Source organism: Notolabrus celidotus, chromosome 3 (genome assembly GCF_009762535.1).
Source record: "Notolabrus celidotus isolate fNotCel1 chromosome 3, fNotCel1.pri, whole genome shotgun sequence".
Classification (NCBI taxonomy): Eukaryota; Metazoa; Chordata; class Actinopteri; order Labriformes; family Labridae; genus Notolabrus; species Notolabrus celidotus.
In genome coordinates this window covers 34737336-34809424 of record NC_048274.1, presented here as the reverse complement: position 1 = coordinate 34809424, position 72089 = coordinate 34737336, and positions in this window count along the sequence as shown.

The window sequence follows — 72089 nt, the reverse complement described above, 5'->3', positions numbered from 1 at the left end:
CTGGCTGTGAAAGCCACCTTGACACTAGACCAACAACCCTAAAAGATAAGCTTAGCAGAGGCTGAACATACAGCCTTCAACAGACCAGGGGGCTTACCATCAGGCCCCAGAGAGAGCTTGAAGAGGGACAAGGATAGAGTCTGACAGTATCCTGACAGTACGAGCAGGTTTGTAGCATTGAGTGAGACAAGTGAAAAATGGCTGGCTAGCTAGCAAAGAGAGGCCAGTCAGACATGAATAAACAATACGTGTTGATCCATATTCTAGGCTTTTGAAAGTGGTGAAAGGTTGTTGTCTGAGGATGAATATAATGGTTATTTTTCTTGTTTGCACTCATCTTACACTTGGCTTTTTGGGATCTGGCCACACCGTCTTAAGTGAAAAGTGGCAGCAGGCCACTACTGCTCCTTTTACCAACAAAATAAAAGTCATTCAGTCCTTGGATGATGCAGAAACCAGGAAGCAGAGGAAAGCAATGCAGCTCCCCTGAACCAACACATACCGGAGCAGCAACATGTCTTGTCAAGGATATCTCATAGTGACAAAGAAAGGTGACTGCCACTCTAACTGAAGAGTGCTGGACGGAAGTAAAATAAATGATAGCCAGCTACCTGCGAGTGAAGGGGAGGGATGAGTTGTCTGGTTGCTCTTTTGAAGGATGGTAAAGGAAGACTGAAACAGAGAGTGCTACAAGCTTCTAATGCTGACCAGTTTTGATTTATTATTAAACTGGGCAAATATTATTTTGCTTGATTTGTTCTTAAATCTTCTCTAAACTTGATCCAAACTTTTGTTATCATATTTTCTCTATTGAAAAAAAATGTGACTAAAGTAATTGGACAGTGGAGCTATTTGACCAAGTCAATACAGACTCACTTCATAGACTGTAAAAAATATGGACGTAGTATCCGTGACGTCACCCATCTGTTCCTGAGAGCTGTTTTGAAGCAAATCGACGGCGGCAGCCATATTGGTAATGCGGAACTCAACTAGGCAGAGTGTGACGTAGTGTGAGTCTCTTAGCCAATGGCTGTGTGTTCCCGACCGGGAGTCACGTCAGTCATGTCCTTATTTGGGCAAAACTCATAATCTTAATATCTTCTTAACCGTCACGTTACAAAAAAATTCACCCCCCGTACAGTGTGTGCCATTAAAGAGATTAGCGTTGTAGGGCCAAGCCGTTTTTTGAACCAGGCTGTAAACATGTTTATTAATGCTGCAAAGATCGTCTTTTTCCCATTCATATCTATGTGGTTTCCGGTGTTTCTGCAGCCAGCCTCAAGCGGATTTTCGATGTATTGCAGTTTATATCACTTCCGCATTGGCTTCATCGTTTGAGACCGGAGTTTGCCGCTTGACTCACTTTGAACTTCTAGAGTACAGTGACTAACAGAGGAGTTCCAGAGACTGCCACAGGCTGAAGCATGAGGTGTTGGTTTAGAAAGTTTGACAACAGTAATGTGAAAATAGCTAAGAGCTAGTAGCTAAGAGATTTATAGCGAGTCCATTCTGGACCCTGATGACGGAGGCAGTGTGGGGGTGGGAGGGAAGGGAGAGGGCTGTCATGCATCATTTATCCCCAGAGGCCCAAGCAGATTTAGTAGTAGCGGCCTTATATTTGTAGCCAAACCCAGTATTTATTATTTATTATTTATTTATTTAACCTTTATTAAACCAGATGAGAAACCCATTGAGATCAAGACCTTATTTACAAGGGCGACCTGGCCAAGAGGTCAGCAGCACACGTCAAAATAAATAGCACAATTCAACAACATGGAGCATATGTAAAAGATAAGATAAGATAAAATAAGATAAAATAGATAGTCCTTTACTTGTCCCACAACGGGGAAATTCAAATGTCAAAGTAACAGAGTAGACAGTGTAAAAAATATATATTTAAAGCAAACAAGAGCCTATAAAGTAACAATTATTAAAAAGTTTTTAGCAATTAAAATAAAAAATAAAGAGGTAAAAAATAAGCATATCTTCAAAATATATATATACATATTATGGGTTATAGCAGCTTCTTCCTGTCAGCAGCAGAGATGCTGCTTCCCCAGGAGACCACTCCAAAGAAGATGGCTGACGCCAGCACAGAGTCAAAGAAGGACTTCAGAAGAGCCCCCTCCACACCAAAGGACCTGAGTCTCCTGAGCAGAAAGAGTCTGCTTTGTCCCTTCTGCGCATTTGAGTTCAGTTTGTTGTTCTTGTGAACACCCAGGTACTTGTAAGATTTCACAATCTCAATGTCCGTTCCCTGGATGTTCACTGGTGTGGGAGGAGGGGGCTTGCGTCTTCTGAAATCCACCACTAGCTCTTTGGTCTTTCCTGCGTTGAGCTGGAGGTGGTTTCTCTGGCACCAGACTGCAAAATCCTGCGTCAGCTCTCTGTACTCCCTGTCGTCCCCATTGATGATTAGGCTAACAATGGCGGAGTCGTCAGAGAACTTTTGCAGCCAGCAGCTCGCTGTGTTGTGGGTGAAGTCTGCAGTGTAGAGGGTTAACAGGAACGGAGCCAGAATTGTCCCCTGGAACGGAGCCAGAACTGTTCCCCCGTGCTGCAGACGATAATGTCGGACTGACATCTCTGGGCCTTCACATACTGCGGACGATCGGTGAGGTAGTCCAGAATCCAGGCCGTGAGGAGGGGATCCACTCCAGAGTGATCCAACATGTCCCTCAGAAGCAATGGCTGAATGGTATTGAAGGCACTTGAGAAATCAAAAAACATGATCCTCACAGTGGCCCCAGCCCTGTCCAGATGAGAGAGGGCTCTCTGAAGGCAGTAGATGACGGCGTCATCCACCCTGGTGCCAGGTTGGTAGGCGAACTGCAGCAGGTCCATCGATGGTCTTACCAGGGGCCTGAGGGGTCTTTGGCACCGGTACCAAGCAGGATGTCTTCCACAGCTCTGGTACCTTCCCTAGTTTCAGGCTCAAGTTGAAGATGTGCCCCACAATCCTACACAGTTCGTCTGCACAGGATTTGAGGAGCCTTGAGCTGATGCCATCTGGACCTGCAGCCTTCCTCGTCTTGCACACTCTCAGTTGAGTCCTCACCTGGCTAGTTGAGAGGGACAGGGGGCGGGGGGTGACTGCATAGTGTTGAGGGACAGGGATCAGTTGAGGTAGGGGTACAGGGGGAGGGCCATTCACAGCTACAGTAGCCAATGGGAGTTGCAGTAGTGGGATCTGGGCAGGGGGAGGGGTAGTTGACTGATCAAATCTGTTTAAGAAAATGCTCAGGTTGTTCACCCACTTTAGATCCCCTCAGTCTGGGTGTCAGGTTCCTTGTACCCAGTGATGGTTTTCAGGCCCCTCCAGAGTTATTATGCCCAAAATAATTCGTATTGATAGACGTTTTGGATGGTAGAAACTTAAGAATTCATACTTCTCATACTAATCATGCATGAGGCCTCTGTCCCTTCACTGACAGGAGGAGTGAGCTACCTTGCATGCAAATAGTAAGGCCATTTGTGACACTCACCCCTGGTGGTCATTTGTTGTAAGATACAACAGGCAGGTCTCCACTAGAATAGAGAAACCAGATCATTCAGATTTGTGAAATTTTGGTATCTAAATCAAACTTTGGGATGTCATAGCCTTTAAAAAATGTTGTGAGTTGAAACCAAGCGGCAACCTCCGGTCTAAAAATATGAGTCAATGCAGAAGTATTAAAAGCTGCAGTTCATCGAGGATCCGCTTGAGGCTGGCTCCGGAAGTACCTGAAGTCACATACACATGAATGGGAAAAAGACGATCTTTACAGCAGAAATAAACATGTTTACAGCCTGGTACAAAAGATGAGTGTGGTCTGAATAGCTCATTTCTCGATGTCCTCTCACTGTGAGGGGGGTGAATTTTTTTCTAATGCGGCAATTTCGAAGATATTGAGATTACCAGTCTTCCAATGAGAGGCACAGCTGACTGTGGGAACACTGCAGCTGTTGGCTAGGAGGCTCAAAGCCCGCCTCTTTACATCACACTGGCTCAACAGAAGCAATATGTCTGCCGCTGACGATTGGCAGATGGGGGACGTCACTGATACTACGTCCATATTTTATACAGTCTATGGTTGAAACCAAGCTTCTATTCAATTTAAAAAGGGAAGTCCCCATCTTTCACCTTCTAGCAGGAGTCCCCATGGGGCAGTATAAACAAGTATAGGTGTGTGCGTGTGCGTATGTGTGTGCATGTTCAATAAGTCTTAAATTGTATGTAAGGCAGCAAAAAGACAATTTCACACAGGCTGCCCTAAATGATGTCACAACATGAATGGAGGGACAAGTCACTCGTTTGTTCTCAGTTCGAGAAAAGACCTCACTGGTAATATCTTTCTTTTTTGTTTGTTTGTTTTAGGTAAATGACTTTTAAACTCAAACACAAATGTAATATGCCGGTCTGAGAAAGTGTTCTAAGTGTGTTGACTCTCTTTTATTGGTGCTTCTTTCCATTTTCTGTTGAAATCCAAAGAAAAAGGCAGTTGAAGTACTTTTTTATGAGCAGCCAGGCTTTGGTTGGCTATGCATCGACTTCCAGCAAGACTCTTTTAAAGCCATATGTTGTTTTTTTTTCTCAGTAGAGCCCTTTAAACACCACGCCTGTGAGGACTGATACTCTGGGAGAAAGAGCTAAATGGGAATCAAAACAACAGGCTTCCAGAAAGTCTGCCCCAAATAAGAGAGAGAAACAACAGCAATGAGATTGATAATGCGGAGAAGAGGTATGGATCTACCATAGAGACACCAAGAGAAAGAGAACAGGAGAAAGGAGGCCTTGAGGGGGAATTAAAAATGGGCCTCTGGTTTTAATAATGTACACGGGGCAGCCATAGTGGTCAGTTGCACAGGGGAGTGACATTTAGAGCCGGGAAGAGAGGAGATGAGGTTAACCACCCACAGGGGCTCCGACCACAGCAGGGAGATGAAGCTAGGAGGTTTATATATAGTTAATGGATCATGAACGCATGAAGGTGCATAGGGTGGGTGGAGAGGTATCCATAAGCACAGTGACATAAACATCCATATGACTCCACCTAACTTACAGTCAACCTAAGAAGAAACAAAGAGGGGGAGATGAGGTGGGCCTTCAGCCTCCCTGCTAACAGCTGCAGTGTGCCCTCCTGTCAATCAAGTTAACACCCGCATAGTTTGTATGAATCTAGAAATGAGCTATTCAGACCACAGCAGTTTTTAGTACCAGGCTGTTTGTTTTTGATTTGAAGTGTGTATGTAGCTTCAAGGGCAGCCTCAAGTGGACACTCTGGGAAATGCAGTTTGTAACACTTCTGCACTGGCTACATTTCACAAGACCAGAGGTTACTGCTCACTATTGCCCAGCTGCCTTCTGTTGGAGGACCTCTCTGAATGCCTGGTCCTCGCGTGTTCGTTTGATGAAGAAAATAGGAGGAGGTATTGAAGTTTCAAAAATCAGCTTTATTCTAAACACCAGTAGAAATTGCAAAGTGTACAGAGCTCTGGGTCTGACTATCGTGTCCCTGATCAACAACAGTGCTGTTCAGTTCGCGAAGTCTGAACTGACTACTTTTTCCCTGACCCAGTATTTATTAACACATAGGATGAATTTGAATTGTGCATGATTTGAGGGCGTTGCCTCCCCCTCATTGGCCCGAGGCGCGTCCACGTCCTCCTCGTTCTGACTCCCATCATACTCCTCAAGGCCTGAGAAGTTGTCCTGAAACGTGAAAGTTAGCGCACACACATTCCTGTCTACCCTCAAGGATAACGTTCTCTCATCATTCACCAATGCACATCAGCTACGTGTGGTCTGCCACCTGCCCCCCTTAATTTCTGGGATACTGAACCTATGTCTGCTGATGCATGGAATTCTCCCAAGGCCCTGGTTCCTGTTTTTGGCTACATTACGTCTTACTTTTGATATGTCGTTGTGACTACGACCTTCAGGTCCTTCTTGTTGTTATGGTTTTCCGCTATCCAGACATGCAGTCATGGCGTTCTTTGGTTCTCAGTACTTTTCCACTCTCTCAGATGTTCAGGGTGACAGAGGCCTCAATACTGTACAGGTCTCAGTTCTCCGTGGTGCCAAGCTGCATGGTTTCAGTACACGCTATATTTGTATCTAAACACTCGTGATGATTAGTATATTTGGCTTTATGAGTAAAATTAATATGATATAATATGATTAAGTAAATGAATGTGATTGAGTAAAATAGTGACAATTGTGAGTATATAAGAGTGAGGTGTGGAGTCCCATATCCACACTTCTATAAAGGTTTTTACATCTGAAGTAAAGGTTGGCTGAACATAAACAAGCGATAAGAAGAATATCCCATGGCTTTACATTACACAGACGCTGAACATAGCAGCTGTAGCTCTGTAAAGATATCAGACACTCACACTAGACAGATTGCGAAATCATTAAGCAGCAGAGAAAGATTAAAGAGGCTCTTACAGAGAATCAGCTAGAATATTTATATGAAAACTTATATCCTGGTATATGTACGAGGAACTTCACCTCTTGTTTTTCTTCATTGGTCTTAAGTTTGGATCTCTACTTTTTTTTACGTATTAAAATGTTTTACTCTACCATGAATAAAAAGATCCCGTTAAATGTGTGCTCATCCCACTGATGCGAATCTGCTTTTATGGAAGCGACCAATGGGATAATTTGTTTTTAAGTTGTGTACATAAATTATTTTAAATCACTGATATCTTGAAATAAAAAATTGTATGTTGCTGCAACATGAAATTAAAAAATAGTTTATTATTAGTGTATTTTTTTTTTTTTTTTTTGTGGAAAAAAGTCAAAGGAAGTAAAGATATGACAGTCAATGAACACATTTATTTTTGATGTTTTTCTATTTTATTTTTTTTAAGTAAAATTTTTTTTTGTTGTTGTTGTTGTTTTTTTCTGTTGTTTTTTTTTTGTTGTTGTTTGTTTTGGGAGAAACCGAAGTGCTCGGAGTAAACCCTTACCTGAAGGTGAGTCCCACCCACCCACGCTGTTCATATGTGGCTGGTGTTTTAGCTACACTTAAAGATGGCGTTGAATGGCTTGGTCATGGCATGGAAAAGGGATTCAAAGAACACTATGACAGGGCTGGTCTCCTTTGGTTCAATCAGGTGCCTCTTCAGAATAAAAACGATGTGCTTGAGGATGTTTTGGTTCTCCTGCAGCACGGTCTTCCAAAGTATCTCTGGACCGACGTCCTTGCAGAGCCGCTTGTGCGTGGCCTTCAGGGTCTTCTTGATGTTGGTCGGGCTGAGAGAAATGTTGATTTTGGAGCCCTGCATTTCTGCCCACAGCATCTCTGTCATCGCTGTGATGGCCGCCTTCAAGTTGTGGTTTGGGTGAATCAGGATCTTTTTGAAAATCTGGTTAACCAGCCCTGTCACCATGATCTCGCAGGTCAGCTTGTCCCACTGGTCCCATGAAGCTGGCTTCTCTTTATCCTCAGGTTCCTCACATAGAGCTGGCTCCTCAGTGTCAGAAGCTGGCTCCTCAGTGTCAGAAGCTGGTTCTTCTTCAGACAGGATGCTCTCTGTTTCTCCTTCTGGTAATGTGGAAACTCTACTTTCCTCCATGAGTCCCTCGATCCGTCTCACAGCTTCAGTGGCGTGGTCTTCCCTCCTCTGGTGCTGCTCTGCCTGCTGGTTCAGCCAGTTCCACATGAGCTTCATGAAGGAGTCCACTTCAGTGCGGATGAATCCCATAGCGTGACCCTTCTGCTTCCTATCTGCTGAGAGATGAAAGAAGATGAACTCGGCCAGCTGCTTCTCTGCGAGTTCAAACATGCCTCCGGTGATGTCTCTGGCCATCTTTCTGTACAGGCATATCATATCTGTGCCCGCCCTCTCCATCTCGTCTGCGTATATCGCGATCATGTCCTCCACAAAGTCATCAACCCCTCTGATCACCAGGTTCATGCATGTTTTGCTCGCCTTGGGGATTAAATTTTCACATTTCTTCCTCAACTTTGCAAAACTGTTAATGATGGACTCTTTTGCAAATGTCCTAATAAAGAATTCTTTGATCTTTCTTGTGACCTTTTTGGGACAGTCCTCAGACGGGATCTTTACAGGACTGTCTCTGTCAGGTTCGGCTTCTGGCTCTGGTGGATCGTGTTCCCAGATGACTTCAAGGATACGTGAAGCTGCGATGTCCTCGTCCTCTTCAGAGCTGGTCCGAAGGAGGCTTAATTCCTCGTCTGTAAGGTCGCCTGCTCCGTCCAGAGAATTGAAGCTTTCTGACTCTTCCGACAGGATTGACTTCACCACCTCAAAAGTCGTATACATGGGGCTTTCGTAAGAAATGACCCATTTCCTCTCCACCAGGGGGGTAATGGGAGTCTGAAATGACACCCCAGATGCCATCAGTTGCTCCTCTTCCTCGTCTTCCTCATCCTCTGATTCCTTCACACTCTGTGACATTTTGGCCAAACTCTTCATCACAATCATCATCTTCTCCGCCATCTCCTTCAGCCTCTTGGTGAAACTCTTGGAGGCCTGCGGTTCTTTTCCCTGGCTGGTCTGCTCAGAGTTCAGCCTCTCTGTCACCTCTTTGACCACGAGCCCGGTCACCTTCTCTGTTGAGGAGTTGTGGATGTCCTCTTGAATGCCCATCGCGTCCGCGAGAGTCAGTGAAATGGACTCACCGAGACACTTGTGGATCTGGTCCTCTGTGATGCTCACCTGCGATTTCTTTGACCCAGATGAGGCTGTTTTAGTCTGACTGTGCGTCCTCCTCTTCACTACTGTCTTGTAAATGTATTTGGATACAGTGTTTACGATATCCGCACACATCGCAGCGATTATCTCTTTCGTCTCCTGGGTATAGGATCCATTCTCCAGACGTGCCCACTGCTGCAAAGAGATCTTCTCCAGGAACATGTCCACAACAGGACGGAGTATCTCTGGTGAGACCACTGGGAAAGTTAGCTCCATGCCGCTGTTTGTGTTAGCGCTTTGCATTTTCTTTTCTGTATTGTTGTGTTTGCTAATACTGCTGATCTGTGCTGGTCTCTGATCTCTGCAGCCTGCTGGGTAGTTTGTGTTCACAGAATGACGCCTGCCTTTGATCTCTATGATGTCAAAGTCAGACTATGATGTCATAGTCACAGAGACATATGAGACTGACACTATCGTCATGGATACTACGTCCATTATTTATCCAGTCTAAAGTTCAAAGTTCATGGTCTTCTTTATTGCCATAGAGTGAAACTTCAAAGGACACACAGCGTCTTGTGACGTTACGCTGTAGGGCGGAGCTTATTGAAGTGGCTTCACAGGCTCTGGCTGCACAATGGCAACGCCCAGGAGGGGGATTTTTTGGCTTCAGAACCGTACAACGGGAAGAGGCGGAGCAACGCTGTCCATTTTAATTTACAGTCTATGTATAGAATATGGACCAAGCGGCAAACTCCGGTCTCAAACGATGAAGCCAATGCGGAAGTGATATAAACTGCAATTCATCGAAAATCCGCTTGAGGCTGGCTGCAGAAACACCGGAAACCACATAGATATGAATGGGAAAAAGACGATCTTTGCAGCATTAATAAACATGTTTACAGCCTGGTTCAAAAAACGGCTTGGCCCTATGAAGCTAATCTCTCTAATGTCACACACTGTACGGGGGGTGAATTTTTTTCTAACGTGACGGTTCAGAAGATATTAAGATTATGAGTTTTGCCCAAATAAGGACATGACTGACGTGACTCCCGGTCGGGAACACACAGCCATTGGCTAAGAGGCTCACACTACGTCACACTCTGCCCAGTTGAGTTCCGCATTACCAATATGGCTGCCGCCGTCGATTTGCTTCAAAACAGCTCTCAGGAACAGATGGGTGACGTCACGGATACTACGTCCATATTTTATACAGTCTATGATATGGACGTAGTATCCGTGACGTCACCCGTCTGTTCCTGAGCGCTGTTTTGAAGAAAATCGACAGCAGCAGCCATATTGGAAATGCAGAACTCAACCAGGCAGAGCGTGACGTAAAGGGGCGGAGTTTGAGCCTCCTAGCCAACAGCTATGTATTCCTGACCGGGAGTCAAGTCAGTCATGTCCTTATTTGGGCAAAACTCGTAATCTTAATATCTTCTGAACCGTCACGTTTGAAATAAATCCCCCCCCCGTGCAGTGTGTGCCAGGCCGTTTTTTGAACCAAGCTGTAAACATGTTTATTAATGTTGCAAAGATCGTCTTTTTCCCATTCATATCTATGTGGTTTCCGGTGTTTCTGCAGCCAGCCTCAAGCGGATTCTAGTTGTATTGCAGTTTATCAGTCAAGGTCCAGGAGGCAGACACCCTCTCCACTTTTAAGAGTAGGCTTAAAACTTTCCTTTTTGATAAAGCTTATAGTTAAAGCTGGCTCAGGCTTGGACCAGATTTTGTTATGCTGCTATAGGCCTAGACTACCGGGGGAACTGGCGCACTAACACACTGAGATCCTAGCTCACCCCCTTCCCCCAAACCCCTTCATCACTTACTTTAACTCTCCCTGTCCCATTAAAGTTACTAACCATAGACCTTTCTGGAGTCCCTGAGCTCCATTGTCTCGTAGATTCCTCTGAGCTGCCGTAGACGTCCTCCTGCTGCGGACGTTCTGGACTCCAGCTGATATGGACGTACTGGACTTCAGTGGCAACAGCTTCTACTACTCGTCTCATCACTATCACCTCTCTCTCTTACTCCCCTCTATCTGTCTTTCCAGACCCAACTCAGTCGAGGCATGATGGCTGTCTAACATGAGTCTGGTTCTGCTCGAGGTTTCTGCCTGTTAAAAGGAAGTTTTTCCTCGCCACTGTAACTAGCTAAATACTGCGATGTGCAATATTTAAGGCGGGGTCAGACTGAGTCTTACCCTGTCTTGGTGTTGGGTCTCTGTTCATAATGTGACATAGAGTGGTCTAGACCTCCTATGTTTGCGTCCTGAGATAACGTTTGTTGGGATTTGGCGCTATACAAGTAAAGATTGATTGATTGATTGATATGTTGGATTCGTAATAACCGTATTTGGTGGATGGGTATAAGTGAGATAATGTATAGTGAGCAGGTTGTGCCCCCTTTTTATGGGTGCAACTGTGTGTGATCAACTTGTTTCTGTGGAAGAAATAAAATAATTTTAAAATCACATTTTTGAGAAAGTAGTTGTGCAAGAAGAGGAACAATATGCAGTGAGGTTGGGTGGGTTGTATTGGTGTTAATTCAGACCCCTCCTGCTTACCCTGTCGCAGTTCAAACTAGCTATTACCATTGACTCAATCTACATTATTCGGTGATTGCTGATGTGGTTGTGTTCATTTTTTGAATTGTGAAGAAATAACAACAAATTAATGAATTCATCTCGGTTGTGATTTGAAGACTTGCTATCCAAGAAATGTACATTGATGAAATATAAAACTGCATAAAGTTAAAGTGCCCAGGCTCTCTTAATCAGCTCATTAAAGCTGAGTATGTTTTATCATGTTTCCACTGGAGGGAAGTTGTAAGCATCTAGCAGTTTTCTAACCTCTGGGGTCCTCAGTGTGTTACATCACCTGAAAGCCCTCTTTCTCTCCAGTTTTGAAGACTTCAACAAAAACTGTGATGATTAATTTGGTTTTTGGGGGCCTGGATGTGCACTCTCTCACACTGCTTAGGCTACAAAATCTCAAGTTATATCGAATATGTGACCAGAAAACAGATGGATACTTTGACCTTCAAAGCAAATCAGCTCCGCAGTGATAAACTGTATATGTGATTGTTCAGCATCGACCCGGAATGTTCTCATCGTCCTTCCCTGAAATAGTCCTAACAATATGTGAGCACGGACAAGGGCGTTTTGTTTCACAGGCACTGCAAGGTCTACACAACAAACCTCCAGCATTGATTCTACAAGCTGCGGCGGTCAAATCCTTCAAACCATGGCGGGAGGCTCAAGGCTCGCCCATTAGACTCATGCTACGTCTGTGTGAGCAAGCAATGACTGATTTGTTTAAAGAGAATTAGATTTCAAACAGAGAGGGAATAAATATTATTCTGTTCCCAGCAAGGCCCTGATTGGTACCCATGTGATACTGCAACCTTTTAATGGAAGCTTATCGGCTCCAGCCAGTGCCCTGCAAGGACTGTGTAATACCACTGTTTGCTCACAATCAGCATTGTGTTTAATACATGTAGCTGAATATTAACAGATCTTTTGATCTCACTTTCATTAGGCCACCCCAAGTGAAGTGGATTCTTCTCTACAAATGAATCCCCCCTCCCAACCTCCCTCCGTCCCCGCCCACAACCCTCTATCTTCATCTTCTGCCCACGAGGGAAACGAGCAAGGACACAAACGCTCATATTCAGAGATAACTGGTAAACTGCTTTAATTAGGCCTTGTTTTCAAAGTGTCCAACTTTCTTTGGGACGGATCTTATTATGTTCTCCCTCAGTACTGGCTTCCAGGCACAGCATCGCTCCACATACACACCTTCACAGAGCAGTTTTTTACCCTGTGCCAGATTTACTCCTGTAGTATTTTAGAGCGTGTCATGTAGGACAGGATTGCTTGTCCCGTTGGGAGCACTATTTCATTCAGTGATGACATGTGCCCAATTATTAGGTCCTCCACACAACCTCCTATGCTTCCAAGCCCACCTATGTCCCATCATAAACCGGCTACAGCCTCAGTACTTACAGGATGATCAACGATTTTTCCCTAAAGGCCAATAACGCCCCACATTGTTAGTTACATTCTGATTACTGGAGTACTGTGCTGTAGTGTGTGTATTGCCCTTGTGTCACATATATCTTATATATATCTTGTACACTTTATTCTGTGCACTGACTGAGACGAGTATCCAGACTGTCAATCCTGATCCTGTCACATCAGCAGCTCTCCCAGCCACGCATGTAACATGCAGCTTTTGATTAGTCGATAACACGGTGGTGGTTCCAGCGCTGTAGCTCCACCGCATCAAATTCTCTATCAAAGCAGTATAAGGACACATTTAGGTCATAACTAATCAACTTTTATTCTCCTGCCTCATTATAGTATACCCTTAGCTCATAAACAAAGGACTGAATACATGTTCACCTGTTCACTCCCCCCATTAGGTCTGCATAATGCCTACTAATTATGTTTGCTCATCTATAAGCCTTAATTATGCTAGGAGCTGATAATTAGCAGGGCTAGAATTGGTGCATATGTTTTTTTGCTATCAACCTGGCAGTAATAATGGCTATTCTCATCTCTAAGGAGAGCCTGGATTTTCTGTGTAAGAACATTTTTTAGCGCATTAGCATTTACAGTAACAATGCTGCAACATTTGAACCAGAGTGTGAACAAGAGCAGGACAGAACAGCATACCTGTGCCGTGGACAGTCTTAAAGTCTTATTCTTGATGAACGGATCAACATTTGTTTATCTGTGGAGAATTTATAGGATGAGGGAAAGGACTAGGCTGGAGACTTACAGTTCACAGCACACACATACACATACATTTGAATATTACTTGAAAGATATTTTAAACTTGTATATTACAAGAAGTGTAGGTATTCCTAAGCCCAGCTCAGATATTGTAAGACTCTATTTAAGTTCCATACAATTTTCAAAATGTATGATGTATCAGCAACATATTTTTCAGAGCTTTTTCAGATTAGAGTCCATTGAGTATGATATAAAAGGCTTTGTATTACTTTTTTCCAATGGGAACATCAAAAACCTTGATTCAGCAAGTTGAAAAACCTATTTTTCTCACACAGCTGCCACACAAACACCGATGTGACTCTTTGCATTTAGAACAGCTGTTAGGAGAAAACTTGAGGAAGGATAAAAGTACATCCCTCTGATGATGATCAGACCTGTTGTAATTATTTATTGTATATATAATTTGATGTGTAAATACTTTATATTCAAAACTTAAAATTGATTTTTTAAGCACAATAGTTTGAAATGTACAATATAATGTATTATTGTTATTGTGTCTTGATAAATGTTTGAACCAAAGCTCTGGGCCTAGAGGGCTTTAGTTGTGATAACTGGATATAAGTTTTTGTTTGTTTGTTTTTGGGGTTGTGTGTTATTGACTGTGGATCATTTATGTTTTTGCAGTCTATTTGTTGTTAAAGAATTTGTTTGATTTCTGCACTTTGACACTGTACACTTCTTATATTTTTCTTATGTATTTATCTGTTTATGGTTTATATTTCTACTGGGGCTGTCGGCATTAATGCCATAATCTTGATATCATTTTTGCTTTAACGCATGCCATTTTTGACCCTTTCAACACACCTTAGTAATGCCCTTGCTCCTACTGCTGCATTGATGGTGCAATGCCACCACTGGGCTTTTAATGCCATATTTTACTCCCAGATGACTCAGTTGTCAAGTCAAAAGTTACATGTACTTTGTGTCGAACTTAATTTTTAAATCAACAAAGTACTTTGAGTTTGAGCTTGCACCTATAAGCGAAGCATACGGGTGCAGCTGATCAGACTGGTGTCAGCCAGGGGTGCAGCTCGCTCAGCTGGAGGCTTCCACAAAAACTATTCCCCCTAGTGGCTGGCTGCAGTATAGGTCAAAAACTGTCTCCCCCATTCATATGAATGGGGCTGCAGTCAAACTTTAAAAAGTAAATACACGTTGTACGAATGTTTCTCACATCTGAATGCTGTGGTGTTATGAAGTTATTATTTGACTGTTTTGTGTTCAAGGCCTCTTTTTTTCTGAAAAGTTTCTTTTTCGTTAGTTATTAGAGGTTAGGTTCTGCTTTCTTCTATGCAGTGGTCTGCTGGGGAGCAGGGAGCACAGACAAGGACAGGAAAAGACTTAACAGACTGGTCAGGAGGGCCAGTTCTGTCCTGGGCTGTCCTCTGGACTCAATAGAGGAGGTGGGTGAGAGGAGGATGCTAGCCAAGCTGACATCCATCATGGACAATCGCTCTCACCCCCTGCATGAGACTGTGGGGTCCCTGAGCAGCTCCTTCAGCAGCAGACTGAGACTCCCACCCTGCAGGACGGAGCGCTACCGCAGGTCCTTCATCCCATCTGCAATCAGACTGTTTAACGCCAGCACTGCTGTGTCCCGTTAATCATCTGTTCTCATCTTTCATTACACTACATGGAAGTTACTATGTGACTTGGCACATTCACAAATAACTACTGTATCCATCTGAATCGCACTGTTTTTCATACTGTGTATGTTTGTTTTTAAATAACCTGGTGCAATTTTTATCGTGCAAAAACTTACCTTATCTATTTATCAGATAGAAGTGAACATAGTGTGTATATATCTGTAATAGTTGCCATATTTTATTTTATTTTTTACTTTATTTTATTTTGTTTTATTCTATTTTATATTTTACCCTTGTCATTTCTATTACTATTGTTATTATATTTTTTAACTATGTTAGTACATTGTTGTATGTTGTATTTGCCAGTACTTCTACATTCTCTTCAGAGTAATCTTTTATTATACGGCCTTGAACAGCTGAAGCATTTTCCTGCATGTCTGTATGTGCGTGTAACCAACAAAACCCTCTTTCCGATAGTGAAAACATGTTTGTGCTGTCATAGTGTGTTTGCCCTTGTTGACCACCATATAAATGAGTGGAATTTTAGACATGCTACAGAAATTACCTAAATCACAAACACAAACAAATAAAATAAATTAAACTAAATCAAAGGCCTTTCAGTACAAATATTCATCACCTTGTCCTGAAACATATTTTCTCCATAGCAAAAAAATAAATAAAAAATACAACTGACAAAGTTTTGCACTGGGCAGAGAGATAAAGTTTGCTCTGAAACTTTTTTATTATGGAAATGAAAAAATCTGTCTTCATGCTGTGTTGAACATTATTGGCCTGTGTTATTTTGCTGGTCTAAAAGAGGCTTTCATCTCCTTTGAGGTTCTCTGTATAAAGAGAAGCTCTCAGCGGGATCCATGAGTAAGACTTAAATGAATGTGTGCAATAAGTGAGTAAGGTTTCTTGATTGTGTTTAAGATTCAGTGTTTGGGGAGAGTTAAATATTTAGGTATACTGTACATGCTGCATGCTTTCTACTCCTCCTCTGAGAGGACACGGCTGAGTGATGCAGACTCCCTCCCAGGTCATCTATAATGCATTTACGGATTAAAACTGGAGGGACGTTTGAGGATCTGCTTGAGTGCGTGTGCATGATTTGTGTGCACATACCTATACAGCTACCAAAATGTGGCATACACACATCCAAAAAACCACACCTCAACTTCACTACACACACTCACATCTCTTCCTACAAACCGGATGAGCACGGACACATCATATATGCAGTACACGGCCTACAGAGTGGCATTTCCCCTCGGTCCCTTGCTGCTTGGGGCCTCCTGGCAAAGAGGAGGCTCCTCCAGGGGTCAGGGCCCCTGGGACAGGTGGGGCTGTTGTCCAGGGGCTTAGATGGAGGTCATTATGAGGGATAGGGGTGAGGTGAGGGGAAGTGGAGCAGGGACAGACATGGTTACAGGAGAAGGGGACATAGCGAAAAGGCCAGCAGACAACAATGGGCGAATGAAATGACAACAAATGTCACCAGTGGCGCCCGGATAACTTCCCATCTGCTGCTTAGCTGTTAACAGAGCAGAGCTACTGTAGAAACATTGTGTTCAATGCCGTAAAACAGACTCACTACAGACAAGTAAAGGTCACACAGACTTATTGAATAACCTTAAATAACTCTCTAACACTTGATTATGATGTTGTTGTTTTTCACCTCCAGACTCCCTTTATTAGCTTCCTTTTTTCGCCCCCTCTCTTTTCTTTTTTCTTCTCAGGGCTTAAGTCAAAGTTACTTAACCAGAAAACTGTGGTTCTTTAGCTCCGCCTGCAGAGATTTAACTCAAACGATGAGACTATCGCCTGCAGTGCAGCTCTGCCTCTGAGAGATGTTTGTTGAACTAAAAAGCCTTCTTTGCTTCATATTGTCCCTGCACTGTAGCTCCATGTGATGATGATGCCTTTGCACATTGTGTTACTTTGGGGTAAAAAGTGTCTGCTAATTACCCAACATGTAAAAATCCTGTTTAATCATGAGTGTGCTGAAGAACCCCGGGCTGAAAAGATGGAGAGTGGCTTCATATTTGTTTTTTCCTGGTTTGTTAATGTGCTCAGCCAGCCGTCCAGGTGGTGATTTTTTAAAAAACCTCTCCTCCGCAGTGACATGTGCACACTTAGCATACATTAGACAGTGTGTTTGATGGTGCGTCTGTTTTACACGTCCTAAAGGAAGGACCCTTCTGATGAATTGTAAAAAAGCCCTTCACCAGATTGAACCAATACAAACACTCATGCTCCTTTACACCTCATTTTTACACTTCTTATTTATTCAGTAATTTAAGATTTATTTGGATTTCTGAAATATGGTTGCATTGGCATCCTCACTGGACAGGCACATAAATAAATAACTTGTATAAACAGAGAGATACAAAGATCCTGTGCTTATCAAAAAAAAAAGAAAAAAAAAAAGAAAGCAAGCCAACAAACTTCAGAAACACTTGAGGGCATATAGTGCGACTGAAGTCCATTGTTTCACAATTTCAAGTGTAAGATTCTTCTGTTATTTTTCACATTTGGTTCAAGTGAATTTAATTCATAGGCTACATAGCTTTGTGGACTTCAACTCTACACCTCATTACCTAGCTTTAATCTCCTCTGCAGTGATGGAATTTTAATAACTGATGTAAATGTTTTCCGGTACAACTGCAGAAATAAAAGTTGTTGACATTTTTCCACAAGATGAAAAGTAAAACGTTATAAAAACATGGCTTCATAATAAGAGAATCCCGTGGTAGATATTAGGGGAGTTAATAATGTGTGCAGCTGTGTTTTCATCTGTTTGCTGTAAGAGGCATTTTATGTTGCATGTTTAATTTAAATGTGGTATTTTTTATGAGTAATTGCACTTTAATGTGCTTTTATTGAATGCTTCTATTGTAGGGTTTTATTGTATGTTTAATGATTTTACTGTTGATTTTCTTTTGCCCGGGTTCTGTGTGACACTGAGGTTGCTTTGATAATCACATAAAATCAAAACCCCTCCTCTGTCTGAGATTAGCTTGTTTGAACATCAGCATCTGTTAAGCAAGCTACAGGATGTCGAGTGGTGTGGCTGTTAAAGAAAAAAAAAAACAATCTGCAGAAAATGAGAGATCTCTTGCTGGTGGAGAGGAGCTACATGCACAAAGCATGCTGACCACAGCAAGTGGAGGGAGGACAGAGGGAGCAGGACCATGACCCAAAAACCACAGACGTCCATGCAAGAGTGGCTGCCAGCCAGCAAACAGCCAGAAAACAACCACAGTGCTGCAGTCTGACATGGAGACAAACTTTTGATCATAATAATTCCATAAAGCCTGTTTACACTTTCCATTAAATGTGGTTTATACTAATTATGAGCTCATGAAACAACAAAGTGTTGTAAAAAATACTATTTTGGAAGGGTCCTTGATCACTAAAAGCTGCATGTGTCGCATTTACCAACGAGTTACTGGTTAGAAGAAAGAAAAAGATATCAAGATATGATCCCTATTTCTCATATTAATTTAACCGTCACAGTAATAGATGTTCCACTTCAGTAATGTTTTGTGTCTGCCATGAATGCTGAAGTGAAAGTTCAAAACCGTTAAATCTGTCAGTATTTGTCATTGTGTACGGCGTCTCTCACATTCACAACATCTGTGCAGATTTTATTAATCTTTTGTGAGGGTCTGGTGTTACTTAAGATCAGATATTATCCAATGTTTCTGCAGCAATGATACTACAGTATATGCAAATTTGTCAAAAGACTCATTTAACATCAAATTTAACATCAAAATAAAAACTGAGTTCAAGATTTGGTATTTAGCTGATATGTTCAGTATACCCTACATTTGAGTCACTCTCTTATCAGACACGGCCTCTCCCTGCAGAGGAGAGAGATCTTTCTGAACTCCACTGCCCACACACTCCAACATACAGAGTCACCCCCCCACCCACACACGGGCATCCAAAGATCTCCTTAAGCTGCCACCCGCCACCAAGCCTCACCCTCGCCTCACCCCGAATAACAAACAATGAACCAACTTCACCAATCCCCTGCATGTTTTTGGGCGTGCAGCCCATGTACCAGCCAAGAATACGCAATACCCCGTCTTTGTTGACGTGTTAAGTTAAAGTCAGAGCGTCTTTGATCAGCGGGATCACATCTCAGAGGGGGGATGTGATTAAAAGTGACATTCTGAATGCAGAAGAGCCCCGGCAGCAGGGCGGATTTTCCACGCAGTGTGAAGTCGTAAGCTCATAAAAGACATACACCAGTGATTCAAAACATGTAGCCCGGGCCTGCTATTATAATACAGAACTCTGTCTCCTTTTCTCCCCCTGCCCTTTCTCCCTTTCTCTCTTTCACACATGCTTTTTTTATTCTCCCCTTTTCACTGCTGGTTGAATATGCGCTTTGCTGGATGACTTTCAAAGCTACTTGTTCCACTTTCTTACATTTATGCTAATTGGAATGCAAATATTGAGGTTCCATTTTAAGCCGCTGGTTTAAGGAGAGGGTGTGGGGATGAATGACGGCATATTGACAACCATGTCTCACCCTTCAGAAAGTGTCAGAGTTCGGGGGGGGGGGATTTCTAGGGATGAGGAGTTGACAGTGGTGGCGAAGGACAACCAGTGTGTTCCCTCTCATCTGGACTGAATAACATTTCACACTGCGCTATTTTTTGCCTCAATTGCACACTGTAAGCTGGAGTAGGGTGCCTGTGAAAGGGCCTATATATGTGCTGAGCCCGAACAGAGGGCTCTTTTACAGAAGGTGTAGTGTTCAGTGTGTGCACACCAGCCTAATCTCTCGAGTCACAGAGGAGCACGGAGCAGGGGCGGCAATGAACTGAATAAGCCTTAAAGCCTGCATTGATCAAATGACTCGCCCAGCTAAGACCTCTTAACACACACTTACCTGGGAGACGAGACTGCCTCTCTAAAGTTACACTGTGTGCATGAATACACGTCTGTTCTGTTTGAATTCAGCTGAGGTGAGGACAAGTCAGATCCCGGAGCTGAATGAGGTGATGTTCACATGACTCTGAAGGCCAGAGGTGGTAATGTGTGATGTTAGCTGCTGTGAAATGTCATGTCGCTCATACTGTAGACGCTCATGTAAAAAGAAGGGAGGTGAAGAAAGAGAGAGCCCCACACCTGCAGTATTTTACAAGGATATTGGAAAGTGTTCCATTTACTTACATGATAAAAAGTGGTTGGATGAAAGCAATGAACCGAAAACATAAAGCCCTTGATTTATACTTCTGCATCAAATCTATTCTGTAGCTATGCTGTAGTGTTCCAGGTGCATAGCTTGTTTGCATATGACGTCATTTCCGTTGCGTGGCAGTGGCGCAAAATGCAGATGGGGGTCAGGAAGTGATTTGCAGCAGTCGGTGCAGAAACACAAACACAAGAAAGAAGTGACACAGAGAGAAGTCGACAAGTGTTTATTGTGTCCCAATCAAGTGAGCCAGATCCTCCCCTGGTGGTGAAGCTCACAGCAAAGCGTCTGCCCCCTGGTGGCTGGCTGCAGTATAGGTAAAAAAATCCGTCTCCCCCATTCATTTGAATGGGGAAGCAGTCAAACTTTAAAAAATAAATACACGTCGTACGAATGTTTCTCACATCCGTATGCTGTGGTGATATGTAGTTAGTATTTGACTGTTTTGCGTTCAAGGACTCCTTTTCCTGAAAAGTTTATTTTTCGTTAGTTATTAGAGTTTAAAAAATTGGGTTTTACTTCCGGGTTTCCTTTGATTCACAGCCACCGTAGAGGGAAACTTCAAAGGACGCACGGCGTCTTGTGACGCTATGCTGTAGGGCAGAGCTTATTACAGTGGCTTCACAGGCTCTGGCTGCACAATGGCAGCGCCCAGGAGAGGGATTTTTTGGCTTCAGAACCGTACAACGGGAAGAGGCGGAGCAATGCTGTCCATTTTATTTACAGTCTATGGTGGTGACCACTTTGTCCAGGGTAAATTAAAGTAATATATGTATGCAGTATATATGTCTATGTTTAAGTAGCTAACTCCTTCAATACTTTGTAATGTTACATTTTTTTCAATCTTTGTTCTGCTGGAGTTTTTAACCATTAACAATAAACAATAGTTAGTAATTGGTAATGCTAGCCAGATAGCTGAGTTAAGTTATTATTTTACTTACTGCAAACTACTGTTGACTGGACCGTCTCAAGTGGTTAACCTGCGGTAAGTAAACTAACGTTAGTGTTGATAGCATTGTGGCGAGGAGGACAATTCATATGGAAATTAATTGAAAAATACTCACCCTTGCGAAAACCTAACAACAATCGTTGTTGAGCACCTTGATACCCGGGTCGTGGACCACTCAAAAAATATGTGAGCCTGGAGGCTTTTGAATGCCTTCATTTGCTCGGTGGTGTAAAATGAAGTCTGGAGGGTGAGGTAGTTAGTGATGTCTAAAGCAGACACATTCAGAAATAAGTTAAATCAGTTAAAAAATCGGATGTCCTCATGAGAGGAGGATCTCTTCCGACATAATCCAGAATCTTATGTGGGTATGGCTGTCTTATTACGGTGTCTAAAGCAGCACAGTACGGACTTTCCTCGGTTGCGTCCATTCAGATATTTACTTCCTGACCTCATTTGTATTCCACAGGTCACTGGCATCACATGATTTCAAACAACCTATTCCAGGTCGGTGGGAAATAGGACCGTTGATTGGCCATTGCAACACAAAGTCGAGCAGATTAGTGTCTCAAGCTAAAAGTTTGAGAAGTGTGTCAGCCATACTTGCGTTTGATGAGATATACGGTATAAAGCATCACAGATTACTGCCAGTAGGAGCCAGGATGTAATTGCAGAAGAGAACATTCTACCTGCTTTTGCTCTCCACACAGACAGTTTTTTCTTGCATACACTAAAGCCTACTAAAAATGTGATTGGTATATCCTACTCATGCCACAAACATACAAGAAACCAGGAATAGTACATTTCATTACATGAAGCTTATTGCAGTATAGAATGAATTAATGGATGATATTGCTCCATAATCCACTCAAAGACGAGGAACCACAATGTCTAGTGTTCAACAGAGCGTGAACAGATGCCTTGATTTTGTGTACATTGATACCACTGGTTTATAGCCACTGACATGGCTAAAATATTGTAAAGTGAAACAATAAAAACACTGATATTGTTTCTATATATACTTGACCTTTTGTGATTTGAGGGGCAATTTCAGGAAGCTAAAACACCTTCACTTGAACATGAACACCCACACTCCTCCCTGCAAGCTCCCCCGCTGTGTCCCGCTCACTCTGTGTCGTTCCTGGAATAAAGATGTTAAGGCACGCACAATTCAATATAAGGGGGCATAACAGACTATTAAAAATACATTTGGTGAGCCAAGGAATACAGTTGAGAACGGGCCAATCCATTAAGCTGTCTAACGTATCAAATCTTTGTATAAAGTAGGCAGGAGGCCATCTCAGGGGAAGGTGCATCAGGAGCAGTTAAAGGTAGCAGACACAGTTTGATTTCATATGTCAGTGTGACTTTGACCGCCTCTAAGGCAGCAGCATATTTCAATCTGGAAATATCTGTTTAAATAATGTCAACATTTACATAATTATGTTCGATTGCTTAGTATTTTCTTGCTTTTGTGGTGTATTACTTGTTCAAGATCACTGTCAAATATGCAGTTTTACTGAAGGGAACCAGATTACTAAAGGGGAATTTATCCACACAAAATCTGTCTTTTTTCTCCTGTTGAAATATAATAGAGTATATTGCAAGTTAAGCTCAGTTCTCCTACTGTCAAATTGAATTAAAATATAATATAACAATTAAAATCAAATAAAAAGGTTATATAAAATAAGTAAATTATATGTATGTTTAAAGTGCAATAGAAGAACAGTGTAGTTGTTAAGTTATGTGTAATCCACAACCAGTCTCAGTCAGGCTGGGTGCACTTGGTTTAAGTTTGGGTCAGTGAGTTGGTCGTAGTTTATGCCCATCTGGTGCACATAGCCTCAACTGTTTTTAAAGACACAGTTAAGTAGGGTGGAAGAGAGATTGTGTCACTGAAATGTAAATGCAAACTTTTGGACATGTTATGAGAAACTAATCTGAGCTTTTACCTTGAGTTGTGCCTGAGCTTTAGAACTGCAGCGCAAAGTTTAAGGACGACCACCTTGGGTTCCTACACCTTGGGTGCCTCAAGACCAATGTTTTCTGTTACATGATATTTTCTCTGTAAAACTAACCACACCATCAGCAACACAATGAAATCTGGAAAATATATATCCTTTGCTTATTCTCAAAGCTGAATGTCTCATACAGACGCACAAAGTAACATGAACTTCTGCAAGTTCCCTAAAAAAAGATTGTGGCCACTGGTGGCACCATCAACTCTGAATCATTGGCCTCCTGCTCAGAATGCGTGCTTAATACTCTTTCTCTCTTTGCTCATTGAGCCTTGAACAACCTCAGGCTGATTTAACCTGTGATCATTACTATAATGCCACAGTAATAGTAACATACCTTTTCTGGAGACAATTTATTCCAAGGACATGATCACTGGAAAGTTTGAACATGCCACTTATGAAAACTGCTGCTCAGTTACTACCAACTTCCAGCAGACGGTAAAATTGTTACCAAGCGTATCTGTTTGCTTCTGTGTCTGTGAATTAGACTTTTTTTGTGATGAGCTTCATTTACATAGAAAAAGGGCAATTTCCCCCCAAATATATGCATAGTGGCTCATTCAAATATGCTCAAACAGCACCAGAGTACAGAGACACTGTTTGCTCTGCAGTGTAGTTAAAGGTGCATTTAACCCTTTTTTGTGTGTTTTGTGGATTCAACTGTGTCTTTTTGTTATATTTACACAGGTTCATTGGGCACAAAAAAACAGGGAATCCTTTTTGCGAATTAGGTCCTCAATTTTGAAAAACCATTTAATGCATTATTAGCGTCTCAAAGTGTCCTTGGTACTAAGTTTTTGGGGATACACCCATAAAACAAAACCCCAGTCCCAAATCTTAAAAACATAAAACTTGAATTGATTTCATGGTTGAAACATGACCTATGGTGTTCGCCCAAACCAAAATCTACCTTTTTTATCCCCAAACCTAACCACATTAACCTTAACAATACCATGCTACTATGTGTATCAAAATAGCACATAAATGAGGGACATTGTTTCTGTGGATGAAGCCATGTGATCGTGAAAAACATCAGTATTAGAAAATCCAGAATATGATTAAATATATTCAGGAAAAAAAGACTGATCTCAGACGACAACTAGTACAAGTAAACACTGTGACATAAACATTCTGAACAGAATAAAATGAATGGACCACTTGCAGTCATGTGTCCACAATGGCGTCACTCGTGACAGTGGACAGCAGAAGACTAAGGCTGTGATGCATTGTAGCTGATAATTATGTATGTTTGAGGTGTATTCGGGAGCCATAAAAGTAACAAAAACTTACATAATAGAATTTGCCTAATTAGCAAAAGTTACCTTGAGGGCAGACCGACCTCACGCAGTTATATGCAAATATTCTATTTTTCACATTTAATATTTTCCTTCAGGGTTGACAAGACTTGTCTCACCCTGTCAGGATTCTATTTCCCTACTGCACACCATCCCTTAAATACAGTATTACAGGGCCTTCATGCTTATCAACAGGTTGTGTTAAATACTTGATTCTGATTGGTCAAAACCCCTTGACAATGGTAAGCAGATCACACACATCATTTTGAAATAAGTTCCGGCACATTTTACCTCTGCTTGTTGACATTGCTGCAAAAAGATTACTGTCCGTTAGCATAAGTCTTAACATTGTGGCAAAACTTTAGTTAAAGTTCATTAGTTACTATTATTTAAGAAATAACGGTAACACTTTATATTAACTACACACTTTTAAGCATTAATTAAGCATTAATTAATACTTAACTCATCATCTGTAAAGCATTGTTCATACATTAATACTCAATTATATATCATGTACAAACACAGTTGTAAATGTTTTATTATTCATGAATATGACTCTATATAATGTGTTAACTAACTCTTTGTTCATACTTTATAAATGATGGATTCACCAAATACAAATGAGCTATTATGGTCATTGTAAACCAGTTATAAACACATTTACAGGTTATGATTCTAACATTTAGTAAGGGTTAGTGAACACCGTATTACATAGCAAATTATGATTAATTAAGGTAGTCACAAAGGACTTATAAGCTGCTTGTTCATGGTTTTGTGAGCTGATCTAAAGTGAGGACTTTTTATGCTTTACAAAGCATTCATTAATGCAGCACCAGCAGCACCTTAAAACACAGAAGTTATTGTTCAGTTTTGCAGCTGCATTTTAACTTGTGTTTACAAATGGTTTCATACAGCCAGAGTTTAAATGTTACTGTGTCTTTTTATATATTTGATATGTCATATTTTATTTGAGTTTTTCCACTGTGAGCACTTTAAGTTTGAGAGATCTTCTTTTTCAGTTGCAGAGTATTTTAAGTTCATATGAAGAGTTATTTTGATAAACGCGGTTTTATACAGAGGTTGTTTCCTTTTAATGAATACAAGTTTAAGTCCATGTGTTGTGTCTGTTTCCTTATTCTGTTGAATCGATATCTGTGACTTCTGTGTTTTAAGGTGCTGCTGGTCTTAAATCTCATTAATGAATGCTTTGTAAAGCATAAAAAGTCCTCACTTTAGATCAGCTCACAAAACCATGAACAAGCAGCTTATAAGTCCTTTGTTACTACCTTAATTAATCATAATTTTCTATCTAATAAGGTGTTCACTAACCCTTACTAAATGTTAGAATCATAACCTGTAAATGTGTTTATAACTGGTTTATAATGACCATAATAGCTCATTTGTAATTGGTGAATCCATCATTTATAAAGTATGAACAAAGAGTTAGTTAACACATTATAGAGTCATATTCATGAATAATAAAACATTTACAACTGTGTTTGTACATGATATATAAATGAGTATTAATGTTTGAACAATGCTTTACAGATGATGAGTTAAGTATTAATTAATGCTTAATTAATGCTTAACTAATGCTTAAAAGTGTGTAGTTAATATAAAGTGTTACCGAAATGAATTAGTGTGGACCTGAGAACAATGGTGGGAAATGTCTACTACTTCATCATTGGCATTTTTTTCATGACATTTTCATTTGCTGAGCCAACTTTCAGCTTAATCCTCTATGATACTCTTGTTTTTTGACAATATTCTAGTTGCCAAGGTAATTATCTTAACTTTAGTGTCTGACAGATGATCCATGACACCATTAACTTTGAAAACATTCAGTTTCACCTTCTACAAATGGGAAAAAACAGCAGATCATGATTTTAGGTTCAAATTGTCAGTTACTAAGTTGGTTCAGAAACACATTTTACACGACGCTTCAAACTCATGTTATTGTTTTGCGATGTGTCAATCACATTCTTGTTTGTTGAGAACATTGTTTCTCACCCATGTTCTCAGTCTTTCACACAGATGAGAGGAGTTTAGATGTAAATAGTTTTCAAACATTACTTCAAAAACATGTGTGAGACGTTGATACGAGACTATTAAAATCAGGTCACACTTCACCAACACATAAAGAACAGGTTCAAAGTGTCTGCTCTGCTATCGATGTCTTTCTTTGCAAATGAAAGTTTGATTGCATTTGAATAAAAGAAAATGAAACATAAACGTCTAAGCACAGAGCCCTTTAAAAGATAATATGGTGTTAAAATGTAGCCTGATTAAATTTCCCTCATAGCCTGCCTCACTACTTATATATATAGTAAAGTAGTGTGCAGAGTAACAGCATAGCAGCAATGCCAACAGACTCACATTTTGCTATAATGTTGAATCAACACCTGTCTGACACTGTGAGTACAATTAATGACCGTTAAAAGCTTCATAAAGGTATTACTTATTACAGTGTATGAAATCACAGTTTATCTTAGGCAGGCTTCTTTTTGTCTACCTTTTAAATGTGGGCTTGTGAATGAATCATCTCACCGGTTTATCACAGAGCCAAGCTAGTGTAGCTGATGAAATAGTGAACTGAAATCTGATCGGCCACCACAATATTAGAAAGTATGACTGAGCTTGTTGCAAATCACCCTCATATGACTGTTTTGTCAGAGGTGGGTTTTTGTTGAAATCAGTCTTGGGGAGTGAGTTGCAGTTTGCTTTGCCTTTTAATGTTGCACGTTTTTTTTGTGTGTACATAAAATTGTTACTTTTGGGCACACTTCTTTTTTCTTTCCTTTAAAGTCAAAGTATATATACATGGAACCAAGTCTTCCACACATACTTTATGTAACCTGCACAAGTCAGTGCCCAAGAAAGCCCACCCCACTCCGAACAGTCTGAATTGACCACTGCTGCATCATTCTCTGTGTTAATGTGTTTAATTATTTCTTTCTGCACCTCATATTAAGAATAAATTAGTCACTACTGTAAACGGTCAGGCCACCGTATTTCTCCAACAGTACCCTACTGAGGCTTTAGATCACATTTTTCTGACTCCATTATGTCATTACACTTTAATGAATGCAGCAAATGTTCCCTGTCATATGGATAACATCACTCAGTGGAAAATAATGTGTACTGTCCTTCAAATTTAAAGGAGTGTAAAGTTTGCCTGGCACCAACACTATGACAAGGTTTAAGGACAACCTTTTGTCCTCATTTTTAGAGATTTGACCTAGCAGGAAAGATGGCTGTTTCTTTAATAGTCTTACACACTCTGTTCAAATACAGAGTTCCCTGAGTTCTCTATGTTTCTCTTCTTACAAGACAATAAGTCTGCCATCTATAAGACCAAAGCTACTGTATATACAGTACTTTGCAAAAGTATTCATCCCCTTTGATATTTTCCAAATTTTGTCATGTTACAAGTACAAACTTAAATTTATTTTATTGGGATTTTATGTGATAGACCAACATAAAGTAGGGCAGAATTGTGAGGTGGAAGGAAAATGATACACGGAATTCATGATTTTTTACAAATAAATAAATAAAATCTGAAAAGTGTGGTGTGCATAAGTATTCACCCTCCTTTATTCCGTTACCCCTAAATAAAATCCAGTGCAACTAACTGCCTTCAGAAATCACAACAGTAAATAGAGTCTACCTGTGTGCACTTCAATCTCAGGATAAATATTGCTGTTCTGTGGAGGCCATAGAGGTTTGATAGAGAACATTAGTGAACAAACAGCATCACGAAGACTTAGGAACACACCAGACATGTCAGGGATGAAGTTGTGTAGAAGTTTAAAGCAGGGTTAGGTTGTAAAAATATATCCCAAGCTTTGAACATCTCACGGAGCACTGTTCAGTCCATCATCTGAAAATGGAAAGCGTATAGCACAACAGCAAACCTACCAAGACATGGCCGTCCTCCTAAACTGACAGGACGAGCAAGGAGAGCATTGATCAGAGAAGCAGCCAAGAGGCCCGTGGTAACTCTGTAGGAGCTGCAGAGATCCACAGCTCAGGTGGAAGGATCTGTCCACAGGACAAATATTAGCCGTGACCTCCACAAATCTGGCTATTATGGAAGAGTGCCATTATTGAAAGAAAGCAATAAGAAGTCCTGTCTAAACTTTACCACAAGCCATGTAGGGACACAGCAAACATGTGGAAGAAGATGCTCTGGTCAGATAAAATTCAACTTTTTGTCCTACATGCAAAACATCTAAATCTAACACTGTGCTTCATCCTGAATAAACCACCCCCACCATGAAACATGGTGGTGGCAGCATCATGCTGTGGGGAGGCTTTTCTTCAGCAGGGACAGGGAAGCTGTCAGAGCTGATGGGAGGATGGATAGAGCTAAATACTGGACCATCCTGGAAGAAAACTTGTTAGAGGCTCCAGATGACTTGAGACTGGGGCGGAGGTTTACCTTTACATAAAAGCATATTCATGTGTTTGAATGGCCTAGTCAAAGTCCAGACCTGAATCCTGTAGAGAATATGTGGCAAGACTTGATAAATGTTGTTTACAGACTCTATCCATCCAATCTGACTGAACTGGAGCTGTTTTGCTCAGAAGAATGGGCAAAAAATGCTGTCTCTAGATGTGCAAAGGTGGTACAGACCTACCCCAAAAGACTTGCAGCTGTAACTGAAGCGAAAGGTGGTTCAAGAAAGTTTTGACTCAGGGGGATGAATACTTATGCACGCCACACTTTTCAGATATTTATTTGTAAAACATCTTTACCATGTATCATTTTTCTACAAACTACTTTGTGTTTGTCTATCACATAAAATCCCAATAAAATAAATTTAAGTTTGTGCTTGTAAGGTGACAAAATGTGGAACATTTCAAGGGGGATGAATACTCTTGCAAGACACTGTACATCCACAGCAGTGCTGTTTCCACCAGGTACCTGGGTTGGATTGATTTTACAGTTTTATTGAGTACCCCAGCCTCTATCACAGAACTTTAAATCCTCACCTAAGCGGAGTCCTAAGCTCAGATCTTTACATGTAGCCATTTCTGCATCTCCAAGGTCTAGACTAAAATCAAAAGGTCATTAGGGGATTTCCCTCAGGGTCCCTTGTAATGGCAATCCAGCTATTATGGAACTAACAGGAGATCAGTAAGGAGATCAAGCAACTCAAATCAGTACCTTTTTACAGAGTCAATAGACACAATTCCTTCTGCCTAATCCACAAACTACCTTAAAGCACATCTCAAGGGTTTGTGATCAATACGACTCAGCACTTCCTCAGAAAGTTTCTGGAGTGTTCCTGCTTATGGCTGATCAGCAGTTATACATTTCACCCATGACAGAGCATTATTGCAGCATTTCTTTTTAGATGTTTCCACTGTGGTAAAAGTTTCTGAGTAGCTACCTTAAACTTTAAAGTTGTAAAAATCTCAACCTCCCATACAGCTGTGTGACTGTAATCATACATTCTATCCTGAGAGTGAGTGCGTTTATGGAGTAGATACTCCTGGTTATGAGCCTTATCCTGGTTTGATATGGTGTTCACATGCACACAGAGAAACCTGGTGATTCATATCCCCTGCATACATGATGAACATTTGTATCCATTGTCTGATTACTGCATCTTCCAATCAACAATAACAACCTGCTGACTTTGTATATTGTCTTACTTACCTCAGTGAAAGTTTACTTTTCACCCGTCATTTTCAGCATCATGATGAGTCTCATACAGACTTGTATCCAGCACACTTTTTACTCATTGTTCCTGGGTAATAAATGAATGTGCTTTCTGGTGGGTCATTAGGACTTGTTTATTCTGCAGGATGACTTTATGTTAGCAGTGTTTCCTGTCAGCCGGAAGCTCTTCTTCCACTGACTCAAGGCTGTGATATAAGGTCAGTAGTGGGCTAACTAAGGCAAGGGTGAGAGGAAGAAAAAACACACAAATCAAGCTTTAGATACCCTAGGCTGTGTGACCACACACAGATTTAATAACAGTCCAGCAGACACAGAGACAGCGGGGCCGTGGGGGAGAGGAAGGAGGAAAATAAAGAAATAAACACACTCAAACATGCTCATGGGTATTTATCACACAACATCCCATTTTAGTTCCCTAAAAATCCTGACTGTTTTCTGAGCTGCGGGGCTGGGATGTTGCTGCAAACAAATTAACAAAGAGATGTGTGACCTCCTTATTAGATCATCCATCAAATGATCTCAGGCGGATAACTATGACAAAGCTGAGTGGTTCTTATTTGTTTTTAATTCAAAGAGATTACAAATCTAAATCATGTTACTCCACATTAAACAGAATATTTTTTCCTGTTTTCATGACTTTAGCACAGTAAAGTGATGCAGTAACAAGTTTTCTCTATGTGTAGAATATGTCATGGATTACTACTTAAGCTGCAAAAAACACTCAGACATTTATTTGTGATCAAAATCAATTTTTTTCAGTATCAATATGTGAAAGATTGCACCAGTAATTGCTCTGGTTACAAATGTGCACTCATCTTTGCAGCAGGAGGGGAATTAATTATCAGGAAAAAGTCAATGAATCTCACCTTAAAATGAAATTACATTCACCAACGCTGAATATCTATCAGGAGCTGATTTAGCATCTTCTTTTTTTGTGTGTTGCTGGATTTCTCTCACCATTCAATGACTTTAATTTCCCATGTCACAGTCACATATCTGTCTCCGCTCCTCTCTGTTTTTGCATTTGATTTCGTTGGTCTTCTCCACAATCGTTTTTCAGACACTTCACACAAAGCAGACAACATTGTGTCCACAGATCCATTGCCATTATGCACACTGATTGCAAAAAGAAACCCCTTGCAAAAGTAATCTATATTCTGTTATCAAAAAGGAGAATGAATTTCTAAATTACTTGAAAATGTCAGCAATCAATCAAAGATTAATAGAAGGTGGAAATGTTGCAGCTTCGGAGCCAGAACTTATTCCAATTATATTCAAGTAGAGAAGAGAGAAACCTTTTTGGCACTAATTATGTTCCTCCTCCTAACACATGTAAATCATGTAGAATTCCTTTTATCTTGAGGAAGCTATCCGCCACTCTGGCAGGGGAAATGTGTAAGTTACCAAAATAGTCATTTAATATAGAGTCTCTACTTGGGATGTAACAGAACTTATATGTGTGGATACACTGCAAACATGTAATTTACAACGACGTCCCCCAAATGTGTCAATTAATGGAATAAGACAGAAACAGACGGTGAGTCTGCCCTCAGCCTTCAGGCAGCCTCCTGCTGCAGATTCAGACCCTGCCAATGTAATAAGAACTAAAGCTACAGAATGTTTACGCTGTGAATACAGTGTGTCTTCACCTGTGCATTAAGTCGCTCTGTGCCTGCCCTATATTAATGAGCAGAAGCTGCAGTTCAGTAATAATCAATAGGTCATTGTCTTTGATACCTTTCCTCTCGGTAACAGCATGTCGGTAACCTGTCTGTTTGACGCCAAGCGCCGAGCTCATGGTGGGAGAAAGAAAAGTGTATGTGTGAGTAACGGGGACCTTATCGCGGAGGTGTGTTTTTACAGTATTCTGGCACTGCGAAGGTAAAAGATAAGTGACGTGTAAACAAATAGCACGAGTGTGACATCCAAACGGCACACTGACACGGTTCACTGACACGGTTCACTGACACGGTTCCGTCCGTGTTATTACCTCTGATGCAGACTAAGTGGCGGAATGACTTTGCCCCACCATCCAAACTCTGAGTTTTACTTTGAAAACGAGGCGTTGCAGACAGACAATGTTAGAGGGGATAGTGACTGGTCTGCACATATGTTTGCTCTGAGCTTATTAATTTGAGCAGCCCTTAAAGCTAGGGTTGGTAGTCAGTGTCGTGGAGTTTTCATGGTCTTATATATGTGTATGTAAGAATGTTTAACTATTGTATTCTTTCAGTCTAAATGTCATGTTTAGAGTAACTTGTTTCCTATGTCGTCTGTGACGGGCGAGATAGTGTCAGGGTAGTAGTCAAGGTCTCTCCCCCTGCTCCCGTCTTTATCTATGTGTTATGGTCGACTTCCTGTCTCCAGAACTAGAGCACAGGTCTTCTTCCCACTTGTTGTGTTCCTATTGTCCAAACATGGTTATCTAACTTTAGTGTCGTCTTCAGAGGGAATAAATACCATGCCAAGGGTTTTGTCTGTCAGAACTGACTTGGCATTGCACTGCACTCTCCTGCCTGTGTACTGTTATGTCATTTCTCCTTGATCAAGTTCTACAGAAACTATTTCAACGTAAGCCATCCAAGTCTCCTGAGTCTTGTGTCCAGTGTCCAGTTTGTTGCTGAATTCCATCACAGTCAGCATGAGTTTGTATGCAGCATTTCCTCAGGACCCCTCCCCCCCTCCCCTCGCAGCCGCTCAGAGCTCCTCCAAAACTATGCCCACATGCACGAGCACAGCTGATTCACGACCATATGATGGTGACTGATTCAAAACCGGTCCTCGTGAAAGCTAAAAACACAAACAAACATGGCTATTGTTAGTACTCACAACTCACAGCGAGCGGGAGAGAGGAGAGACAAGAGGAGAAGTTCTTCATCCATTCAAACATTGATTGTTGCTTTGTTGGTTGGCGTGATCACGGCCGACAGTGACCGGTTATCAAAGATCAACGTGTTCACGAATTGTCATCCCTACAGCGTCCGGACGGACGCTACAATACATCTACATTTTCTGTAGGACTTACTAAATGTCATACATTCTTTTGCTTGTCAGAGCTCCGTGGTGAGAGCTTTTCAGACTCTGATCCGGACTACAGTCCTGAGCAGAGCACCTCATCGGGTCAGAGGGGACAGGCCGAGGTCCAGCGAGAGGGGCAGTCAGTAGAGTCAGGGGAAGCAGAGACAGGGGACGGAGTGCATGCGGGGAAAATGTACGCACAAGAGGCGAGCAGAACGGCAGGACGGGATTTGATTGGTTTAAAATTTTGGACCCCAGAAACGGTGATTGGTTGGTGTTTTCCCAGGTTTACTCCGGCTGTAGATAGCAGCTTTTCTTCGCTCTTTTTTAAGAACACATTATGTATTGATTGCCATCAGGACATAAAGATCATTTTAACCAGTATAACAAAAAGTGGATCTAAATCTGATTACCTGATTTCATTTTTATTATCATTATCTATTTGGGCTGTAGTTGAAATATTACATCTAAAAAGAGTGTAATAAGCCTTAATTGACATATTGACTCTTTGCATATTTTTTGTCTTATCTGTCTATTATCAGGCTTTGTAATACATGACAATCTGTCGATAACAGAGTTCTTCATGTTTGCTGTTGGTCATACGTTGCACCATCATGTTCATTTAACGTGTTGCAGACGTGGCAACAGCATGTCTCTGAGTGGTACAGTATTCAAGGGTTATTCCTACTTTCTTGCCTTTGTGTGTAGCTCTATGTGATCTGAGGTAGAATGGTTTGCACAAACAAACAAATTATCACAAACCATAGCTTGTACATTGTTGTAAAAAGTAGAAATAAACCACTGTTTTCTTTGGTCCTCTGGTGCTGGGACACAATGTAGACTATGTGTTGGTTTCTGCAATCGACAGCAGAGCAGCTGGCGTGTCTGGTCTTGCAGAGTCATGATGTTTAAGTTTAGAGCGAAAGCAAAACTAAAGTAGCATAGAAGAAATCAGAATGCAAAGAGTGGGAGTGGCTTTGTATGTATGCTAAATTACATCTATCAATGCATCACCACAGGAGCAAATTCAAATCAGTTCCTGGAAGTTATGTTTCAGTAAGTGGGCCACGGAAACAATGCAGAGCCTTTTTCACTTCCACGCTCTCAGGGTTGCTAGGCGGGAGGATGATTAAAGTATATGTGTACAGTATAGGCAAGGCAAAAAGTAGTGCTGCCGGCCTGATCTCCATTGTATCAATGCTTTGCCCAGTCAAGGTGCTTGCTCTTTGCAGCAACACTTTCTGAGTAAAATGCTAAATCACAAAGCAATACTGTATTTTATACTGCGATTACCAGCCAACACATTTTATAGTATTAAAATAAGGATTTGAATAAAGGTTTTGTCATATCAAGGCTTTGAAATAAGATATATTTACATTAATACAATTATTTGTATGTCTCAGATAACATTAAAATGTAATGTAACATAGTTCTTACAGGAGGTCCTGTTTTTACAGTAGCGTGCTTTAATGAACATCATCTATTAAACTATATATGGACAAAGCTGCCTTTTAAGCCCCAGTCTCAGAAGCATTGAGCAATTATGGACACCTGTTATTGAGTTAATTGCACAATTAACTCGTCCATCATTAAAATAAAATAGGTCACCTAAATTACTGCATATTTACACCCACCTATGGGAGAGAACTCGGTGCACAGGTGTTTCTATATCATGGACGGTATTAGCAAAGCATGAGTAAAGACATCCTCCATCTGTTCCTGTGCTTCATAATTAAACAAATAAATAAATCTGTTAATTTATAAGTCATTCAAGGAAAATTTGATCTCTAACAGTACTCTGTGCATCTTCAGCTAGTTTCAAAGGCTGTTAGCACTTTCACCGGTAACCTTGATTGGAAAGAAAAGAGAGGAGGACTGCAGCTGTCTCTCTCATGTTCTGCCAGGCAGCACAGCGCTCTGTCGAGGTGTACAAAGGAGGGGACAGAGAGGCAGACAGCGTGCCTACGAGGAGGTGAGGCTTCTCTCACTCTTCTCCTCGTGCCCAGCTAATTGCCTGTGGAAATTTACCCCGTGAGTGAAGCTAAATCTAATCTGAAGAAACGGCGTATCTGTTGAAGATGGATTCTGTAATACAAACAATCACCTGTGACACAACGAAGGAAACAACTGCACTGTTAGAGAATGAAATCAATGCGGTCTGAATGGTGATTTTCATAATCTGCATTTCGTATTTGTGAAAGTTTGTGATGTGATTAAAGGGAGCTGCTATCGCTTTTTTATTTCCTGGAGCAGCAAAATGTCTTTCTTTATCTTACGCTAACGTGACAAACACAGTGCTTTGTGATTTGTGCCAAAGACATCAAATGTCTCTTTTCATGTAAATTGTGTGGTGTGAGACGCGCTGGGAGAACGGCAGAGACAGAGGAAGACGTCAAGGGAAGAGAGACGAGTATTCATGTAGAGTGTTTATCAGAGCAAGTTGTTTACACTTCACAAACTCTAATCATAATCATAATCATCATAATCATAATCTACAAAGGGCATTCAGAGCAGTCAGGGCATCTATCTGCTGCAATGGAGCCACGCTTCAATTTAGACCCTCCAATTAAAAAAAAAAAAAGAGTGTTGCTTGCATGTGAGTGTGTGATTTTGGAGGGTGTCTGTAGTAAGTAAAATGTAAAGTGTGATGGAGTGTAAATGACAGAAAAAAGAGCAACCACAGAGAGGGCTTTAAAAGGATAAGAACTATGATTTAATGCACAAACCCAGTTTTCCTGATTACAGCCAACTTTAAGGCCTTTACAAATCTGCTACCTGCACCTTCTCCCTACACACTTCCCCTCAGTATGTGCATTTGTATGCAGGGTCAGCCACGTTGAGTGTTGCCCAAAACCTCTGAGTGTGGAGTGTAAGTGGGTTGTTAGACCCTCCAACAGTGAGTCTGCACCAATGCTGGCTTACTGTCCAGGTGTAACGCTGTTCAATGTTTGTCCCTAAATTTGAGTTCCTTGTTGCTGCCTGAACAGACATATTTTTGTCAAGATCAAAATAATGGTAACACTTTATATTAACTACACACTTTTAAGCATTAATTAATACTTAACTCATCATCTGTAAAGCATTGTTCATACATTAATACTCATTTATATATCATGTACAAACACAGTTATAAATGTTTTATTATTCATGAATATGACTCTCTATAATGTGTTAACTAACTCTTTGTTCATACTTTATAAATGATGGATTCACCAAATACATATGAGCTTTTATGGTCATTATAAACCAGTTATAAACACATTTACAGGTTATGATTCTAACATTTAGTAAGGGTTAGTGAACACCTTATTACATAGCAAATTAGGATTAATCAAGGTAGTCACAAAGGACTTATAAGCTGCTTGTTCATGGTTTTGTGAGCTGATCTAAAGTGAGGACTTTTTATGCTTTACAAAGCATTCATTAATGAGATTTAAGACCAGCAGCACCTTAAAACACAGAATCCAAGTTATTGTTCAGTTTTGCAGCTGCATTTTAACTTGTGTTTACAAATGGTTTCATACAGCCAGAGTTTAAATGTTACTGTGTCTTTTTATATATTTGATATGTCATATTTTATTTAAGTTTTTCCACTGTGAGCACTTTAAGTTTGAGAGATTTTCTTTTTCAGTTGCAGAGTATTTGAAATTCATATGAAGAGTTATTTTGATAAACGCGGTTTCATACAGATGTTGTTTCCTTTTAATAAACACAAGTTTAAGTCCATGTGTTGTGTCTGTTTCCTTATTCTGTTGAATCAATATCTGTGACTTCTGTGTTTTAAGGTGCTGCTGGTCTTAAATCTCATTAATGAATGCTTTGTAAAGCATAAAAAGTCCTCACTTTAGATCAGCTCACAAAACCATGAACAAGCAGCTTATAAGTCCTTTGTGACTGCCTTGATTAATCATAATTTGCTATGTAATAAGGTGTTCACTAACCCTTACTAAATGCTAGAATCATAACCTGTAAATGTGTTTATAACTGGTTTATAATGACCATAATAGCTCATTTGTAATTGGTGAATCCATCATTTATAAAGTATGAACAAAGAGTTAGTTAACACATTATAGAGAGTCATATTCATGAATAATAAAACATGTATAACTGTGTTTGTACATGATATATAAATGAGTATTAATTTATGAACAATGCTTTACAGATGATGAGTTAAGTATTAATTAATGCTTATTTAATGCTTAACTAATGCTTAAAAGTGTGTAGTTAATATAAAGTGTTACCAAAATAATTTGAATCATACAGAGATACAAATGTAAAGGTTAAAAAATAATAGAAATTAACTTCCCTACAGTAAAAAAAAAATGCATGCTTTGATGATAAAGAAGTGTCTTATATTAAAAAGTACACTATTTATAATATTAATCAGATAATAAACAGCTGATTAAAAATAATGTGTCAGAACGACAGAAAGGCAGTTTCAGAAGTATTTCTCATAACTTTTTCTCATTTTTATGACTTTACTAAATGGTAATTCATGAAAACTGCTAATTATTTATGTGAAATGTAACCATGGTTTAATAAAGTTACTTCCTCCTCCGGAGTGAGGGGAGTTTGTCCCAAAGCTTGCAGCTGAATCTGATCCGTCCACCTTGATGAAGGGTGCTTCATTCAGCTGTGAGTGTGACTTCAAACGGAGGTCACTGTGTAGCGGAGTGGAAGTGGGGAGGGACCGGTTTGAGACAGGCCCTTATTCATCAAGCATGACCTGCCTCACTTCATCTATACAGTGTTTCCACCCGTCTCCCTCCTCCATGGTAATAACATAACAGCTCCCCCCAGTGTAAGGAGGGAGAAAGACTGAGGATCTGCTTTTAAGTACAGACGGGATGACATCGAGGACAGGGAAACTGAAGCTTTCACTCACCCCACATATTAATGTTTAATTTGAGGGATTTCTTTAGTGTCATAAAACACAAATGTGGATTAACTTGTGAGAAAGAAACCACTTGTCCTTCAGTATACTAGAGAAAACATATTTCTCTGGCTGCTTGTGTATGAATAATATCTTTATTTAACGGTATGGTGAGTGAATCCTGATTCAAAATGCACATGGCTCATTCTAGTATTTAATGTCTCCTGCGTGTCTGAAGGCCACAGAGAGAAGAGCTGATGAGTATGCTTACAAATACAGAAAAAGACTGAGCACCACTTGTCTTATTTTATGATTCCAGCGCTCCGTTTCTATTCCTAGGGGTTTTGAGGAGCCTCTTTTGGGAAGAGGTGTGTTCTACATTTTCAGATGGGCTATGTATTGTTGTGCCAAACTCTCCCACAATGATGTATCCTCGCTTGAATTATCACCACTGCAAAAAAGGTATTCTCCTGTGAAGCCTTATGCTGCCAAAAATGGGAATTTTATAATAGAAACCACCACAAAAGCCAGTGGGATTAATACCTGCCTTGATTTAAACATAGTGGAACTTTCTGTAGGAGGGATGTATGGTTCCACATGGGAACTGTTCTGGTGCAGGGGCTGGTTTTATTTAAGAATAAAAAAGAACCTTGGCATTGATGTACAGTCCTACAATAATTCAAATGTTTTCCTTTTTGCAAAATTGAATAGAAAATGCCTGGGAGAGGGGAGTTAAGATAATAATAGAAATGATATTAATAAAATAAACAGCATTAATCTAGTTTTGACTGCACAGCGTTGTGATAATGCCCTCCTTTTCTTCTTTGCTCTAAATACCACTTTTCTCTCTTAAAGTGAAATACTCCATCGTCACCTTAGAATCAAAAATTTCCTCGCCATGCCAAAAAATTAATTCACCATTTTAATCTGACTTCATGAAGCTATAAAAGAACAGAGAGAGGAAAATCTCTCAGGTGTAATATAAAACCAAATGCATTAGTTGACAGGGCACTGATGAATGTCAAATCCATCACACAGTGTGAAGCAGGAGGGGAATTGATCTCTTTCCATTTGGAGCATTTTTTTTTTTCTTCTTCTGCAGAGCTATAGTCAGTATTAGGCCCCGCTGCCTGCCCCCATTACAAATGCATCAGTATGCTCTGTAATACCCATGTCCGCTATTCCCAAACGTAGCCCCCAAAGTCAACTGAAGGTTGTCGGCGGCTCATGTAAATGAAGCTTGATTGTAATAGTTCTAAGTGGATTCCGCCCACACAATCCTGTCACATTCATTCATTGTTATCAGCTACTGCCCCCCCACTCTGCCACCCCTCCCATCAGGGTTTACGGCGTAAATAATAAAAGTTGTGTCACTTCGCAAATTACCCAAACAGCTTATCACTTATTCATTGTGGTGTATCACAACAACTCCTCAGTGCGTACAAAAGCCACAGCAAGTCAGACACGAGCTTTTGTTAATGAACTTGGAAGATTACCAGATCTGAAAATTAACTGACAGTGTTGCTGGTTTCTTTCCCCCTCGCGTGTAGCTCCCTGTTTTTTCCCTCTCTGTTTACCCACCAGAGACAAAATCAGAGATAGACGGTTATGAGGAAGTAGAAGAAATGCATTGTACTCTCAGTGAATGTCTTGTCTCTGCCTGTTAAACATTAATACACCACTGTAGACCTTGACTGTCTGAGAGAAAGAACTGATTGACTCAACCTGAGCAAAATGGCATCCAGGACTTTCTCATCGTTAGTCACTGAGTTGAGGTCCTCTTAGGTGTCCTGGACCTAGCACCAGATCCCTGGACTGGAACCTGAATATTCTGGTCTATAACATGGGCATCTGAGTTTGGTCCTCTTCTTTTTCAATGGGTCCTTGGTCTGTCATGAAATGTAGAAGTGTTAAGCATACAGTAGACATTCCAGGTCAAATATTACATTATTAATACGTAATACATAATGACTCATTTAAATGTATGCAAACAACACTGGCACACAGACATGATTTGCTCTGCAGCACAGCTTGTGGTGTATTTAACCCTTTGAGCATGCTTTATGCATTAGACGATGTCTTTGGCTCATTTGCACAGGTTAAGCAAGTGCAAAAGCTGCACATTCCCTTTGAGAATCAGGCCCTGGCTGTTACTTGCCTGATGATGCATGACTTGAAGTGAAAAGGAATCTGAAGGAAAATTCTAACTCTTAAATTCTTGAGGCAAGGCATGTTCCAGTCAAAAGTCTCCAGGTCTGACATGCTCCAGGTTGGGTTGGTTGTATCTATAAGAAAAACAGGTTAGGTTTATATATTTTAATAAATCAAGTCAGGTCCAGTTGGCTCGAGAAACAGTCTTTCAGGGCCCATCAAAATGTCTGTAATTTTGGTCATGTGAAGGCCATATACCAAGCTTTGCAGTGGCTATCGGCGCATAAAATGTCAGGACACAAAATCAAACCATAATGTATGCCTCAAGTAAGACGATTGGAGAGTAACCTTCCATTTTGTAACAAGAAGGAAAAAAAGCAGACAATCCACATCCACAGAGTGTTTTTACTCTTTCTGTGCAATCTGCTCTGCATTTTTCCTGGTCCCTTCGTCTAAATGAAGAGGCTCCAGGACAGTAATTGAAGACACATCACGTACATATGGCTCGGGACGTAATTGGATGCTTGAACTCTCAAACAACATCTGAAGTGCAATTTGGAGTCGATCAAAAAACCCAACGCTCATCAAATACCAACTGGACAGCAGTGGACACCGAGGCTGGAACTTAACCATGCAGCCGTGTGGCAATTGAGTTAACAGCACAGCACAGTTAATTTTTAAGGACCCCTTGAAAATGATCCTCTGCTGTTCATTCACTGCTGCCTGTGTGGCCCCTGTAGCCATTTTCTGCCTGGCTGCTCTTAATTCTGATCTGCAGCCACCTATCTCATAGACTACAGCGGGGCACAGAGGCAGAATATTCCCAAGGTGGTCACTGAGAAAACCAGAGATAGAGAAGGATTGATGTCTTTGATATGAGAAATTGCAAAACTTTTACGTCGAAGCACTGTGATAGTCAGAGAAACTGAATCCAACCCAAACTTTAACATGACCTAACTGGCTGCTTTTTATACTGCTGGTCGTGTTTTTAGCACCGGCCATACTGGGTGGATGGCTGGGTGTATGAAGAGTGCTGGACATTAATTTTTATATCATTTTGTTAAGCTTTCTAACAAGTGCTTTTTATGTTTTCATTAGATTTATACATACCAAACATACATACATACATGCATACATGCATACATGTATACATGCATAATTAAATAAAGGTTTAAAGCCTGATTTCTACCTTGTGTGTATGTACAAAATGCCCATGCATGGTATTTGATGCCTTGGGAAGGAGAACAGGATGGGACAGCTCAGAAACTGCATCCTGTGATTCTTTTTGTATTAGTTTTTGTAAAATAGAGTCCAGTTAGAAACAACAGAGAGGCTTAAATGGAAAGTATTATCCTTCTTTTAGTTTAAAGGATTGCTGTTTGGGGTCCTTGAGTTGTGCTGGACTAGAATTTAAAATACATTTGCCAGAATATATAAACGAAAAAGGCCTAGTGTTTCAAATTTTTTTCCTGAAATACTGCGAGGATTCTACTACCAGATACATGCAATATACTGATAATCCAAGTTTTGCCCTCTGCAACAGTGATGCCTGAATTGTGCTTGTTTTACACCTGGGTGTAACTTAAACAACAAGGACGGAGCAGGCGCAAATTTGTAAAGTCTGACAAGAAGACCTATTTAAGAGAGGATAAGTTGAAAAAACTGAACACATCTGTGACTGGACATTCTGTTGCTCAGTCCTGTGAAAGTGAGGGAATTCTCTTCAAATATGTCAATGATTTTGCTGTATTATAACGATGGATACAGTGACAAAGTGGATTGCACTGTGTTTACTTAGCAACAATTACTGCCTTATGAATTGTAACTTAAACATGTGTAATGAGATCAGGAAAAGCTACAACTGTTCATAGTGCAGGCTTTGTGCACTCTGTGTAAGTTTGAGTCAAAGAGTGGCACCTGAACACCTTCTAATGATACATCAAACATGTCGATCTGTGACCCCCATGTGGTTTTGCATGAATAATTTAGCCAACTTGAAACAAATGAAGGTGCCTGAAACATATTTTTATTGATAGAGGAGCTTAACTTCAAGTGGCCTATTTCAACCTCTCACTGTATTTATTATGTGACAGTTCATAAGGTTTTTGTCTGTGCTCTTGTTTTGGTTGCATGACAGGGTGGTTGATGTTGGAGTCTACTGGAATTGGTTAAGTCCTCCTTGAATCATTTACAATCATCAAGGAGAATTTAAGGTGTTTATCAACACCTAATAATACATTGAGGTAAAAAGCAGTTGATCTTTCTCAGGCAGCACAAAACATTTGAACAGAGGAATATTAAAAATCAAATCAAATGATGCAAAAGCTGCATACAACCGATTCCACTCTCTTACAACCTGTGAGCCGTGCATGGAATGAAATAAGAGCCGCAGGGAAGATTGCGGAGGAGAACCCCTCCAAAAACAAGTATATAAGTGCAATAAATGAGAAAGTGCTGTGAAGATGAGGATTTCAGAATTGGCTTCCCAAAGAGGATAATTTTACAGAAGAGTGCAACTTCTTTTTCTGTCAAGTTTGATGGAAGACGTGCTCTTGTGAAGGATCTGGGCAAGCAAAAAGACAAACACCCCAAATCACCGCATTTTTCACTCATCTCTGGAAAATCTTGTGAGTAGCTTAGAGGAAGGAAAGTGTACCACTCAGTGAGCCACCACCCCAGCTTCAACATGAGAACTGTACCAAAAAAATACAGCAGACTTTTACAAAAGAAAGACTGTTTGATTCTCCTTTCAAACCAACAGTCAACACTGGCACTCTTGCGCGCGCGCGCACACACTGTTATATCCAAACCTTAGCACACCTTACCTGCGTCCCCTAATTGCGTTGTTTCCTTGTGTCTTAGCTCCTCCAGGCGAGGAACTGAAAGGAAGACATGAGGGAGAGACATGAGTTTGAAGAAAGAAGAGATTCCTCGTTCCTCAGCGTTGGTTTGGCGTGACAAAAGGTACTGATGATGAGCTACACAGTTATCTCACCTGTAAATCTCTAACCGTTATACAGATCTATGTTATTTGGTAGGATTCCTGTCGCTCTTTATTGAAAAATCCAGATAAAATTGTGCGTCTGTGGTGTTCTATTGAGTTGGACTGTCCTGTATTTTGTTGTAATGTATCAAAGTAGTGTGCTATAATAGTGTTTTAAAGTGCATTTTTATTCTGCTGATCAGCCAAGGGTAATGTGTGCAAAAATAACCATGATCTGTGCCTCTGGAGACTTCTGAGGGAACTGGTTTGTATAAGGTATCCGTCAGTTTTCAGTGTATTAGACACAAAAGGGCCACAGTCAGTTTGACACCGTTGTTGAGAAAGCGGCCGGTGAACCTGATTAGCTGATCATGCGGAGGAATGTATTATGTAAAGATGGGCTCTCTGATAGTAAAGTAAAGTAAAGTAAGTAAAATGTACAAATAGAGCGTACATGTGCACCAAGAAAAGTGATTTGGTTGGAGTTTGTTAAAATTAGCTAAAATAAAGTTAAACCGGTATGCAGCTGTTTATAGCCTAGCTTTCATTCCAGTTCCCTGGCCACTTACTAAACAAAGGGTCTGAGCTGACCGGGATCTTATGTTGCTAATACACTTAGGGCCTGATCTACTAAGATCCCAAATAACGAGCGCTAATTTGCGTGTGCAAATAATAATTTTGCACGTGTTATTTCTGGGCGTGTTGCGGGTGATCTACTATGACTGCGTGCGCAAATGATGACAAGTGCAAAAGTGATGGGGACCGCCCTTTAATGAGGATTTTTCGTGTGCTATCGGCTGATCACCATGGAGAGTTTGAGAGAGCAGTGGTCTTAAGCGATAAATGAAGTTTGAAGTCATGGAGTTGGAGATCTTTGTGGAGGAGGGAAATAAACACATCGGTGAACTCCAGTAAAGGTGAATGCTGTGAGAAAAAACAGAAGATCTGCCGATGAAATAAACGCATCTACTCTACTCCAAAACGCAATCAGCATTTTGATGGAGTTTAGAGAGCAATTTGATGAGGCCTGTCCCTGCTTTTATTTTTTACTCTTCCCGTCAGCGTTGCACCTTCTGAGCGCTCATTCTCCAAGTTAAAACTAACTAAAAACCCCTTGAGGAGCATGATGGGACAGAGTGGACATATCATGGTATCTATTGAGAATGACAGAGCAAAGAAAATGGACATACAGTGCATTGTGGACAAGTCCGCGGAGCTTAAGGCTCATCCAAACAGTGGTGAGTAGGCAGAGTACTTCATGTTGATTTTTTGTTTATATGTGAAGATCTGGGCCGCTGTGCCAATTTTACTAAACTTTATAGTTGTTGATACAGTGACCTACTGTGCTCTCATTAGTTGAAAAAGTGGGTGTCAGAATGATGCGGTCGCTATCCGTGGTGCTGAACTGCTTTGAATTTGTGTTGTTTTATTTATGTATTTGTGTTGTTCTCTTGGTTTGTTAGACTTCATGTCCGTTTGATTGACTTCAAAATGACATAACCGTGTGTAAAAACTGTAGTAATGCTTGTAAGCCCCGCTGTTGCGGGCATGTTGTAAAGTTATGATGAGCTTTACAGTGACCGCAGCCATGTGTGCGTAATGCTGTGCCAGTTTGCACACGCCTTTCAAACGTGCTAAATATAGACGGAAAAACAGCACTTGCTATCTGTTTCAGGTTTGATAAATCACATTGTGTGTGCTAAATGATTACATTTGCATCTCCTCCTCCCAGTATTTTGCGCGTTCTGATGATCTACATGTATTCTGCATATTCATGAAGGCAAACACGCTAAATGAATAGCGAGTGCTATTTTGCTCATTTGACAGACGCAATCCTCAGTGCTCCTGGTTAGTAAATCTGCTTTGCGCGAACTATCAAGTTTGCACGTGTTTTTATACACGCAAACCTTTAGTAGATCAGGCCCTTACTGTTGATAAGCACCTCTTACGACCCTTGAAAAAAATAGAACTATCCCTTTAAGAATTCTGAAGCTCCTTCTTTGTGATGCAGTGGAAATGGTTTCTCAGTCAGCCGGGGAGAGAGGACGCAAGGATGTGCTAATTAGTGTAATGAGGAGCAACCACAGTGCTGTCCCTATGGTTTGTGATACTTTAAACTTTGACCCGCAGTAAACATGAACTTAATAAAAAGTTCCATCTATAAACTTTATATATGCAGAATTTGGTGCTTCAGCTAGGGTCCTTCTGGCCTGAGTAAATTGTTTCTCTAAAAGGCACTAATTGAATCTGAAACCAAACAGTGATATGAATATTAAATGGTTAGGAACAACCTGATTAACAAAGTCTTAAAAATTGAAACAATCAAGTGAAGCAGCAGAAAGAGATCACAAACTTTTTCATCAAGAGGTCTGTGGGTTTCACAGTTCAATCAATCAATCAATCAATCTTTATTTGTATAGCGCCAAATCACAACAAACGTTATCTCAGGACGCTTTTACAAACTTAGGAGGTCTAGACCACTCTATGTCAAATTATGAACAGAGACCCAACTTCAAGACAGGGTAAGACTCAGTCTGACCCCACCTTAATCCATCATGAGCATTACACATCGCATGTTAGACAGCCATCATGCCTCGACTGAGTTTGGTCTGGAAAGACAGATAGAGGGGAGTAAGAGAGAGAGGTGATAGTGATGAGACGAGTAGTAGAAGCTGTTGCCCCTGGAGTCCAGTACGTCCGTATCAGCTGGAGTCCAGAACGTCCGCAGCAAGAGGACGTCTACGGCAGCTCAGAGGAATCTACGAGACAATATAGCTCAGAGACTCCAGAAAGGTCTATGGTTAGTAACTTTAATGGGACAGGGAGAGTTAAAGTAAGTGATGAAGGGGTTGGGGGGAAGGGGGTGAGCTAGGATCTCAGTGTGTTAGTGCGCCAGTTCCCCCGATAGTCTAGGCCTATAGCAGCATAACAAAATTTGGTCCAAGCCTGAGCCAGCTTTAACTATAAGCTTTATCAAAAAGGAAAGTTTTAAGCCTACTCTTAAAAGGGGAGAGGGTGTCTGCCTCCCGGACCTTGACTGGTATATGATTCCAAAGGAGGGGGGCCTGATAACTGAAGGTTCTACCTCCCATACTACTTTTAGAGATTTTAGGTATAACTAGCAAGCCTGCATGTTGGGAGCGTAGTGTTCTAGAGGGGTAATAGGACACTATGAGCTTTTTAAGATACGAGGGTGCCTGATTTTTATGGGCTTTGTAGGTCAGAAGATGGATTTTAAATTCTATTCTATATTTTATTGGGAGCCAGTGAAGAGAAGCTAACACTGGAGAGATGTGCTCTCTCTTCCTAGTTCTAGTCAATACTCGAGCTGCAGCGTTTTGAACTAGCTGAGTTAACTAACTAACCAGTTATCAGGATTAGGGTAGTAGAGTTCATTTTCCAGGAAATTTTCCCCAAACTGATTATACATTAGCATAACCACCATTTTTTTTTCATTAATCTGTTCACAGCAAATATCTGCATGTTATTTTTTTATCCTTACGTTCATTTGAAAGAGAGCATTCACAGATACACTGAAGTGTTTTGTATGAATCTAGGATTATGGTACAAATATAAAGAAGTAGGCCTAATACTTAAAGAACCATTACATGTAGAGTAAAAATACTTTTTCCTCGGTTCTCTGTGTTCTTCCTCCCACTGACTCAGAAGTCTCATAACCCTTGGGGGAAGCTAGGGCTTTGCCGTCAAGGGATTATTCAAGTTTGGGGAATAATGACCTGCTTATCTCTCTGCGGCTCTTTGCAGAAGCTCCTCTTGGGCCCTGTCACTTCCAGGCCCTCCAGTTTGGATGGATTTATCAACGGAGATCCCTCCCTCACCATTACACGCTCTTCCTCATCTCACTTTCCCCGCCTTATGCCCTTTTCTGGCTGATAATACCTCATTGTGGAAACCATGAAAAGGAGGGAAAGTTATCTCATTTTCACCTGAGGTCATTTTTGGAGTGAGGACTTTTTTTATATACTAATGGCTCTCAACTTTTCTTCCCTCCGTCTGTGGTCCCCTCCTCTTTTTTCTCCTCTCTCACTCTCTGTTTTTCTCATTCTTACCCTTGCTCACACTCTCTCTATGTCTAACACTCCTCCTCTGTCTGTGGTGCCTCAGGATAATAGGCTTCAGCTGGGCTAATTTTATTTCCCTTTATTCCCGTACAGCCAGCGTACATCTTTAAATGCATTTACAGATATTGTCCATTCAGTGTCAATTGAAGTTAATTGTCCATTGACTTCCTCACCTCCTCGGTGCTCTTATTATTGCCTCTATGAGGGGATTATCTCATTGTGAACCACCGCTGCTATGGCAAAAAGGGTCATAATGTCAATTGAACAAGTGGGTGGGACAAAAAGGCTTGGAGATTGGTTATTTCATTGCAATATATAAAGAAATTAACATATTGAGTGTGGTAATTATATATATTCCAGTTGCTGAAACACTCTTATCACTACCCCAAAAAAGACTGTACTTATTGCTTTTAAATGTGATTCAGTCATTTACTTTCATTTGTTTCACTGGTTTGTAATTTTTATATCCACAACAATCCCATCCCCGGAGCCAGTGCTGAGAGGATGTTGCAAAAAGTGTCTCTTAACTTTTCACAAAATGAACTCCTGTCTGTTCTCATTCCCTAAACATCAAATACTGAGGATTTGTCATAGTACTTTGTGTCTCTTACAGACACTCAGAATACTCTCCAGTATCTGTAGAAGATGCACTATGCTTGCAACTGATTGCTAACTGAATCCATAGGCAGCAGCATTTGATGCTAAGAGATATAAAGAAAAGCCATGAACTCAGTTTTGGGTCACGAATGGCTAATGAAAGGGCCAGACAGCAAGAAAACAGAACCCAGGAGACAGAGGTATTATTTTTCTAAATGGTAACTGATCAATAAATCAACCTTTTCTTTTAACCCAGTTGTGTTACATAATTCAGATTAGTCGGAACCCCATAACAACAGCAATTTATTCTCAACAGCAAAAGTGACACCAGGGACAACCTGATCACACACGTCCAAATCTATCACGTAAAGGAACCAGGTACCCATAAATAATCCTGCTGAAGTCCTGTTCACCTTGATTAGCAGTTCCTTTAATAAAAACGATCAGTTTAATGTTAATTATAACACAAAAGCAGGCTATTGTTTCGACCATGAACTTATTTTTTTCACACAAGTAGGCTGATCAGAATCCATTGCATGGAAGAGTTACCAAAATAGAGGGACAATATTTGTATCTGTATAAAAAATCATCTTTAAATCAGTATTTTAGGTCAACTTGTTGGCATCTTTAGTGGGTAGCCTAGGATGATGCAAAGTGAAAGGATGGTGATCTGTGTTAGAATACATGACAAGTGAAGTATTTTCAGCAGGTTAATCATTTTTGTTTTCATGAACAAATTTGTGAATTAAAAATGGGGGAATTTAAATATACTCAGTGTTGGATACATTTTGGGTGAAAACAAGCCTGGAGGCTGCTTTTTTAAATTTAGTTACTGTAAATATAAATCCACACAATGAGATCGATGCAATAAATGAATACTATGTTATTTCAAACTGAATGCAAAGTAATTAAGTGTTGCAGGTATCTACCAAGGTTAGTAATGTAAAACATTCAGACCATGCTCAGTCGCCTAGCTTTCAAAAATGTTGTTGTCCACATTTAAGCGACGAAATAGCAAAAAATAGACAAAAAACCTTCAGCTTAACCCTGCCTGGACTACATAGTACTTATCTGTTTACTGCAAACTCCAAATGTAAAACCCTCAGACATCATTTGCAATGAGTTGGTTGCAGTGATTAAAGAATAAAATGTTTGGAGGCATCACTTTGAAAAACCCCTGACTTTCTGGGACCAGCTTTCCCGGGGGATCACAGGAGAGGATGGCCAAAGTACAGAGGTTATCTACAGCTTAAGAAAGCAGACCGACAACCCTGGTGTGGTCCTGCTCAGCCCAACAGAGAGTCATAGCAGTTCCCCACCATATATCATGGATCTTGGAAAAGCTGAAGGGACCATTTACAAATTAAAATAGTGAGAGAATGTGTGCTGGTTGTTTTGGATGTAGTGATAGATGATGCTAAAATTAAAGTTAGTGTGGCATCAGCTATTAAAAATGTCCCCCGTGTCTGACACTTCAATAATTCACAGGGTTGAAATTCTATCTACAGATGTTTTTGAAATGCTGTGAGATTAACTCTATTCCATCAACAGGGCCCTCCCTTCCACAATGATCCACTTGTTGCTGTCATGAGATGGTTTTGTATTTTCTGTATTTTATTCTGTCTTTGATTTCTGGTTTAATTTATAGAGTTATCCTTGTCCATGTCAACCCCATCTTGCATCACTCCACTGGCTTCCCGTTACATTCAGAATCAATTTCAAGATCCTTCTAACCACATACAAAGCTCTGCATGGTCTCGCCCCCAGTTACATTTCTGAACTCCTAGTCCCTTATTCCACTCCTTGTCCACTCAGATCAGCTGAACTGAGCCTTCTATCCATCCCCCACTCAATATAACTATAAAACAAAAGGTGATCATGCTTTTGCCACCTACGCCCCCTCCCTCTGCAATTTGTTCCCTCAAGCCATCAGGTCTGCTGAGTCTGTCGACAGCTTTAGGAAATAACTGAAAACAGTTTTACACACAAGCCTTCATAGAACCTCCTATCTAATCTATATGGTTGACTGTTTCTTTGTTTGTCAGACTATTTCCGCAAATGTATTTTGATTCTATCTTGCTTGTTTTTAATTTTTCTTGTGCCTGTGAACAGGCACTTAATTACTTGCTTGCTTGCTTGCTTGCTTGCTTGCTTACTTACTTACTTACTTACTTACTTACTTACTTACTTACTTACTTACTTACTTACTTACTTAATAATAATAATAATAATACATTTTATTTAAAGGCGCCTTTCTCTGCACTCAAGGACACCGCACAGATATAAATATATACATACACGAATTTACATTAAAGGAAACAAAATCAGAGTCAAAAATGAAAACAATATAAACTAACAAGGGCTAAGAAAAAATAGAAACAATGACAAAATAATGGTTTTGAACAGATATGTTTTGAGTTGTGATTTGAAATGGGGGAAAGAATCTGTGTTTCTGAGTTGAGGTGGCAATGAGTTCTAGAGACGGGGAGCAGAGCGGCTGAATGCTCGGCTCCCCATAGTGGTGAGACGGGCGGAGGGGACAGACAGGTGTATGGAGGAAGAGGATCTGAGGGAGCGGGAGGGAGTGGGAACATGGAGGAGGTCGGACAGATATGGGGGGGCGAGGTTGTGGATGGTCTTGAATGTCAACAGAAGGACTTTGAATTGAATACGGAACTGAACAGGGAGCCAGTGGAGCTGTTGGAGGACAGGAGTGATGTGGTGGATGGAGGGGGTTCGGGCAATGATAGGGGCAGCTGAATTCTGGACCAGTTGGAGTTTATGGAGGGATTTGTGAGGGAGGCCGAAGAGGAGAGAGTTGCAGTTGTCCAGACGGGAAGTGACAAGGCTGTGGACAAGGATGGCGGCAGTGTGGGGGGTGAGGGAGGGGCGGAGACGATTGATGTTACGAAGATGGAAGTAGGCAGTCCGGGTGATGTTATTGATGTGTGATTGAAAGGATAATGTGCTGTCAAGGATGACACCCAGACTCTTAACCTGGGGGGAGGGAGAGACGTCCTTATCAATGGCGAGTGAGAAACTGTTGGATTTGGATAGAGTGGATTTGGTGCCAATGAGGAGAACCTCGGTTACCTACTCACTTGCTTGCTTACTAACTTACCTTCTTGCTTGCTTGCTTACTTACTTATTTACTTACTTACTTACTTACTTACTTACTTATTACTTACTTCCTTGTGTCTTCCTCTTGATGTGATGTAATGATTTGTGTTCTGTTTTTATTTGTTACCTTTTTGTGTTCTTGTGTGATTAGTATCTTGTCTGTTTACTCCCTGTGTGATTTCCTGTGGTCTTGTTGTTGTGTTGGTTCTCACTGTTTTATTTTGTAGCATATTATTCCTGTGTGTGTTAGGTCTAGTTTTACTTCCTGTTTTTTCCCTCCTTAATGATTGTCTACACCTGTGCCTTTTGGTCTCACCTGTGCCTCGTTACTCGTTACCCAGTGTATGTATAGTCTTTGTGTTTCCTCCCTTCTGTGTTGGTTAATTGTGTGTGATGCCTGATGTGTTTTGTTACGTATTTGATAAGTGTGACTGTGATTTCTGTGTTCTTCTGTTTCCTGGATTTAGTTTGAGTAAATTTGGATTTAGTTTGTTAAAACCGTTTTATGTTACTCTGCATTTTGGGTCCTCCTCCATTTGGTTGGCTGACACCGTGACAGATGCTGAGCAAAGTAACATAATATATGACTTGTGAAGAGGCACGCATTATCAAGTAGAGGTGTGCAGACTTGTTTGACTACTGGTGCACAGATTTATGCCAAGGGACCATTACGTATGTAAACCCACACATCAATAAAGACCATTTATTATTGCATCTGCAATGGACCACAGTCCATATAGTTCATTTTAACATGGCTCCTGTCTCTGACAAGGTGATAGACGAAAGGAAGTGGTTTTTTTTTCTTGTTTTTTCATCTGTGTTACTGTGATAGAAAGACAGAAAGGGAAGCTGTCTGAGATCAAGCCATGAAGCATGCAGCAACAGTAGCCCTGACAGAAGGCTTCACAGGTGAGAAATACTGAGCAGCTAAAGAAATACTAACAGAACAAGAGTGAATTTTAAATTAACTGCTCAAGGATGACACAAAAAAAGCTGAGCCGTATATTCATTGTGGTCCTCTGCTTTTAAAAGAGGGAGGAAAAAGAGAAGATAGAAAAGAAGAGACAAAGACATACACAATAAAATGTTCATAATCTTAACAACTGTAACAATCCGTCCCACTCACTTCTAAAATGATGGCTACGCCCCTGCCTTATCATCTCTTCAGTCACCATGTAGCCAGTCTGAAAGAATCTCTGATGCATCAGCTCATATCAGTGAAGCCTCAGAGTGAACTGTAACAGTGAACAATTAAGCTCCATAACAAACCAAAGATCCAAACTACAACTCTCAACTACTTATCTTTCTTCCTTTTCAGGTTTCAAGTGAATCGACCTTACTGCTCCACCAAACACAATGTTTTTGTCCTTATTTATATTTCATGCACTTCTCAACAGAGTCTACAGGAAGCAGGAGAGAAACCTCTCAGGTTTTAGTCTGGGAGAGATTTCAGGGGGTAGGGGGGTTAGCTTTTGTTGTTAGACCAGTGAGAAGAGAGTGATGAGTGAACAGGACAGCTCATCAAAACTTAACAGGCTCACATAAGAGCAGGGGATCTTTAGCTTCTTGTAAACCTGTTTGTTTGCAGTGAGGGATGCTCCCCATGTTTCTCTGTGCAGGTGGAAAAAACAAAGAAATCTTCTCCTGCAGAACAAAATAATGTGTTTTTAAGAAAGAGCTAAATCCTCCCACACTAATCAAAGCCATCAATAAAAGTTGGCATGTTCATATTTGGCCCTCGGGGATTGTTGAATTGAACAAAATGATAAATTGTATCATTTCCGCACTTCAGATTCCAACAAAGAAAAGATGGACATGGACTAGAGAGAAACTTTCACAACACTTTTTTTTTCTTATTTGTGCTCACTTTCAAAGTCTAATAAAACTTCCATCCATGATTTACTAAATCTTCACATCATCTGATTGCCTGAGAGGGAGAATCAGGTGTCAAACACACACACACACACATGCACAAACACACACATACAAACACAAACATACACACATAGAATGGTAAATTCCAATTATTTCTCTTGTACAAACGCATGCACTCTTCTGCTGGCATTGCGAGTGCTGACACCTATCACCTAACCTAATAACATGCTGCTCCACATACATCATCCCCAGATTTGATTAGAGATCTGATTTATTTATTTGTTTAGTGCTGGAACCCCAGTGTCATTATTTTCCCTTGTAAATAATTCAATAAAAATGTCAACCACTGCCCTTCTCTACATTAATATTATGTGTAATAAAGACAGTGGGAGGGAGCAGGTGAACGCAGGTACAATGGGGAGACGCAGACATATAAACACTCTCAGCAGCATCACAACAGATAGTAATATGACAATATAGCCACATTTTTAGAATAAGCACAGGTATCATACTTTACTGTCACATTACAGATTGTGTTTTATCCGTGATTTAACAATCATGCAAATGTCATCTTGGTGCTCTGTATATTAAAGCAGAGAGTTATAGAAGGCCAATGCACGCAGCTCTCTGTTGCATTTTATATCACAGACAGCCTCAGCGTCGTGAACTGAACATTACCTGTGACGTGTGACATTTGAGGTTACATCTCCCCTTCATGAAAGGTTTATTAAGCTTAAATTTGACACTGTGTTTTACAGGGACTGTGCTGAATACAAAAATGTGACAGAAATTGAACCTCAAAGTGACATATTAAGTCCCTTTTCTACTACTGCTGGGCAAAATGCTAATTTTGCTCCCATCAATATTTTGCTAAGCTACAGCAGGAGGAAGTTTTCATCAGATAAACCTGCTTCCTGATCAGCTCCAAACTCCACACACTGTTATGAACCAGCCGGGATTAAAGTGGAGAATTAAGCAGCATTTTTCCTGCTTTTGAACTAAAAATTACTTTTAAACAATTATCTTACATTTAAATGTAAAACTGAGGAGACAGTCAAACAACTTTACACAGTCAACATTTACTTTAGACTTGTAGTCATGTTCGATCAATTTTTTAAATATTTTAGGGGAAAGAATAACAAATAAAATAGTAAAATAATACATAAGTGTACACACCCTCTTATAACTGGGGATGTGGTTGTGTTCAAACTCATGACAAATAGTAGTCAGTATACACCTGTCATAATTTAAAGTGACTTTGATTAATCCCAATAAAGATCAGCTGTTCTAGGAGGATTTTCCTGAAATGTCCTCAGTTTCATCTTACAGAAAAGGCCATGGTCCACAGAGAGCTTCCAAAGCATCAGAGGGATCTCATTGTTGAACGGTATCAGTCAGGAGAAGGGTACAAACATGTTCCAAGGCATTAGATATACCATGGACCACAGTGAAGACCGTCATCATCAAATGGAGAAAATATGGAACAACACTGACATTACCAAGAACTGGACATCCCTCCAAAACTGATGAAAAGACCAGAAGAAAACTGGTGAGTGAGGCTTCAAAGAGGTCTACAGCAACATTAAAGGAGCTGCAGGGATTTCTGACTTGTACTGGCTGTGTACTACATGTGACAACATCTCTCATATTCTTCATATGTTTCAGCTATGGGTAGGGTGGCAAGACGGAAGCTGTTTCTTATGAAGAAAAACATTCAAGCACGGCAACATGTTTCAAAAACACACATGAAGTCTCCCAAAACATCAAATGTTTTCTGGTCTGATGAAACTGAGGTTGAACATTTTGGCCATAATTCTAAAAGGTATGTTTGTCATCAAAGCAACACTGCACATCACATAAAGAACACCAGGCCCATAGTGAAGCATGGTGGGGGCAGAATCATGCTTTGGGCCTGTTTTTCTTCAGCTGGATCCGGGGCCTTAGTCAAGGTGGAGGGAAGTATGAACAGACACAAAAACCAGTCCGTTTAACACAAAACCTCCAGACCTCCGTTAGAAAGATGAAGATGAAGAGGAATTTCACTCTTCAATATGACAATGAACCAAAGCATACATCCAAATCAACAAAAGCATGGCTTCACCAGAAGAAGATTCAAGTTTTGGAATGGCCCAGCCAGAGTCAAGACCTGAATCCAGGTGAATATCTGTGGGGTGGTCTGAAGAGGGCTGTGCACAGGAGATGACCTCACTATCTGATGGATGTGGAGCTTTTTTATAAAGAAGAATGGGCAAATATTACCACATCAAGGAGTGCTGTAATAAAATCAAAAGGTGCTTCAAACAATTATTAGTTAAAGGGTGTGTACACTTATGTAACTACATTATGTTTGTTTTTAATTTTTTATTCTTCCCCCTAAGATATTTCAATTTTTTTTCAATTGAATTGTTCATGTTATAGGTCGCATTGAAGGTGGAAAACGTTTCTGACATGATTTATCTTGGTCTCATTTTTTTACATCACAAAACCTGGCATTTTAACAGGGGTGTGTAGACTTTTGATATCCACTGTAAGTAAAATTCCTGCTCCATCCAAAAGCACCCATCCTCCATCGATCTTTGTTAAATTTCATGAACTACATTAATGGGGATGTCCTTCATCCTGTTAACAAAATGACCATCCCACCTTCTTACTAACAGGCTACAAGCACGGGCATCAACTCGGGTCTAACAGTTTTAAAGAGAAAATTGTGTTTGCATGGTTTGTAGCTTCCACATCAAAATAATGTGAGCATGCTATTGAAGCTAAAGTGCATCTTAAATGTAAACGCGCAAAAAATAAATCTAGATCTAAAACCAAAATATTCTCCTCAACGAATAACTTTAAATGAATGTTTGAGAGCAGCACTGGTGCAGGGCAGCAATGGCATTGGCAGTGCAGAGGCAGGGACAGGAAATCTTGTAGCTTAAATAGACTGTCTAATGGGGGAGGACATGTTTGTCAGGTGATTGTGAGAATGACGCAGAGGAAATGTAAAATTAGTGCAGCTTGAGATGCCTGCCTGAACGAGCTTGCAGGCGTTGTTCTAGGTTATTTTAGGGTCATTTTACGTTCAGTCTGTAGGACAGTTTAAGAGAGGCAAGAAACATTGCAGCAGAGAGTGAGAGATGACTTCCAGGAGAGACTTGCAGTTGTGGGTTGGATTAGTGAGGCTAATGAGTAAAAACACTGCTGTGGTGTTACTGAAGATAAGTCATGTTTAACTTTATAATAGGAGTATAACAGAGTAGTTTGAATGAGGCAGGGAGCTCGGGATGGGAGTTCTCTGCTGGGCAGGTGAGGGGAGCTGTTGTACGGAGTTATGGCTTTGGGATGGATACATTTCCTGTAAATGTCTCATAGGCTGTGCATCAATTTGTTTCTGAAGCAGAGTTTTGAGGCCTACTGTCAGTGGTTGCCATATTGGACTAATATTCAGCTAACCATATGAGGCAAAGAGGTTGCCTCCTCACTTGTAGCTACAGTGTGCACGCCTGTCAGTCAAACCTAATTTTAAAAAATGGTTCCCACACAATGTGTGACATTAGAGAAATTATCTATTAAGACCAAAACAGTAAAGATCATCGTTTTTGAATGGGTGTGTATGTGGTTTACGGGTGCTTCTGCAGCCAGCCTCAAGCGGGCACTCGAGGAACTACAGAGTTTATCACTTCTGCATTGGCTTTATATTTTAAGACCAGAGTTGCCGCTTGATCTGTCCCTTTATGCCACATTTTTATGAGCTTTATTGTATAAATGATCTTTATCGTAAGCCACTTTGTGCCTTTTTCAGCAGAGCCTTTTCTTAGACCAAGTGGAGACACACTAAACAGCCTGAAAAATAAGAGTGCTCTAATGTTTGTGTATTACCAAAGCCCTGATCAGTTAGTAATAACTGGTTTTCAATCTTAACAACAGTTAAAGGTGTTTATGTGCTGAAACAGACAGAACACCTCATTCCCTTCCCAGAAACTCAAATCATGTCACAATCAGTTGAAGTACTTTGGCTCAAACTTGTGTAGAACTTCATACGGTTATTCCCGGGCTTTAGGGGAGATGGGTAAGACTGATACATCTTTATTTTATTCTGTTTCGATTTACAACACTCTGTAAATGGTCAAGATTTCTCAAAAATTATACATTTGTACCTTTTCAGAGTGCCCACACTGTAATTTGATGGTATTTTCCAGCCATCTGTCTTGAGGTCATTGGGGGCTGTGTGTGTGAGATGTCTGTTTGGCTGTCAGGAGCTAATGCAGTCCTGCTGCACATGAGACCTGAGATAATCAATACTCTGTCAGACACACTTAGAGCACCTCTGTGTTAAAGCAGCTGTGGGGAGGGTCTCCTCCGTCACAGACACAGATAGAGCCACCAACCTCTCTGCCCCAAGAGCTCCCTTTAAAAGACGAGGGTCACCACTATCCAGGTCTAATCTTCTTCGGCTCCAGAGCCAAGTGCTCACAAAAAATAAAGAAATAAAAAAAGTATTTTCACTCAGGGGAGCTTCACTGCTGTAGAAGTGGCTGCGGCACAATAATTGCAGGCAGACTGGAAGGTGAGGAGGAATATGACAATCTGGGATGGCAAATTGATTTTCACTTAGTATGGAGCACATGTTTCTACATATAAGGGGAAATGGCTATCATCGGGAACAGAGGCTTGCAATTTCTTTTCAAAAATTTGAATTTGCATTAATCTTGTTTGCAGAAAATCCCATAATTTGACACTCAAATTGGCAGAAAGCAGTGTAATGCATTACAGTATACGGTCCAAACCATCTCCAAATCAGATTTCCCTCTTAAATGATCAGATGAATCAATGTGCCTTGCAGTGAATGCAAAATTGCGCCTCTCTCATCTCATCCAGAATTGCGAGTAAATCCCAAACACAGAGCGTTCTCATTTCAATCCCTAAACCAACGTCAGAATTTTTCATCTCTTTAGCATGGATAGGGCCTGTTTCACTCAAGCCTCCCTTCTCAGGGTTTCTATAAGAGCACGTGCCTCATTATTGGGTTTCATCTCTCGCCATATTTTGTCCTATGGGAAATCCATTGTTTCAGTATAAAAAGCATCTCATTTCACTCTCTGATTTGTTTACTTGGCTAATGGGACTGCAGTGTCCTTTGTTGAGCCTTTGCAGAGCGTGACAGAGCTCTGCTGTATTGTGAAGAGAGAGAAAGTTTGGCGTGAAGAGAGGCTGAATCTCACCATTTGATATCAGGGAGGCTTTCATGCTAGATTTAATGACTCTTCGCCAGCTGACATAATTGCACTTTCAGATTTTTAATAAGAATTTTTACATAATAAGGGAGTAATGTGCAATGTCGTGAACACCACTTTTTACAAATGCTTTCCTTTTTAACTGTGGTAATAATAGTAATTACAAAGATAATATGCTCTAATTGCTAGGAGGGGATGAATTACTCTTTTCTCCCCTAATCCCATGTCTGCCCGCCGCCTTCTCCTGCTCTCATTGTCTGCTCTTGCAACAGGTTGCATCACATTAAAGGAATATTTGACGTACAAACAGGCTTTTAGTCTTACATGGTATCAGCACTGCTGGCACTCATAAAAACATTGATGATTTAAGTCAAGCAGGTTAGAAACAACGTTGTCGACATAATTGTATGTGATAGGGACATCACAAACTCAGAAATGTTCATACTGTACTTTAAAATGCACATAAATTGTGTAATTATTTTTATGATGAAGCAGTCACCTCAGCATATAACCTTGAGCTATTGTTATTTACTTTAGAGCACTGCTGGAAGTGTGGAAGGAAAAAGGTGCTTCTTTTCTGTTGTTAGGTAACATTCGTCTAACTGAAGTGGAGTTGTAACTGAAGTTGCCTGTCGAAACTTGGCAACTCTTACATTGTCAGGAGTTCTGACATTGGACAGGACCAACAAATGCAAACAAGACGAACAGAAGGTTCACTATTTCTAGATTATTTAAGCCATCATACCTGTCAGCAGGTCAGACAACATGCAGCTTTCATGCCGTGCTGACCCTCTTGACTCCTTTGGATGAAATATGTAGTGCACGGCAGGGCCACCATCTCGCACCAGCATGTTTCTATATGTTGCACTGGTTGGGAGACAAAGGGGAAGCAAGTGGTTGTTGAGCGCTAAAGAATTTGTATAGATAGAACCTTTGACAGTAAAAACTTGACAAATGGAGGATCTTGTTATGCATCTCAGCAGCTCCTTGTCCTTGAAGGCAAACATTGTATGTGGAGCTTCATCAATGGGAGGGGTGAGTAAGGGAATGTTTCAGACCATGAATCTAACCTCTAACCACTTCATGACATTTTTTTTGCACAATGCACAGTGAGGAGGTTATGTTTTCATTTGTGCAATTAGCCATTGTATTCATTCTTGATTTGGACCATCATTTACAAATATAACAGTGCTGTGTTAAAAAAGACTTAACACTATTACTTTAGAAGATAAATTCATGAGGAATACATTTACTGAGGTAGTAAGCCATCTGAGAAGTAGACTTAATTTCCCATCTGCTACCATACAATTGGACCAAATAGACTTATTTCTACAACCAGTACTTGCCCCCTGCGGGCCATTAAAAAATCTGCACTGTTTGGGCACTTCCACACTGGCCTGACTATTGAAACCAAGAGGCCCTGTCCACTCTTCGCATACGGTCCATGATCTGTTCCTAACAGATGGACCGGCCAATAAACTGGCATGGCTGTCCACAGAGCCATGTCATTAGAATGGTTAAAAATTAAGCTATAAACAAGATTGGTTTGCAAAGTTCCCTGAAAACTAGACATCACAGAGATACTGAATGAGTGTTTCACTTGCCAACACGGATCCAGCCAAAACTTGCCAAATGTACTATCATGACATCACAAAAACATACTCGGTGTTTAGTTCAGTGAGCGATGGTGCCAGCTTGGCAGCAGCACAGCTCTGCTTGGCCGGCTGTATCAGAAAGCAGCGTTGCTTGAGCTGTTGTCAGAGTAGAAAATGCCTCTCCCTGCATGTCTCCTAGAGTCCTTGGACCATCACTGGGTGAAATGCCCATTGTTTTGTTTATACCATATCAGAGGTGCTGGTGCCTTAATCTCAATAAAGAGGGCCATTGGACTGAATTATCTGTATGATTGCCCTTTAGAACTGCTGTCAATGCTATTCTCCTTATCCTCCCTCTCAAAGCCTCTCTCCCCGCAAGAAGTCTATGTGAGGTGAATACAATGCAGGCAGTTCAGACGCCACAAAAGGGCATTGCATTAGAAAGCCATACCTCTGCTGTGTGACCTTTGGCTGTGCTGGGGAGGTCGGTTGAATCCCTGTGGACACCCAGTCAGCTTCAGTCAGGGGAACAGAATAGATTCTAAATCTGTGATTCAAGGTGCGCACGTCAGCCGACACCAAGCAAATGGCAGCTTATTGTTTCCCTTATTTACGCTGTTGAATGTTCGACGTGGGTGGTAGAGACACCGAACTTTGCAAAATGCATCAGCCAGTGTGTCCCACCTGGATGTGACTGAGGCATGAGTCCATGTCGATATTTCGTAGACATTGTTTGACTTTTTGCTTTGTGTACTGTATGTTCTCTTTCTATTATAGGCCTGCTATTCCTTTCTGCACACAGGAAGCTTCTATAATTTTGTGTAATTATGCTTATTATATATGTGACTGGAATTCAATAGCCTTGTTGGCTGGAGGGTTTCATTTAAAAAAAAAAAACTAATCTATTTTGCCAAAGCATGAAAGCAGTTATTTTACACTTTGCTATGCATTGAAAATAACAACATAGACATTAAAATAAAATTGGAACACTTCATGAGTACAAATTGCTCCAATATTTGCTCAATCCATCCCCAGAACAACCTGTCAAATGTAAACTGATGATCAGCGCTGATGTGATTAAGGCTGTCTGAACACTGGAATAGCACAGGGCCTCATTTTGTTGAGTCTATTCCAAATCAACAGAGGGTCAATCTCTTTCTGAGGTAGAACTGATGCTGCATTTTTTATGTCTAGGTGTGTGAAAATGGAGGATGAAAGAAAGTGCTTCACTTAATTGCATGAAAAAGATTTCAGTTTCTGAACCAATGAGTCATCGTGGGCTGAGAAGATGCGCCAAAGCCCCTGGAGAGATGAAGAGAGGGGATTGTAAAAGCCTAAAATGGGATCATCTTGGCTGAGCTTTTTTTTTCAAGCAGAATGGGATAACAATTCAAACACTCAAGTACAGAATGCTGTCTGTTGTAATGTGGCCATTGCTCTATCTCCTTTGACAATACAAAGTACAATATGTGGTGTTTTGAAATGTACCTTTGTTGTTCCTTGGCATGCTCATTAATCTTGTGCTTTCTTTCAAAGTTCCGAACACAATGGTTGTGGTTACACATGTTTCATTAAAATTTCATGGGTTATTTGTTATCATTCTAAGCTGTTAGCTAAATAAGATAAAGAGCCTGCTGTCAGTGAGAAAATATCTGGTAACTGAGCTGATGCCACAGATGTCTTGCTCACGGCTGTCGCAGGCAGCATTATCATCATTAACACCACCATTATCATTAACACTCTTCTCTTTCACTATTTTTTCAGAGTGCAAATCAACAAATTACAAAACACAACATAGTTCATTAAACAAGTTAACAAATCAAGACTAAGTAGGCCTATGAGCTTTTGATCTGCTGCTAAGTTTGACTCCCAGTCTCGTTTTCTTTGTCTCCCATCCCTCATTGTGCTCATCCAATCTCTGCTGAAGCTCTGTGCACACTTTAACTATTCAGCTGCTGGCCATACAGCTTCATATATTTTTCTGCTGTCATTTTATTTATGACTTCAAAGAAAGTTTCAATTCTCCCATGATCACACAGCAGCATCCTCTGCACTCCTGTCGGCAAACATGTTCCAACAAATCGTGCTCACTGCTGAGTTTTGTCTGGCGCCAGAGCACAAATGCTACCAGCTGACTGTAGCTATTGGCTCCGAGCAGCATGTGCCCCGGCTAGTGGCACTAGCCAGCCGCTAGCAATGCAGCAGCACCATCACGCTGAGCTTTTCTGCCTCTGTTGTTGTGCATCCTCAGCAGTGAACTCTGAATCCAACAAATCTGCTTTGACTGTGAAAAAATGTTAGAAAATGTAATTTAATCTGCACTGTTCATTGTGCATACGGTTTAGTTGCTTAGCTGTCCGAGACACAGTCCTCCACATGCAGTAGTGATGCCTCCAGGCAGTAAACAGGAGGCTAAGCTTATCTCAGGCAGACTCGCCCAGTAGTTCTCCTGCAGTGAAGACAGTTGATGGTGGCAGCAGCTGGTTGCAGTGATACACGGAACATAAACTAACTTGTACATTTGGGCGTGTGGAATACATCTATAAAAAAATAAATACTACAGTGTTGACTAAACATATAAATGCAGTCTTCATCAGTCATCTACTTCAGTTATCTTTTTCTCCATTAGGGTTGTGTCAATCCACATGTAAACAAACACCACTTGCCTGCAGCTATGTCAGATAGTACTGTATCGATGCCTTTAAAAGCTGCCATAACACAATCAGGACATATAAAAACATGTCAGCTTTACAACTAGGAGTTGTGTTACTTTCCAAACTACTCTGGGATCTCTACTTAGCTTTGAATCATATTTGCAATTAGATTTATACATATCACTGCAGCACAAGTATACAGATAAATATGGCATGAATGCAGAGATGTTGGTGCCAGACAGATGGAGAGGACCTGCTTGGAAAACATGTCCTGACTCTCAACTTGTGCAGTACTGCAGCTTGGTCAGAGTCTTTTAGTTTTAGTCGTGAATATAGGTATCTCATCAGTCTGGCACATTCAGAGCTCTGTGTTTAGAGTAGCAGAAAAATGCTAAAGCACACATCAATGCAGGGCTGTCCTTTCACTACTATGCCACAGCCTCCTTTTCCCACTGCACAGGTAAACAAATGTCCCGCTTAGTGGTTGCACTTTGCATTGTGGGAGGTCAGCTCAAACACACAGAGCGTTAGCATATCCCTCAACGTTAGCCAGCTAAGCTACTGATTAGTGATGTTTCCACCAACTCTTTGGTTGATGTTGAACTGTATGGAGATGGTGAGAAATGTTAGCCCGTCTCCATTCATGTGCTTGCTACCTCACCTACCCCCGGAGTGTGATGAGTCTAGCAGCTATTTGTTTTGGTTGCTCACTGCAACAACGCAAAAGCTATGGGGTTCAATCGGAAGCGAGCCAAGATCACGTCTCCTTGGCAATCTCGGCTCACTTGTTTCGTCCCACATCAAAGTGTGATTGCTGTGTTTACATACGTCCAAATGACCTCATCCAAAGAGGGAAACGCCCCATTTCAGAAGAACTCTTACAAATGATCCAGGTGTGAAAGCAACCTAAGTCTGGTCAGACTCTAGTTAACATCGAGCAGCTGAGTCCCAGTAAGTGATCAAAACCGAGCAAAAAGAAAGCGGATGCTGACAAACATGTCCCATTTTATGACTTCTGGATGTGCATCAATCTTAAAAAGTGAGGCAAATGTTTTTAACCCTCCTGTTATGTTAGTTTCTCGGGAACAGCAATAATGTTCCTGGGTCAGTTTGACAGAGGGCAAATTAAATGATCCAAAAGAAACAGAACCCAAAAAAAACCCCAATAAACATTTTTTAAATCTCATTATCAACTCCATTGCTAACCATTTAAGCGTTCGTGCATGCACGTGCGTGTGTGTGTGTTTGTGTATGTCTGTGAGATTGATGTGAAAAATGTCACACAGTTTCAAAGAAACAATTAGTATTTGACACTTCTGACCCCTTTTAGCCAACACTTTGACTGCAGGGTCAAATTGACCCACCAACAGTATCTATATAATATAAACATGCAGGGGTGGGGGTTTCATTATATGTGAAATCAACCATCTCCATTGTATATGTTCATTTCACCTATTAAGCCAGGCAGAAGAAGTTTTATAGTGAAATAATACTTTTAACAGTTTTTTGGGGGGGTGGGGGATTTTAAAAAGGGCAATATGACCAACATTAAAAGAGGGTTAAGCAAGAGGACAAAGTTCAGGTTTCAGGTGGAGTATGTTCTTACCCATGTCAGTATCTTGGACTGTTGGTCCAAAGGCAACTTTTGTACTCTTCGAAATTCATCTTGATCTTCATCATCTCATTACAAAGATAAACAACATCAGGCTTACATATTTTAAGACATTTAGCAGCAACTGTTACAAACATCATCATGAGCTTTACATCTTCACTCATCACTGCAATGAACACTGAGCTGTGTTCATACTCAGTGACTGACCCAGTGATGGCACAGGAAATGACCTCATTCTTTGAGCTTTTCAGAACAAAAGAAACATATTTTCTTGTGAAGACATTTTCAGCAAGAGAAGTATATGTTAACATTCCCCCTCAAAACAACATGTTCAAGGTAAATGTCTCTATGAGCTTGCAGGCACAGCTGCTGGCCATATTCATATAGATATCTTTTAATATTCCTCTCCTCGCTTTCCTCTTCAGTCTGTTATATTACACAGATAAGATTCTCTGCCTCAGCTGTTGACCTAAGTAACAGTTTGCACAGAATCAAAGGCAGAGAAGATTTTAATTACTTTCTAAACTGTTCAACAGCAGTTATGAGGTTAAAATCAGTGATGAAGGACGGTGCCAAGAAATGCAATTTACTCTTCCATCCAGTTCCCCTGTTCTTTGTTTCCTGCCAGTTTGGGCTAAAGATTTAAAATGAGTCAAGTCCCAGAGGAAGATGATTAGATATCAGAGTTGGAGGAGCACTGGGTTTCATCGTGCTGGCAGCTCCTACTGGCAGGAATAAAAAAATGTTACTGTTTAAAGCTGCATTCATCAGTTTCTGCCTGTGATGGTACAGAAAGATTCCAAGAGAGGCTGACAAGCAAACTCCCTGAATTTTACAGACCAACAAATTGACTCAGTTTGTGTCAATAATCACATTCTTTCTTCCCAGGCCCATAACTCAGTCAAATCTGAGTTATGATTCACACAATATTATTCATATCATCAGGGCTAGATGAAGGTGACTGTTTTAAAATGTGTACAGAAATCCCTGAGACAAAGACAAGTGACAAGTTGAAGTTCAGCTTTATAATGACCTGATCTATACAGAAGCTCAGTCACAGTCTGATGTTCAGAAGGTGAAATCTTCTATTAGGTTCTTGGTAGTACTATTTTTTTGAAGACTTTTCATGGTAAATGTTCCAAAACATTAGTGGATGTATAATAAACCAAATCATATCTGTAGCTCCATGACAAAATTTGGCCTTTTCCCTGGAACCTTAGAGCCTTCTGGGAAAGATAGTTTGAAAGTAATGATCCAACATATAGATGCAATTGTCATGATCCTCATCATGGCAGCCCTCTCCTCTCCCTCTTTGTGTGTGTTTTGTCATTTCCCTGTCTGTTGCTCCTCCTCCTGTGTCTCTTCCCCTTGTTTGTGTCTTGTGGGTGAATGTGGGCGGGATTTCCATTCTACAGGCAGCACCAGGTGAAGCCACTCAATAATCAACCCTCTCCTATAAAGACTCCGGATTCTCTCCTACTCGTTGCCAGATCGTACTTCAGTTTTAAGTGGTATACTGAGTCCGTGGCTCCTCAAGCATGTTTTTGTTTTGCTTGTCTTTGTGTGTGTCAAGCTGACGTCCTTGTGTGTTTGCATCTTGATTCAGAGTTTGCCGTGCATGCTTCCCGCTCTCGTGCTGATCGCTTCCCTGTCTGCTGCTGAACCTGCCTGCCTTTGCCTGAGCTCCAGTTACCCTCTGTGGGAGGACGCTGGAAAGAGGGACTGCTCCGCTCGTTACCCACGGCGCCATTACCACGGAGTTCACTCTAAATAAAACACTTGTATTTTCACAATCCAGCTTGCCTGAGTTCTGCATTTGGGTCCAGTCCTAGTGACAATCATAACAGCAATAGAACGAATACAAGCATTTCTACCCTCCCATATTCAACAGCTTTTGTTTGGGTTAATTTAGTTTTAGTTTTGTGATATTGTCAAAGTTCAAAATATCTTATCAACATGGTCCATCAATCCCAGGAGCATTATCACTCATGTACCAATCATGTACAAATATGTCAAATATGTTAAGAGGACACAAATTGTACATTGTATTTTTAATGCCAAGCTTTTTCTTCATATTAAAACAATTAGGCGCCACCCGTGGTTCTCATATCAGACTTTAGTCTAAACGTCATATCAATGACATTTAGGTGGAAATATAATGAAATAGACAATTATTAACAGTCTTTATTAAATATGAGTTCATTGTAGAGAGACAGGGCAGCAGTGGTTTCTCTGACACTGTGTCAGATCAGCAGTGTGCAGAAGTAAGACATTTTTATTAACCACAAAAGTCTGGGTATAGGGTAATGAAAGGCTAAAAAAAAGAAGGCAAGTGATCAATGGTAATTAAATGTAAGTCTCAACCTACAACTATGAAGACATCTGTGGTCCGTAAACCTGCAAATAACAACTCCATTCAATATAGAAAAGTTGTAAAGACAAGCATGAGAAAGTGCTTTGATTGATCTCTGACTGGGATGAATCAGACACTTTGCAGCATCATGTTGAAGAAATGTTATGTTCCATTGAAACTAAAAATCTTCAGTTTTTCTGTCAGTCTAATGAGGTGGAAATGCACAAGTCTTGAACAAGTGAATTGTATGTATATTAAGGAAATAACTGATATTGACAACAAGAGTGATGTATGTGGAAACTGATTATCTGTAGCTGCTGGAGTGTTTCCCTAACAATAGCCTTAACATTGATCTTCTTTCTTTTCATTATGTTGTGATAACTTAGAATCCAACATGTGTTTATGCCACACAACTTTAGACTTTGCCAGCGTGGACATGCCCACGTTGAGATCCTTGAGTATATTTTAGAGAGCCTGGACTGTGCTTCTTTATCTTTTAGACACTTTGATCCACGCTACAAAGTGTAAGGAAAGCTTTTCAAAGACCATTTGTGTCTCTTAATTTAAGATTTCCACCATGCTAATCAGCTGGAAGGTCACATAAAAACTCATGCTGCTGAAATGCTTTCACAGTTTGTGGAAGTGCTGTTCAGCCTCAGTGTTAAGTGTGTGTGTCTGTCTGAGTCCCTCAGTGTGTGTTAGGAGAAAAAAGTCGAGCAAAACAAACAAAGATTGGGTTTATTTATTTGAACACATGTGTGTGTTTGTGTATACAGACAGTATGTGTATAAGTAAGAGTTTTAATTAAGTGTGCAGCATGTGTGTTTATCTGAGTGGTAGCCAAAGTGGGCAGGGATGATGCAAGAGAGGTCCTGCTGGGGAGCCGCAGCCAGGGAAAACATCTGCTCTTCATCAGGCTCTATCAGGCACAGAGGCCGGGAGCAGCCTGCCAGATGGTGGAGAGGTCTCTGCACAATAGGGAAAGCCCACTGCCTCCAACAGCAGCACCATTACCACCCACTCACACACACGCACACACTACACAAAGAAATCACAAAAAACACATACATGTGCTGGCACTTTGACAAATCCTGATGTAACATATGCATACAATCTCATCATGTCATGAACACTCAAATCACCTCGTGTTATTACATGAGAGAGCTACACTCAGCACTCCGAACAGAAGAAGCAGCTGAAAGAATCAAACACTTGTGACACTATTCAAGCTGTGACCCAATGAGCTGCTTTATTTCAGCAACACCTGTAAACACACAAGAGAAGCTGGATTTCCATGAACCAAAGGACTTTTTCAACAAGAAATAGGTCATCTTCTTCAACCTTTTCCCTTGTAAATGCTTCATATTTCACCTGATAACTGTGAAACTTTGTTTTCATGGAAACAGAGCTCAACCCAGCATTCATGTCAATATATGTTTTTTTCCCTTCCAAAAGAACAAGGCTGTTAAGTTAGTGAATTGAAAATACTCAATTAAGATAGTGTTTTTTATTATTTTTATTAACTTATATTGGTAAAAAAAAGTTTTTTCTTCTCTCTTTTTTTCAGACACTTTTGCCAGCAAGCACTGTGCACAATGAAAAGGAAGTAAAAAGGTTCTACGTGGAACTACTCCTAATCTTGTGGCTTTTTCCCTTTTCTCTGTATGTTGTCCCCTGTACTCCTATCGAGCAGATACACATATTGGGGCTGAGGGAATGAATTGCGTGTTTTCTTTGTTTTGCTCAGAGATCTGCTTTGTCGAGGAAAGTGATTCAATCATTGACCAATCACAGCTCGGCTTTTTGCAGCAATCTGAGATCAAGGGGTCAAGATCAAAGCTGCAACTAAGGATCGTAATGCTCTACTTTGCATAATCAACCGCTCACTATACATTGCCCTACTTATTACCAGTTAAAGAAACAAACAAGTTGACACTAAGCATTGATCTAAAGTGGATTTTATTGATTTAAAAATATATATACAGTTTATATCCCTTAGAATTGACAGTTGGTGTCATTCCTGAGGCAATGGTATTAAGTCAAATCAAAATTAAACTTCATATTACATTCACAGAGAAGTACTAATCAGTCCCTCCAGGAAGTTGCGATTTCGCGATCACAACTATCAACGCAAATTCAACCAATCAGCGCGATTTTTTCGCGGCCCTGCAATTTTTTACAATCACCGCAACTTCCCCGCAACTTTGACCAATTACCTTAATCTCAGCCCCTGTACGTCATCGGTTTTGTCATCAATTTGACTTCCTTGGAACATAAACATAAGTCCTCACTTGATCGGCACTTTTCAACAACAAAACACACACAGAGAACGGGTGAAAAGAGGGGACAGCAGGCAGGACAAGTGACCATGACAACGTTATTATTTATAGATTGAGGGGCTCAGTGTTTGCTTGGTCTCTACCTGCAGCAAGTCTCATCTTCATTGATGATTTTTACCTCTGGTGTGCGTTAGTGACAAAGACATATCCGGGGGACGTCTGTTTACTATTTGATGTTTGACGTTGTTGCCGTGGTTACCGTAAAAAGCTCTGCATCTACAGCTTGATTTAATCCAGTTTGGTGATACATCAGACACATTTAGTAAGTTTTCATCAGCTCATAGTCATCAAAGATGCAGATACATTTCAGAGTGCCGTGAACTGACTGTGCATCAGTCGCTGCGAGGTGCATTCAGGGACCGTCGTAAATGTGAAATACAGTCCTTTCATGGCATATTTTTGTGAATCAAGAGAATCAAAATACAGTCAGTGGCCACATCAAGAATGTTTTCTAAAAACAACTGTAATTTAGCGTATTTACTTGCCCCTGAGATGTTATTGGGGGAAAAATGCAAAAAAAAAAAAAAAAAACGCAACTTTCACCGCAATTTTTTCAAAAAGCTGTCGCAAATTCAGGCTTTTTGGGCCGCAACAATCACAAAAAAATCTCGCGAAATCCTGGAGGGACTGACTAATGTTATACCATGAATCTAGAGTTCCAGGCTCTCCACACACAACTAGTTGGAGACCAGCCATCAGCGCAAGTGAAAAGCTACACAGAAAGACTTCAGCCACTTCAGCAGATAGAAATTACTGAGTAGTAGGCAGAGGTTTTAGAAAAATGAGAGGCTCCAGACAAAGACCAATGTGAAGCCCTTCCTCGCTTAAAGCAATCAATTAGTGAACAAAAAGTATTTTCAAGCATCTCTTTTCAGTTAACAAAGCCAGACCCAACTGTGAAAGATAAATACACACTCACACAACCACAAGCGCGCACCTGCTCCTAAAAGAGTACCATCACAACTCAAGGTCACCACACTTACATAGTCACACATTGCAGGCCAAGTGAAACTTAAAAAGATTCTACTCATCATTGGTTTGAAATCAGTTCTGCCACAAACCTATTTTTTATGTATTCCTTTTTACCACACAGTAATCAAGTAACTCACTGATTTATTATTTCAAAAGTATATAGACTTACTTTACAACAATCTGTTTGGACATAAAGACACTGTTTTAAGTTTAGTTTAGTTTGAACTTCTGTAGAGGAGAGGCCATGGCCGTTTGTACTAATGGTGAAAAAAAATTGGATTAGCTGTATGCACGAGCCAGGTTAACAACCCAACACAGCATTACATTTAATGGTGGTAGACCCCACCATTGCAGGTGCTAATGGCAGGACTGCCACACCTGTTAGGCCAGTTATGGCGGACATCGTGTTATGGGGGACATCGTGCTTATGCGTTACCGTTTAAGACGAGATATGGGAAGACAATGGATATTTAGGGAGCAAACGGATCCTTTGGAAAAGTATGATGACTGACTTGCTGATAACAGCTGTTTGTTCATTCTATATTCTTGTAATAAAATGTCCATTTCTTCTTCTGCTAAAAAATTGTTTTTTTCTTGATCTTCTCTCAGTCACACCGGTACCGCTTGCCATGTTTATTGTTGTTAATGCGTAGCAGGTATACGCAATTTGAATTTGTTGGATCAAGGTTTTCCAGGAGGTTCCCTGGACATATGACGTTTTGCACCAGCCTTGCTTTCATTGCATAATTAGTTAATTGGTCAATTATTTGCAGTCGTGCATGCGGCTAACGTTACGGCCAAATGGGCCGTTCCGTAAAGGTACGTTACGACTAATGGTCCCGTTTAAGTTTGAGTTTGAGTAATGGCTGGACGTGCATACGGGCCCAGGTGTCCTCCTGCTATTTTAGTCTTTTTAAATGTTTTATTATGATTGATTGATTTATATATGTATTTAATCATAATATTATTACGTATATTATTATTATTATTAGTATTATTAGTATTATTAGTAGTAGTAGTAGTAGTGTAAGAAGTACTGGAAGTAGTACTAGTAGCAGTAGTAGTAGCAGTAGTAGTAGTAGTACTAGTAGTAGTACTAGTAGCAGTAATAGTACAAGTAGTAGTAGTAGTAGCATAAGTAGTAGTGGCAGTAGTACTAGTAGTAGTAGCAGTAGTAGTAATAGTAGCAGTAGTAGTGGCTGTAATAGTAGCAGAAGTAGTAGCAGGCAGCAGTAGTACTAGTAGTAGTAGTAGTAGCAGTAATAGTACAAGTAGTAGTAGTAGTAGTAGTAGTAGTAGTAGTAGCATAAGTAGTAGTAGCAGTAGTAGTAATAGTAGCAGTAGTAGTGGCTGTAATAGTAGCAGAAGTGGTAGCAGGCAGCAGTAGTACTAGTAGTAGTAGCAGTAGTAGTATAAGTAATAGTAGTAGCAGTAATAGTAGTAGTAGTAGCATTAGTAGTAGCACTAGTAGTTGTAGTAGTAGTAGCAGTAATAGTACCAGTAGTAGTACTAGCATTAGTAGTAGCACTAGTAGTTGTAGTAGTAGTAGTAGCAGTAGTAGCCGTAGTAGTAATAGTACTAGTAGTAGCAGTAGTATTAGTAGTAGTAGAAGCAGCAGTAGTAGCAGTAGTAGTAGTAGTTGCAGAAGTAGTAGTAGCAGTAGTAGTAGCAGTTGTAGTTGTAGTAGCAGTAGTGGTAGCAGGCAGCAGTAGTACTAGTAGTAGTAGCAGTAGTAGTAGTAGTTGTAGTTGTAGTAGCAGTAGTAGTGGCAGCAGTAGTAGTAGTAGTAGTATTTGCTCCCTCACTCAAACATGTTTATGGAAGAAAATAACAATCTTGATGTCTGAGATGTTTTACAAACTGTGTTTCAGTCCTTAGATGATCTAACTTATAAACACTCCTTTGAATAATTAACTTCCTTTATTTAATGTTATTTGCAATTATCACACTAGGTATCTTTGTTTCTGAACTTCAGATACCACCCTCCCCATGCTCTATCAGCTGTGTGCCATTTGGTTGTCGGCTGGCTGGGTATCACCTGTCAACAACCGCTGGGTGTTTGCCTGCATCTCTCAGTCTCCCACCAGCCTTTAAGTTGCTGCTGCTGTGAAGTGATTGATGACAGGTCAGCCACCAACGGCCTCACAAAATCTCCAATTCTTCCACGGGGAAATTGCTCATTTCTTCACAAGTCCATTTCAATTTCTGCTACTCTGCAACGTGCTAAGTTTATGCATTATGCTGGCACCAGCACACAGAATTGTGATGAATTATGCCACGTGTTGTAAAGAGTATAGAAAAAAGATCTATATATTAATTTGTGTTCCTTTATTCCTTGCTTTTTTCTCTTGGCTGGCTTGTCACAGGGGGTATTGTTGTAAGGTAATATAAAAGTAAGCAGCCGTGACACTCTTATTTAGATAACCACCTCACCCGCTCTCTCTCGCACTTTCTAC